Raw genomic sequence first — 72,089 nt, 5'->3', positions numbered from 1 at the left:
CATCAGCACGACGGCGTGGTGACGGTGATGATGAAGTTACCGGCGTAGGGCTTCGCCTAAGCACTACGACAATATGACCGAGGTGGAAAACTGTGGAGGGGGCACCGCACTCGGCTAAAGATCAACTTGTGTCTCTATGGGGTGCCCCCTTCCCTCGTATATAAAGGAGGGGAGGAGGAGGAGGGCCGGCCACAAGGGGCGCGCCCAAGGGGAGGATTCCTACTCCTAGTAGGAGTAGGTTTCCCCCTTTCCTAGTCCAAGAAGGAGAAGAAGGGAAAGAGGAGAGAAGAGAAGGAAGGAGGGGGGCGCCCCCTTCCCCTTGTCCAATTCGGACTGGGCAAAGGGGGGGGGCGCCACCTCTGGCCGGCCCTCTCTCTTCTCCACTAAGGCCCATTGTGGCCCATTAATCTCCCGGGGGGTTCCTGTAACCTCCCGGTACTCCAGAAATTACCCGATACACTTCGGAACCATTCCGGTGTCCGAATATAACCTTCCAATATACCAATCTTTATGTCTTGACCATTTTGAGACTCCTCGCCATGTCCATGATCTCATCCGGGACTTTGAAAAACCTTCGGTACATCAAAACACATAAACTCATAATACCAATCGTCATCGAACGTTAAGCGTGCGGACCCTACGGGTTCGAGAACTATGTAGACATGACCGAGAAACATCTCCGGTCAATAACCAATAGTGAAACCTGGATGTTCATATTGCCTCCTACATATTCTACAAAGATCTTTATCGGTCAAACCGCACAACAACATACGTTGTTCCCTTTGTCATCGGTATGTTACTTGCCCGAGATTCGATCGCCGGTATCATCATACCTAGTTCAATCTCATTACCGGTAAGTCTCTTTACTCATTCCGTAATGCATCATCCCGTAACTAACTCATTAGTAACATTGCTTGCAAGGCTTATTGCGATTGCATTACCGAGTGGGCCCAGAGATACCTCTCCGACAACCGGAGTGACAAATCCTAATCTCGATCTATGCCAACTCAACAAACACCTTCGGAGACACCTGTAGAGCATCTTTATAATCACCCAGTTACGTTGTGATGTTTGATAGCACACAAGGTGTTCCTTCGTTATTCGGGAGTTGCATAATCTCATAGTCAGAGGAACATGTATAAGTCATGAAGGAAGCAATAGCAATAAAACTAAACGATCATTTATGCTAAGCTAACGGATGGGTCTTGTCCATCACATCATTCTCGTAATGATGTGACCCCATTCATCAAATGACAACACATGTCTATGGTCAGGAAACTTAACCATCTTTGATTAACGAGCTAGTCTAGTAGAGGCATACTAGGGACACTTTGTTTTGTCTATGTATGACATGTATCAAGTTTCCGGTTAATACAATTCTAGCATGAATAATAAACATTTATCATGATATAAGGAAATAAAATAATAACTTTGTTATTGCCTCTAGGGCATATTTCCTTCAGTTGGGCCTCCAAGCGCAGAGTTTTGTAGGACAGTAGCAATTTTCCCTCAAGTGGATAACCTAAGGTTTATCAATCCGTGGGAGGCGTATGATAAAGATGGTCTCTCTCAAACAACCCTGCAACCAAATTATAAAAAAGTCTCTTGTGTCCCCAACACACCAAATACAATGGTAATTTGTATAGGTGCACTATTTCGGCGAAGAGATGGTGATACAAGTGTAGTAATGATAGTAGATATTGATTTTTGTAATAGGAACAATAAAAAACAACAAGGTAGCAATTGATAAAATGGAGCACAAACGGTATTGCAATGCTTGAAAATGAGGCCTAGGGACCATACTTTCGCTAGTGCAATCTTTCAACAATGCTAATCTAATTGGATCATATAACCATCCCTCAAAGTGCGATGAAGAATCACTCCAAAGTTCCTATCTAGCGGAGAACATAAGAAAAAATTGTTTGTAGCTATTCTTCCGGATCGATCTACCCAAGAGTTCATACTAAAATAACACCAAGTTATTCTTTCCTATCGATCTATGAAGAGTTCGTACTAAAATAACACAAGTTATTTTTCCCGATCGATCTATCAAAAGTTCATACTAAAATAACACCAAAGCAAATTCATATTCATAATGCTCAATCCAACACAAAGAACCTCAAAGAGTGCCCCAGGATTTCTACCGGAGAAACAAAAGACGAGAACGTGCATCAACCCCTATGCATAGATTACCCCAATGTCACCTCGGGAATCCACGAGTTGAGTGCCAAAACACATATCAAGTGAATCAATATAATACCCCATTGTCACCACGGGTATTCATATGCAAGACATACATCAAGTGCTCTCAAATCCATAAAAGTATTCAATCCGGTAAAACGAAATCTCAAAGGGAAAACTCAATTCATCACAACAAGATACAGAGGGGAAAACACCATATGATCTGACTATATTAACAAAGCCCGCGATACATCAAGATCGTGACATCTCAAGAACACGAGAGAGAGAGAGAGAGAGAGAGAGAGAGAGAGATTAAACACATAGCTAGTGGTACAAACCCTCAGCCCCGAGGGTGGACTACTCCCTCCTCATCATGGTGGCCGCCGGGATGATGAAGATGGCCACCGGTGATGATTTCCCCCTCCGACAGGGTACCATAATGGGCTTTCGATTGGTTATTCATGGCTACAGAGGCTTGCGGCGGCGGAAGTTCTGATCTAGGGTTATCTTCGGGGTTTTTGGAAGGGAATTTATAGGGCGAAGAGGCGGTGCCGGAGGCCACCGAGGTGGGCACAACCCCAGGCGCGCCCTGGTGGGTTCTGCTCACCTCAGAGCTCCCCTCTGGTACTTCTTTGGCCCACCGGGTGTCTTCAGGTCCAGAAAAAATCCACAAAAGTTTCGCTACGTTTGGACTCCGTTTGGTATTGATTGTCTGTGAAGTAAAAAACAAGCAAAAACAACAACTGGCACTGGGCACTATGTCAATAGGTTAGTCCCAAAAAATGATATAAAGTTGCTATAAAATGATTGTAAAACATTCAAGAATGATAATATAACAACATGGAACAAGCAAAAATTATAAATACGTCGGAGACGTATCAAGCATCATACCACTGAAGCACCCAAGTAGGTACCGGTAGAATCACGACACACAGCGATGTAGGCTCCATCATTGGACGCACGCGAGACCATGTCGTCCACTCTAATCTTGGCTATACCATGCTTCGGTTAGATCCACCACGGACAAGGTTGTCTTGCTACAGTCGGCCTTGTCGCAGTAGCCTTCTTTGGTTTGCAATCATTCAACTCTCTAATGTATCTCAATATGAAGCTATGAGTGGCATGTGGACTTTGGAATATCTGCTCGTGGAGCGCTTGCCTGCGAGCATATCAGATCGCCCAAAGGGTGACAAGTACCTGGACGAAGTCATCATGTGATAGCACATGCATCCATCACCGAGAATGTCCAACGTAGCAAGTGAATAAAAACGATATCACAATGCTTGAAAACAAGACCTAGGTTTCATACTTTCACTAGTGGCAAACTCTCAACATCATTAACATAGTTAAACAACATGATATGCCCTCAAAAAGTGCAGCAAAAGAACCACTCCAAAGTCTATATTTTTATTGAAGAAAGTATGATGAAATCACGTAGGTGTGCAATCTTGATCATATATTGAACAACCTCAATGTGCCACGGATAATTCCAGAAATCCTATTGCGGCAACCTATCATTCAACCTTTATGCATAGAGTACCCCACTGTTACCATGTGTATCTGCAATTTAATTGTTAGACATGCATCATGTGATCTCAAATTCCAAGTATTTTATCCAACATAAAGAAATTTCAAAGAGCAAGAATCGATTCACCACAGAAATAATAAAGGGGGATGAACATCATAAGATCCAACTATATTAATAAAGCTCATGATACAATCAAGATCGGGATCCTAAAAGGACATGGGAGAGAGAGATCGAACACATAACTACTAATACATACCCTCAGCCCCAAGGATGAACTACTCGCACGTCACCATGAGAACGGAGATACATTTGTTGGTGATGGTGACGATGGAGATGTCCTCGACAGCATCCCGGCGCCACCAAAGGTGAGGGGGAAGGTCCCCCTCTTTCTTCTTCTTCCTTGCCCCCCAGGGAGAGGGGGAGCACTCCCTAGATTGGATCTCTCTTTTCTGTCTCGCATTTTCACTTTTGTTTTCTGGCCGAACATTGTTTCTTAAATATCCATAACTCCGATCAGGCTGAAATTTTAAGAGAGCTTTTGTTCTATAAAATTAGTTTTCTTGTGGTGAAAGAAGGGCGTCAACTGATTTAAGGAGCCTCCACGGGAGTGTCCCACACGGCCCTGGTCGCGCCATGAGGCCGTGTGGAGCCCTCGTGCACCGCCTTATGATGTTTTATTTGCCCAAAAATCTGATATTTTTCATAAAAAATCACAAAAAAAATCATGTTCATTCTGGCTCCATGATTTTTTTACCTGAAAATCCCAAAACAATACAAAACAGGAATTGGCCTCTAGCATTCGATAGGTTAGTCCAAATAAATATTGTGCCAAAAACATAAATAAGTTATGTAAATATTGATGGAAATATGCCCTAGAGGCAATAATAAAATGGTTATTATTATATTTCCTAAATCATGATAAAGGTTTATTATTCATACTAGAATTATATTGAGCGAAAACTTAAATACATGTCTGAATACATAAACAAATACCGTGTCCCTAGTAAGCCTCTACTAGACTAGCTCGTTGATCAAAGATGGTTAAGGTTTCCTAACCATAGACATGTGTTGTCATTTGATAACGGGATCACATTATTAGGAGAACGATGTGATGGACAAGACCCATCCGTTAGCTTAGCATATTGATCGGTCAGTTTATTGATATTGCTTTCTTCATGTCAAATACTTATTCCTTCGACTATGAGATTATGCAACTCCCGGATACCAGAGGAATACCTTGTGTGCTATCAAACGTCACAAGGTAACTAGGTGATCATAAAGATGCTCTACAGGTATCTCCAAAGGTGTTTGTTAAGTTGGCGTAGATCGAGATTAGGATTTGTCACTCCGAGTATCGGAGAGGTATCTCTGGGCCCTCTCAGTAATACACATCATAAGCTTGCAAGCAAATGACTAAGGAGTTAGTCACAAGGTGAAGTATAACGGAACGAGTAAAGAGACTTGTCGGTAACGATATTGAAATAGGTATGAAGATACCGATGATCCAAACTCGGGAAAGTATCATACCGATGGACAAAGGGAATTACGTATGTTGTCAAAACGGTTCGACCGATAAAGATCTTCGTAGAATATGTAGGAGACAATATGGGCATCCAGGTTCCGCTATTGGTTATTGACCGCATAGGTGTCTCGGTCATGTCTACATAGTTCTCGAACCCGTAGGGTCCGCACGCTTAACGTTCGTTGACGATATAATGTTATATGAGTTATATGTTTTGGTGACCGAATGTTGTTCAGAGTCCCGGATGAGATTACTAACATGATGAGGAGTCTCGAAATGGTCGAGAGGTAAAGATTGATATATAGGATGATGGTATTTGGACACCGGAAGTGTTTCGGGACGTACCGGGAAGGAATCGGGTCACCGGAAGGGGTTCCGGGCACCCCCCGGCAAGTTATGGGCCTTATGGGCCAAAGGAGGGGACATACCAGCCCACAAAGGGGCTTGTGCGCCCCTCCCTTGTTTGGCCAGTCCTAGGGAAGGAAAAGGGGGAGGGCTAGCCCCTCCTGCCTTTCCCTCTCATGGGAGAAAGGAAAGGGGGGCACCCTCCCCTGCCTTTCCCCGCACTCCAAATAAGGAAAGGGGGGCGCGGCTTGGGACGGACCCCAAGTAGGATTCCTACTACTTGGCGCCTCCTTTGGCTGCTCCTCCCTCCCTCCCACCTATATATATGTAGGAGGGGGCCGCCTAGCACACAACAGACAATTGCCTAGCCGTGTGCGGCGCGCCCCTCCACCGTTTACACCCCCGGTAATATTTCCGTAGTGCTTAGGAGAAGCCCTGCGGAGATCACTTCACCGTCACCGTCACCACATCGTCATGCTGCCGGAACTCATCTACCACCTCGCCATCTTGCTGGATCAAGAAGGCGGAGGACGTCACCGAGCTGAACGTGTGCAGAACGCGGAGGTGCTGTGCGTTCAGTACTAGATCGGTTGGAGCGCGAAGAAAGTTCGACTACATCAATCGCGTTGTGAAACGCTTCCACTTACGGTCTACGAGGGTACGTAGACACACTCTCCCCCTCTCGTTGCTATGCATCTCCATGGATAGATCATTGCGTGTGCGTAGAAATTCTTTTGTTTTCCATGCAACGATTCCCAATAGTGGCATCCGAGCCAGGTCTATGCGTAGATGATATGCACGAGTAGAACACAAAGAGTTGTGGGCGGTGATAGTCATGCCGCTTACCACCAACGTCTTATTTTGATTCGGCGGTATTGTGGGATGAAGAGGCCCGGACCAACATTACATGTCCACGCACATGAGACCGGTTCCACCGACTGACATGCAACTAGTTTTGCATAAGGTGGCTGGCGGGTGTCTGTTTCTCCTACTTTAGTTGAATCGAATTTGACTACGGCCGGTCCTTGAAGAAGGTTAAAACAACAAACTTGATGAATCACCGTTGTGGTTTTATGTGTAGGTAAGAACGGTTCTTGCTCGAAGCCCGTAGCAGCCATGTAAAACTTGCAACAACAAAGTAGAGGACATCTAACTTGTTTTTGCAGGGCATGTTGTGATGTGATATATGTTGATGTATGAGATGATCATGTTTTGTAATATCGACAACCGGCAGGAGCCTTAGGGTTATCTCTTTATTATATGAAGTGCAAGCGCCATGTAATTGCTTTACTTTATCACTATGCGTTAGCAATAGTTGTAGAAGCAATAGTTGGCGTGACGACCTTGACGCAATGACGCTACAATGGAGATCAAGGTGTCAAGCCAGTGACGATGGAGAACATGACGTTGCTTTGGAGATGGAGATCAAAAGCACAAGATGATGATGGCCATATCATGTCACATATTTTGATTGCATGTGATGTTTATCTTTTATGCATCTTATTTTGCTTAGAACGGCGGTAGCATTATAAGATGATCCCTTCACTTAATTTCAAGATAAAAAGTGTTCTCCCTGAGTATGCATCGTTGCTACAGTTCGTCGTTTCGAGACACCACGTGATGATCGGGTGTGATAGACTCTACGTTCACATACAACGGGTGTAAGACAGTTTTACACATGCAGAGTACTTGGGTTAAACTTAACGAGCCTAGCATGTACAGACATGGTCTCGGAACACTGGAGACCGAAAGGTCAAACATGAGTCATACAGTAGATATGATCAACATAGAGATGTTCACCATTGATGACTACCCCATCTCACGTGATGATCGAACATGGGTTAGTTGATTTGGATCATGTAACACTTAGACAACTTGAGGGATGTTGTTTTAAGTGGGAGTTCATTAGTAATTTGATTAATTTAACTTAATTTATCATGAACTTAGTCATAATAGTTTTGCATATCTATGTTGTAGATCAATAGCTCGCGATATAGCTCCCCTATATTTTTGATATGTTCCTAGAGAAAACTAAGTTGAAAGATGATAGCAATGATGCGGACTGGGTCCGTGATCTAAGGATTATCCCCATTGCTACATAGAAGAATTATGTCCTTTATGCACCGCTAGGTGACAGACCTATTGCAGGAGCAGATGCAGACGTTATGAACATTTGGCAAGCTTGATATGATGACTACTTAATAATTTAGTGCGCCATGCTTTACGGCTTAGAACCGGGACTTCAAAAACATTTTGAACGCCACGGAGCATATGAGATGTTCCAAGAGCTGAAAATTGGTATTTCAGATTCATGTCCGTATCAAGAGGTATGAGACCTCTGACAAGTACTTTGCCTACAAGATGGAGGAGAATAGCTCAGCCAGTGAGCATGTACTCAGAATGTCTGGGTACTACAATCGCTTGAATCAAGTGGGAGTTAATCTTCCAGATAAGATATTGCTTGACAGAGTTCTCTAGTCACTATCACCAAGCTACTAGAACTTCGTGATGAACTATAATATGCAAGGGATGACAAAAATGATTCTCAAGCTCTTCGCGATGCTGAAATCGGCGAAGGTAGAAATCAAGAAAGAGCATGAAATGTTGATGGTTAACAAGACCACTAGTTTCAAGAAAAAGGGTGAGGGAAAAAGGAAACTTCAAGAAGAATGTCAAGCAAGTTGGCACTCCCGTGAAGAAGCCCAAAGCTGGACCCAAGCCTGAAACTGAGTGCTTCTACTGCGAAGGAAATGGTCACTGGAAGTGGAACTGCCCCAAATACTTGGTGGATAAGAAGGATGGCAAAGTGAACAAAGGTATATTTGATATACATGTTATTGATGTGTATTTTACTAGTGTTCGTAGTAACCCCTAGGTATTTGATACCAGTTCAGTTGCTAAGATTAGTAACTCAAAACAGGAGTTGCAGAGACTAGTTAAAAGCGAGGTGACAATGTGTGTTGGAAATGATTCCAAGGTTGATATGATCACCATCGCACACTCCCTCTACCTTCGGGATTAGTGTTGAACCTAAATAAATGTTATTTGGTGTTTGTGTTGAGCATGAATATGATTAGATCATGTTTATTGCAATACGTTTATTCATTTAAGTTAGAGAATAATCGTTGCTCTGTTTACATGAATAAAACCTTCTATGGTCATACACCCAATGTGAATGGTTTATTGAATCTCGATCGTAGTGATACACATATTCATAATATTGATGCCAAAAGATGAAAAGTTGATAATGATACTGCAACATACTTGTGGCACTGCCATTTAGGTCATATTGGTGTAAAGCGCATGAAGAAACTCCATGCAGATGGACTTTTGGAATCACTTGATTATGAACCATTTGATACTTGCGAACCATGCCTCATGGGCAAGATGACTAAAACTCCATTCTCCAGAACAGTGGAGCGAGCTAATGACTTATTGGAAATAATACATACTAATGTATGCGGTTCGATGAGTGTTGAAGCACGTGGCAGGTATCGTTATTTTCTGACCTTCACAGATGATTTGAGTAGGTATGGGTATATCTAACAGAAGTCTGAAACATTTGAAAAGTTCGAAGAATTTCAGAGTGAAGTGGAGAGTCATCATAACAAGAAAATTAAGTTTCTACGATCTGATCGCGGAGGCAAATGTTTGAGTTGCGAGTTTAGCCTTCATTTAAAACAATGTGGAATTGTTTCACAACTCATTCCACCTGGAACACCACAGCGTAATGGTGTATCCGAACGTTGTAACTGTACTTTATTGGATATGGTGCGTTCTATGATGTCTCTTACCTATTTACCACTATCATTTTGGGATTATGCATTAGAGACATCCGCATTCACGTTAAATAGGGCACCATCTAAATCCGTTGAGACGACACCGTATGAACTATGGTTTGGCAAGAAACCTAAGTTGTCGTTTCCTAAAGTTTGGGGTTGCGACACTTATGTCAAAAGGCTTCAGCCTGATAAGCTCGAACCCAAATCGGAGAAGTGCGTCTTCATAAGATACCCGAAGGAATCAATTGGGTACACCTTCTATCACAGATCTGAAGGCAAGATCTTTGTTGCTGTGAATGGATCCTTTCTAGAGAAGGAGTTTCTCTCAAAAGAAGTGAGTGGGAGGAAAGTAGAACTTGATGAGGTAAATGTACCTTCTCTAGAATTGGAAAGTAGCACATTGTCGGCGTTCTGGAAACGGGGGTCCCCAGACTTGCCTGCCTGCGGCCCACGGCGTGGCACTGCAAGTGGGCCCGTACGTCCCATCTTCACCAACAAGCATTCAAGACCCTCGCGAGGGGCCAAGCCTCGTGAGGCGGACGACACAAGACCTCTTCGGGAGCGGCCTCACCAGGTTGGATCATGAGGGGCGGAGAGATCAAGGCAAGGCAAACCTCGCGAGGTTCTCGTGACGTGAGCCATGACGACCGAGACCAGGCGGGCGCCAGCGCACACAGTGTCCCTGTTTCCTCTTTGGTGCTAAGGAAGCAAGCGCATGCGCGGAGTACCGAGGCGTCAAGCAAAGGTTTCCATATTAGTGCAACGAGACCAAGACCAGAAGGACGGCAAGACGGAGGTCACCATGGAGCCCAAGGCGGCGTCACCACCAGAGCCTTTGGCAGGCGAAGACTACTTTTGCCAGGATAAGCTTGTACTAGTTGTCACCCTTCAAACTGGCCGTTGTGGAATCCCTTCCCGCTCAATATTTGGGAAGAGGACCAGGGCCTCTATAAATAGGACTAGCCACCACAGTAGGAGGCATCTCATCTTGAGTAATCCTCACCCACACACAGAGCACAAGAACACCTCAACCTCAGGAGGTTGTTCTTCCCCTTGTAACTGTTCATCCTCAGCCCTAGAGGCAATCCACCACCACCACACTGGAGTAGGGTATTACACCACAACGGTGGCTCGAACCAGTATAAATCTTGTGTTCTTTGTGTTGCGAGTTCGTCGAGTTAGTCCTTGAGATCTTAGCAAAGCTAGGACATGGATCGGTAGGGGGAGATCTTCGTGCGTACCCCAGAGTTCGAGCCTTAAGGGTTTTGCCGGAACCCGAGATCCGACATTTGGCGCGCCAGGTAGGGGTGCGCCGTAGTTTCCCTCTCGTCGATCTGCGCTCCGCCACCATCGCGCTCCACCCTCATGGCAGGCGTCCCGCTCCCGGCGCCGACGGCAGACACCGACGACGGGGCCAGGGGGCTCCGAGCCCTGACCCCCGCCTTGCGGCAGGTGCGGTGGCCACCCAATTTCAAGACGGAGATGCCGCCACGCTATGACGGCGCGGTGGACCCGTTAGCTTTCCTGATGACATATGAGGAGGCCGTCCTCGAGGCCGGGGGCGACGACAAGGTCATGGCCAACTGATTTCCCATGGCCCTCACCGGCGCGCCGTGCGCCTGGCTGCTCAACCTTCCCGGATCCACGGTGGCATCTTGGGAGGAGCTGCGCGGCCTCTTCACTGCGCGCTATGCGGCACCGGCGCACCACGCGGTCGCGGCCCTACTAGGAGGCTCTCAAGCACCGCCTTCAGATCGCCACATCAAGCCATTCCTTCGCCAAATCGGCGCCGCTTCCAAGCGCTCGGGGCCTCCGCCAGGCTAGGCTGCGCCCAAGGCATACCTCACCTTCGACTCGGAAGACCACCCTGTCACCACCGCCAGCTCGGGTATGCTCCCGATGCTTTGCACGCCCACTATTTGCAACGTGGCCGTTGCCAAGACCCTCATCGACGACGGCGCCGGCCTCAACATGCTCTCCGTGGAGTCCTTCATCCTTCTTCACGTACCGCTCGAGCGGCTCAGCCTCAGCAAGCCTTTCTCAGGAGTTGACGGTGGTGCCGCCCACTCCCTGGGGCAGATTCGCCTCCCTGTCACCTTTGGCACGCGCGACAACTACCGCACCGAGCTGGTTGACTTTCGCATCGGCCTCCCGTACAACACCATCCTTGGGTACCCAGCTCTGGCCCAGTTCATGGCAGCGACCCATCCGGCCTACAACCTCATGAAGATGCCTGGAAGCAAGGGTGTCCTCACCATCAAGGGGGACGCCAAGGAGGCCCTGGCGGCACTCAAGCTCGCCCTCAAGACTGCCGCGGCGGCACAGCCCGCCGGTGCGGGCACCTCCGAGGCCAAGGGAGCCGCACCAACCAAGAAGAAGCAGCTATTCACCCAAGACAAGGCGGAAACCAAGCAGGTGCCGGTCGACGAGGACAGGTCCTCAGGAGCGACCTTTACCATAGGTGCCGACCTTGACCCAAGCCAAGAGGAAGCACTGGTGAAGTTCTTGCGCGCGAACAAGGAGATATTCGCATGGGAACCCAAGCAGCTGGTGGGGGTCCCGAGAGAGGTGATTCAGCATCACTTGAGGGTGTGCCCCAATGTACGCCCTGTGAAGCAGTGGGCGAGACGGTAGTCCATGGAGAAGCAGGCCTCCATCGTCCAAGAAACCCGCAAGTTAGAGGCGGCGGGTGCCATTCGCGAGGTTCGGTACCCCGAATGGCTGGCAAACCCCGTCGTTGTGCCGAAGAAAGGGGGAAGGAGCGAATGTGCGTCGACTTCACCAACCTCAACAAGGCCTGTCCCCAAGATCCGTTCCCACTTCCACGCATCGACCAGATCGTCGACTCCACCGCCGAGTGCGACCTGCTGTGCTTCCTGGATGCGTTCTCGGGGTATCACCAGATCAAGATGGCGGTAGAGGATGTAGAGAAGACAGCCTTCCTGACCCCGTGTGGGGTGTACTGCTACACTTGCATGCCCTTCGGACTGCGTAACGCGGGCGCAACCTTTCAGCGGTTGATGCACATCGCCTTAGGGCAGCAGCTCGGGAGAAACGCGGAGGCCTACGTCAACGACATAGTGGTGAAGTCTGGGGAGGCCAGAACCTTGATCCAAGATCTGGAGGAGACTTTTGCGAGCCTGCGCCAGGTGAACTTGCGGCTTAACCCGGAGAAGTGCGTGTTTGGTGTCCCTTCCGGCAAGCTGCTGGGTTTTCTCGTGTCCCACAGAGGGATTGAGGCGAACCCAGAAAAGGTCAAGGCCATTGAAGACATGAGCCCACCGCAGACCCTCAAGGAAATGCAGAAGCTGGCTGGTTGGGTGACTGCGTTGGGGCGCTTCATCTCCAAGCTGGGAGAGCGCGCCCTACCCTTCTTCAAGCTGATGAAGAAGAAGGGCCCCTTCGAGTGGACCCCGGAGGCCGACCGAGCTTTTCAAGACCTCAAGAGATACCTGACCAGCTCTCCGGTGATGGTGGCACCACGGCCCCTCGAGCCCCTAGTGCTTTATCTTGCCGCCACCCCGTACTCTGCCAGCGCGGCTCTGGTGGCGGTTTGGGAGGAGCGCCAAGCCAAAGGCGCGTCGCGCCAAGCTACACCACCAGCCGAGACGACGCAAGATCATGAAGGTGCCGCAAGAGCCGTGGCAGCATCAACAGAGGACCAAGCTCGGCAGGACGATGCCGCCAAGATCCCGACCGGCGATCAAGCGTCGGGAGCTCCACTACCTCAGGAGACGCCCCGACTCCCGCAGGACACGAGCCTCACCAATGCACCAACTCTCGTCGAGCACCCGGTGTATTTCATCAGCACGGTGTTGCGGGATGCAAGGGCACGGTATCCCATGCCTCAGAAGCTCTTGCTCGCGCTCTTGGTGGCCTCGTGCAAGTTGCGGCACTACTTCCAGGGCCACCCCATCAAGGTCGTCTCAGCCTACCCATTGGAGAGAGTGTCAGGAGCCCCAACTCTGCTGGAAGGGTCGCTGAGTGAAACATCGAGTTGCAGGCGTTCCAGTTGGAGTTCAGCACTACCAGGGTCATCAAGGGAGCCGCACTCGCTGATTTCGTGGCAGAATGGACGGATGCCCCGACGCTTGAAGTAGGCGAGGACCAGTCCACCTCGCCGGGAAGTGAGGCGCCAGATGGATGGGTCATGTATTTCGATGGCGCCTTCGCGCACCAGGGCGCGGGGGCTGGAGCAGTACTTATCTCGCCCACCCAAGACAAGCTCTATTATGCCGTGCAGCTCTGCTTTCATCGGGGCGAGAAGGTCTCCAACAACATCACAGAATACGAAGGCCTCATAGCTGGTCTGAAAGCTGCGGCAGCTCTGGGGGTGAAGCGCCTCACCGTTAGGGGCGACTCGCAGCTCCTCGTCAACTTCTCCAACAAGGTATACGAGCCGAAGGACGAGCACATGGAGGCATACCTCACGGAGGTGCACAAGATGGAGAAGCAGTTCCTGGGCCTGGAGTTGCAGCACGTGCCCCGCGGGACCAACAAGGAAGCTGACGACATCGCCAGGAGGGCATCCAAGTGGCAGCCCCAAGAGCCTGGCGTCTTCGAGGAGCGGCTCTTCAAGCCATCAGCGACACCACCACTGTCAAGGACAGCTCAGCCTCGGGAGGAGCTCCCGCAGGAGCCCCAGCCTGTGGCCCGACTTCGGGAGCGCGCCTACTCTTGGCGCTCGAGCCCTAGGAGGGATGCTGGACCAAGGAATTCAAGGAATACCTGATGCAAGGGGCGCTGCTGAAGAAGGAGGAGGACGCGGAGCGCGTGGCCCGGCAAGCCACAGCATACTGCATTCGGGACGGTGAGTTGTACAGGAAGCGACCAAATGATGTTTCACTGCGTTGCATCTCCAGGGATCAGGGGAAGGAGTTGCTATCCGACATACACGCTGGGGATTGCGGACACCACTCGTCATCAAGGACACTCGTCGGCAAGGCATTCCGCAGCGGATTCTACTGGCCCACGGCGCTCAACGACGCAACCGAGCTGGTGAAGTCCTGTGAAGCCTGCCAGTTCCACGCCAAGCAGATCCATCAGCCGGCTCAGGGCCTCCAGACCATCCCACTCACATGGCCGTTCGCGGTCTGGGGGCTGGATATCTTGGGCCCATTCCCTCGAGCGCCTGGGGGCTACCGCTACCTCTACGTCGCCATTGACAAGTTCACCAAGTGGGCGGAGGTGGAAGCCGTCCGCACCATCCCAGCGGGCTCCGCGGTCAAGTTCATCAAGGGTCTCGTGAGCCGTTTCGGGGTCCCCAACCGCATCATCACTGATAACGGCTCGCAGTTCACTAGTGCTAACCTTGGAACGCAGATCTGCTACGCTTCGGTGGCTCACCCCAGGAGCAATGGTCAGGCCGAACGCGCTAACGCAGAGGTCCTGAGGGGCCTCAAGACCAGGACCTTCAAGAAGAAGCTTGAGGCCTGCGGCAGGGGCTGGTACGACGAGCCCCAGTTCGTGCTGTGGTCCATTCGCACCACCGCCACCAAGCCAACGGGCGAGACCCCGTTCTTCCTCGTCTACGGGGTAGAAGCGGTCCTCCCTCACGAGGTCAAGCTTCGCTCCGCACGGGTCCTGGCGTTTGATGAAGTGCAACAGGACACCATGCGGGGGATGGACCTCATGCTGGGGGAGGAACGCCGCCGCGAAGCCGCACTACGGGCGGCAAGGTATCAGCAGACGCTGTGGCGATACCACTGCCGCAACATCCGCTCCAGGACGCTTGAGGCGGGTGACCTCGTCCTGAGGCGGGTTCTCTCTAGGGACGGGCTGCATAAGCTCTCACCCATGTGGGAGGGCCCGTTCAAGGTCGTCCTTGTCTCCAGGCCTGGCGTCGCGCGCCTGGAGACACAGGACGGGGTACCCATCCAGAACGCCTGGAACATCCAGCACCTCTGGAAGTTCTACCCATGAAGAAAGGCCCAGTGCCTGTGAAGAAGGCCCAGTGCCTGTGAAGATCGCCGCCCATGACACTCTCACGTAATAACGAGTGGGGCTGTACATGCCCCGGAGTCTCAGGAGTGTCGCCCTCGGGCCTCGGGGGATCCCTCCCACGTCTTAGTGGCAACACTTAGCTCCGCGCTGGTGAGAAGACTTGAAGACTAGACTAGGTGCCGGACGCGGCTTTTCATTTGCTTTCCGTAGTTGGCTCGCCTCCTTTTAATTGAAATTTGCTTCTGGTGTTCCTTGCTGATTTGGTTCCGTCGCCTTTTGCCGCTATTTCCGACTCCGGTTTAACCTGTTCTCTCTCTCGCATTCCTCGCGAGGGGCCTAGGCAGGTGCCCTCGCGAGCGTTTTTCCTTTTCTCTGCTTTCCTTCTGTTTTTTCGCGAGGCACCCTCGTTCGAGCCCACAAGCTGGCGCATCTCTCCTGATCCGTGCCCCTCGGGTACCGTGATATGAAGCGCTGGGTCAAGACTTGGGTGAACGATAAGCCTCCTAGCGAGCTTCCTAATCCTAACGAATTTTTTGCAGTTCCTAAGCGCCCACCGAGGCAAGGAAGGCCTTGATAGGCACCAGGAAACAAGTGCCTCGTGAAGAGGAGGCTACCCCGAGCGTGCCAAGCTAAGTTGTCTCTACACAAAACAACGGCACAACACAGAAACGATAAGCATAACATAGTGATTGAGGAATCGTGGTTCGATACACGCCCCTCCGGGGCCCATACTGGTTTCTTTTTTGATACAGAAGGAAAGGAAGAACAAGATAAAAGCGGCGCCTGCCCCTATAGTGGTTCACGAGGACGGGCTCTTGGGCGACGTCCTGAGCTCAGCTGGACCCCTCCTCGTGCTTCACAGAGGCGCGGCGACGAGACGACCTGCTGCTGCCTTCGAAGCGGGCGCGGCGGCATTACAGCTGGTCGTAGCCACCATTGCTGGAGCTGTCGCCAGGGGAAGAGCCACCGTAGCTAGACGAGACGCGGCCGGCACCAAGGGCGGGTTCGCCCTCCTCCTCGTCCCGACCATCGCCAAGACCGAGCACCTCCTCGCCATCGTTCACCTAGGGGCAGCACCCGGCGCGGCGACCATCTTCCCCAAACACCCTCACGTAGAGGGTCGCATCACTGTCGTACTTGAAATGGAGGGTGCACCGCCTGCCCAGGCCGCGCACGCGGGCGAACGTCTGCCAACCGCTGGCCAGAGCTATGTTGCCCGCGACAGAGACCTCGACTGCAACCCAAGAAGCCCTGCTGTAGCAACCGTCCGCCTGCAGCCAGAGCCCACCTGGACCGGAGGCTGGCAGCTCGTCGGCAAAGAAGCGCGGGAGCTGAAGCCAGTAGCCGGTTGGGTCCTCTGACCAGACGACGAACTCCGGCAGCACCTCCGCCGAGTGGAAGCGCGGCCAGGGAGGCCGTGCAACCATGGCACGTCTCCTTTCATCGACAGGGCTGCCACGACTGGAACGACCCCTGCCACGCGCAGCGGCGCCACCGCGGGAGCGAGGGGCCGCGACGGGGGTCGCGGTGTGCTTGCGGGGATGGCCGCGTCCATGCTTGGGCGCCGGGGAGCCGGGCCCCTCGCGAGGAGCCTTCCCCTTATCCGCGGCAGAGAACCTCTTCGACGGCGCCATTGGTGTCGGCGGTGAAGCAGAGGAGAAGAAGTAAGCGGAATGAGAAGAGATGGGCGACGGGGGCTCGGCCCCCTCCCCATTTATAGCAAGAGAAGGCAAACCAGGACCCCCCACGAACACAGGTAATGATGGTTTTCCCTTGCATGTCGCAGGGACTTGTCAAGTCGGGCAGTTGCCGAGGCAACGCGGGGAAGCGGAGACGCCCACATCCAATCAACCGCTACACGTCGACCAAGGCCCCAGGCTGTTGGGGCCCGCAGCGCTCCGCACTTGACCTTTGGCTTCGCCTTGAAGCCAAGCCCGAGCGCGCCTTGGGCCCGGGGGCTACTGTCGGCGTTCTGGGAACGGGGGTCCCCAGACTTGCCTGCCTGCGGCCCACGGCGTGGCTCTGCAAGTGGGCCCGTACGGCCCATCTTCACCAACAAGCATTCAAGACCCTCGCGAGGGGCCAAGCCTCGCGAGTTGGACGACATAAGACCTCTTCAGGAGCGGCCTCACTAGGTTGGCTCGCGAGGGGCGGAGAGATCAAGGCAAGGCAAACCTCACGAGGTTCTCATGACGTGAGCCATGACGACCGAGACCAGGCAGGCGCCAGCGCGCACAGTGTCCTTGTTTCCTCTTTGGTGCTAAGGAAGCAAGCGCAGGCACGGAGTACCGAGGCATCAAGCAAAGGTTTCCATATCAGTGCAATGAGACCAAGACCAGCAGGACGGCAAGACGGAGGTCACCATGGAGCCCAAGGCGGCATCACCACCAGAGCCTTTGGCAGGCGAAGACTACTTTTGTCAGGATAAGCTTGTACTAGTTGTCTCCCTTCAAACTGGCCATTGTGGAATCCCTTCCCGCTCAATATTTGGGAAGAGGACTAGGGCCTCTATAAATAGGACTAGCCACCACAGTAGGAGGCATCTCATCTTGAGTAATCCTCACCCACACACAGAGCACAAGAACACCTCAACCTCAGGAGGCTGTTCTTCCCCTTGTAACTGTTCATCCTCAGCCCTAGAGGCAATCCACCACCACCACACTGGAGTAGGGTATTACACCACAACGGTGGCCCGAACCAGTATAAATCTTGTGTTCTTTGTGTTGCGAGTTCGTCGAGTTAGTCCTTGAGATCTTAGCAAAGCTAGGACGTGGATCGGTAGGGGGAGATCTTCGTGCGCACCCCAGAGTTTGAGCCTTAAGGGTTTTGCCGGAACCTAAGATCCGACACACATCAGAGAAATATGTTCCCGTGATGCCTACACCAACTAGAGAGGAAGCTAATGATGATGATCATGAAACTTCAGATCAATTTACTACTGAACCTCGTAGGTCGAACACAGCACATTCCGCACCAGAGTGGTACAGTCATCCGGTCCTGGAAGTCATGTTATTAGACAATGATGAACCTACGAACTATGAAGAAGCTATGATAAGCCCAGATTCCGATAGATGGCTTGAGGCCATGAAATCTGAGATAGGATCCATGTATGAGAACAAAGTGTGGACTTTGGTGGACTTGCCCGATGATCGGCAAGCCATTGAGAATGAATGGATCTTCAAGAGGAAGACGGACGCTGATGGTAATATCACCGTCTACAAAGCTCGACTTGTCGCGAAAGGTTTTCGACAAGTTCAAGGAGTTGACTATGATGAGACTTTCTCACCCATAGCAATGCTTAAGTCTGTTCGAATCATGTTAGAAATTGCCACATTTTATGATTATGAAATCTGGCAAATGGACGTCAAAACTGCATTCCTTAATGGATTTCTTAAAGAAGAATTGTATATGATGCAACCAGAAGGTTTTGTTGATCCTAAAGGTGCTAACAAAGTGTGCAAACTCCAGCGATCCATCTATGGACTGGTGCAAGCATCTCGGAGTTGGAATATATGCTTTGATGAGGTGATCAAAGCATATGGTTTTATACAGACTTATGGTGAAGCATGTATTTACAAGAAAGTGAGTGGGAGCTCTGTAGCATTTCTGATATTATATGTGGATGACATATTGTTGATCGGAAATGATATAGCATTTTTGGATGGCATAAAAGGATACTTGAATAAGAATTTTTCAATGAAAGACCTCAGTGAAGCTGCTTATATATTGGGCATCAAGATCTATAGAGATAGATCAAGACGCTTCATAGGACTTTCACAAAGCACATACCTTAATAATTTTTTGAAGAAGTTCAAATTGGATCAGTAAAAGAAAGGGTTCTTGCCTGTGTTACAAGGTGTGAAGTTGAGTAAGACTCAAAACCCGACCACGGCAAAATATATAGAGAGAATGAAAGTCATTCCCTATGCCTCAGTCATAGGTTCTATAAAGTACGCCATGCTATGTACCCGACCTGTTGTGTGCCTTGCCATGAGTTTGGCAAGGGGGTACAATGGTGATCCAGGAGTAGATCACTTGACAGCGGCCAAAATTATCCTTAGGTACCAGAAGGGGACTAAGGAAATGTTTCTCGGTTATGGAGGTGATAAAGAGTTCGTCATAAAGAGTTACATCGATGCAAGCTTTGACATCGATCTGGATGATTCTGAGTCTCGATCTGGATACATATTGAAAGCGGGAGTGATAACCCACAAGTATAGGGGATCGCAACAGTTTTCGAGGGTAGAGTATTCAACCCAAATTTTCGTGGGGAGCCAAAGAATATTCTCAAGTATTAGCAGTTGCATTGTCAATTCAACCACAACTGAAAGACTTAATATCTACAGCAAAAGTATTTAGTAGCAAAGTAGTATGGAAGTAATGGTAATGGTGGCAAAAGTAACAGTAGCAGTTTTTGTAGTAATCGTAACAGTGACAACGGTAAAGTAACTAAGCAAAGATCAATATGTGAAAAGCTCGTAGGCAATGGATCAATGATGAATAATTATGTCGGATGCGATTCCTCATGCAACAGTTATAACATAGGGTGACACAGAACTAGCTCCAGTTCATCAATGTAATGTAGGCATGTATTCCGAATATAGTCATCGTGCTTATGGAAAAGAACTTGCATGACATCTTTTGTCCTACCCTCCCGTGGCAGCAGGGTCCTATTGGAAACTAAGGGATATTAAGGCCTCCTTTTAATAGAGTACCGGACCAAAGCATTAACACTTAGTGAATACATGAACTCCTCAAACTACGGTCATCACCGGGAGTGGTCCCGATTATTGTCACTTTGGGGTTGCCGGATCATAACACATAGTAGGTGACTATTGACTTGCAGGATAGGATCAAGAACTCACATATATTCATGAAAACATAATAGGTTTAGATCTGAAATCATGGCACTCGGGCCCTAGTGACAAGCATTAAGCATAGCAATGTCATAGCAACATCAATCTTAGAACATAATGGATACTAGGGATCAAACCCTAACAAAACTAACTCGATTACATGGTAAATCTCATCCAACCCATCACCGTCCAGCAAGCCTATGATGGGATTACTCACGCATGGCGGTGAGCATCATGAAATTGGTGATGGAGGATGGTTGATGATGACGATGGCAACGGATTCCCCTCTCCGGAGCCCCGAACAGACTCCGGATCAGCCATCCCGAGGAAGATTAGGGCTTGGCGTGGGCTCCGTATCGTAAAACGCGATGAATCCTTCTCTCTGATTTTTTCTCCCCGAAAGTGAATATATGGAGTCGGGGTTGAGGTCGGTGGAGTCCCAGGGGGCCCACGAGGCAGGGGGCGCGCCCCAGTGGGGCAGCACCCTTGTGGACAGGGTGTGGCCCCCCTGATGCTGATTCTTTCACCAGTATTTTTTATTATTTCCAAAATGTGTCTCCTTGGATTTTCAGGTCATTCTGAGAACTTTATTTTTGCACAAAAATAACACCATGGTAATTCTGCTGAAAACAGCGTCAGTCCGGGTTAGTTCCATTCAAATCATGCAAGTTAGAGTCCAAAACAAGGGCAAAAGTGTTTGGAAAAGTAGATACGTTGGAGACGTATCAACTCCCCCAAGCTTAAACCTTTGCTTGTCCTCAAGCAATTCAGTTGACAAACTGAACGTGATAAAGAAAAACTTTTACAAACTCTGTTTGATCTTGTTGTTGCAAATATGTAAAGCCAACATTCAAGTTTTCAGCAAAGATTATGAACTAACCATATTCACAATAACATTTAGGTCTCATGTTTACTCATATCAATGGCATAATCAACTAACGAGCAATAATAATAAATCTCGGATGACAACACTTTCTCAAAACAATCATAACATGATATAACAAGATGGTATCTCGCTAGCCCTTTTTGAGACCGCAAAACATAAATGCAGAGCACCTTTGAAGATCAAGGACTGACTAGACATTGTAATTCATGGTAAAGGAGATCCAGTCACAGTCATACTCAATATAAATTAATAGCAATGCATGTAAATGACAGCGGTGCTCTCCAACTGGTGCTTTTTAATAAGAGGATGATGACTCAACATAAAAGTAAATAGATAGGCCCTTCGCAGAGGGAAGCAGGGATTTGCAGAGGTGCCAGAGCTCGAGTTTTGAAACAGAGATAAATAATATTTTGAGTGGCATACTTTCATTGTCAACATAACAACCAAGAGATCTCGATATCTTCCATGCTACTCACATTATAGGTGGTTCCCAAACAGAATGGTAAAAGTTTATACTCCCCCACCACCAACAAGCATCAATCCATGGCTTGCCCGACAACGGGTGCCTCCAACTAACAACAATCCTGGGGGAGTTTTGTTTGCAATTATTTTGATTTGATTTGAGCATGGGACTGGGCATCCCGGTTACCAGCCATTTTCTCGTGAATGATGGGCGGAGTCCACTCATCGTGAGAATAACCCACCTAGCATGGAAGATATAGACATCCCTAGTTGATACATGAGCTATTCGAGCATACAAACCAGAATTTCATTTGAAGGTTTAGAGTTTGGCACATACAAATTTACTTGGAACGGCAGGTAAATACCGCATATAGAAAGGTATGGTGGACTCATATGGAATAACTTTGGGGTTTATGGAAGTGGATGCACAAGCAGTATTCCCGCTTAGTACAAGTGAAGGCTAGAAAGAGACCGGGAAGCTACCAACTAGAGAGCGACAACAGTCATGACCATGCATTAAGATTAATCAACAATGAGTGCAAGCATGAGTAGGATATAAATCACCATGAACATAAATATCGTGGAGGCTATGTTGATTTTGTTTCAACTACATGCGTGAACATGTGCCAAGTCAAGCCACTTGAATCGTTCAAAGGAGGATACCACCCTATTATACCATATCACAACCATTTTAATAGCATGTTGGCATGCAAGGTAAACCATTATAAACTCCTAGCTAATTAAACATGGCATGAGCAACTATAATCTCTAACTGTCATTGCAAACATGTTTCATTCATAATAGACCGAATCAGGAACGATGAACTAATCATATTTACAAAAACAAGATAGGTCGAGTTCATACCAGCTTCTCTCATCTCAATCAGTCCATCATATATCATCATTATTGCCTTTCACTCGCACGACCGGACGGTGTGGATAATAATAATAGTGCATGTGCATTGGACTAAGCTGGAATCTGCGAGCATTTAATACGAAGGATAAGACAAGGTAATATGGGCTCTTGGTTAAATCAACAATAATGCGTATGAGAGCCACTCAGCATTTTCATCATGGTCTTCTCCTCTCGACCCCCAAAGAAAAGAAAAGAGATAAAACTATTTACACGGGAAAGCTCCCAACAAGCAAAAGAAGAACGAGAAATCTTTTTATATTTTCTTTTAATTACTACTAATACAGGCATGGAAAGTAAACTAGCATAAGGCTACAGCTAATTTCTTTTGTTTTTCTTAAGGTTTTTCAGACACACAAGAAGAAGGCTTAGAAAAGTGAAAGGATCGAGAAGAGGAGATTTTTTTATCCGTGGTTCTGATAGGTGGTGCTATCGTACATCCACGTTGATGGAGACTTCAACCCACGAAGGGTAACGGTTGCGCGAGTCCACGGAGGGCTCCACCCACGAAGGGTCCATGAAGAAGCAACCTTGTCTATCCCACCATGGCCGTCGCCCACGAAGGACTTGCCTCACAAGGGTAGATCTTCACGAAGTAGGCGATCTCCTTGCCCTTACAAACTCCTTGGTTCAACTCCACAATCTTGTCGAAGGCTCCCAAGTGACACCTAGCTAATCTAGGAGACACCACTCTCCAAGAAGTAACAAATAGTGTGTTGATGATGAACTCCTTGCTCTTGTGCTTCAAATGATAGTCTCCCCAACACTCAACTCTCTCTCATAGGATTGGATTTGGTGGAAAGAAGATTTGAGTGGAAAGCAACTTGGGGAAGGCTAGAGATCAAGATTTATGTGGTTGGAATGGAATATCTTAACCTCAACACAAGTGTAGGTGGTTCTCTCTTAGAAAATATGTATTGGAAGTGTAGGCATGTTCTGATGGCTCTCTCCACGAATGAAGAGTGGGTGGAGGGGTATATATAGCCTCCACACAAAATCTAACCGTTACACACAAATCACCAAACTCGGCGGGACCGATTCAGAGAACTCGGTCAGACCGATTTGGTTCATAATGTGATCGTTAGGTGTTTCGGTGGGACCGACATGTCAACTCGATGGGACCGATATCATTAGGGTTAGGGCATAACGTAATCTCGGTGTGACCGATTACACAAACTCGGTGGGACCGATTTTGGTAATAGTCAAACAGAGAGTTGGTCAGGCAAACTCGGTGGGACCGCTCATCTCGGTTAGACCAAAACGTTACAAAGGGGTGACAGAGAGTTTGCATTGCAATCTCGGTGCGACCGATTGAAAATTTTTGTGTGACCGAAATTATTGCAATAGGCAACAGAGAGTTTGCAATCCCATCTCGGTGAGACTGAGATCCCTATCGGTGAGACCGATTTGATTAGGGTTTCTGGCAGTGGCTATGTCAACTGAACTCGGTGGCTCCGGATAGAAAGAATCGGTAGGTCCAAGTTTTACTTTTAGGTTTGGGACAAATATGGATATGAGAAAGTGGTTGAGGGCTTTGGAGCATATCACTAAGCACTTTGAGCAAGCAAGCCATTAAGCAACACCTCATCCCCTCTTAATAGTATTGACTTTCCTATGGACTCAATGTGATCTTGGACCACTAAAATAGAAATGTAGAGTCCTGAGCTTTGAGCTTGAGCCAATCCTTTGTCTTCAGCATCTTGAAGGGGTTCCACATCCTCTAGTCCATGCCACTCCATTGTTGAACTCATCTGAAACATACTAGATAGAAGCATTAGTCCAACAAGAGATATGTTGACATCAATTACCAAAATCACCCAGGGAGCACTTGTGCTTTCAATCTCCCCCTTTTTGGTAATTGATGACAACATACATCAAAGCTTTAGATAAAGATATAGAGAACACCAAGTAAAGCTTTGGAAAGACATGTAACATGCATAGGCTCCCCCTATATGTATGCACTCATGTAAATAAGGAAGATAGGAGCATGTGAATGCATAAGCATGACAGAGTAATCCATGTGTTACATGTATCTTGGCTATATGCATCAGAGCAGCTGATTTGAATATAGGAAATGTAACTTCATGCTCATGAGTCCTTCTTGCAAACAGTATGTACAACAGCAAGAGATCCTCATACACATGACTGTGATGCATATACTTACCTTGTGGTCTTGAGTTGGCTTAGAAGGGAATGGACTTGAGTAAACAAGGTTAGATAACACAGATACATCTACTAGCCAGAGCTAACAAAAGAACCACAAAAGTACCAAGTCTTGGATGACATGTATAAAGTGAGTACTGAGTACTCTGTTGATATAGACATGTCCCCAAAAGTAAAGATGTGCAATAAAATCTGAGATTTCCTTCCCTTAGATGTCTTGCTCCCCCTGAATCTTGCATGGGATATTGGGAGAAGATAGGGAACAGAAAATCAGAGCAAAAGAAAAGAAATAGAGCTAATGCAAGCAATCAAATAACATGTCTTTCCCCTCTTAAAGACATGTGGCTTCTCTCCTCTTGAACACTAGGCATCTGGGGTCCATACACTCCCCCCTGAGTATTCTCCCCCCTATAGGAATGATTTAGCTTAAGCTTTGATGTAATCTCTCTCTCCCCCTTTGACATCAATTTCCAAGAAGGGCTCTTCTGGATTTGTATTCAAAAAAGGGTTTGGTCCTTGAGTCTCAAAGCAAAGTAGCAAGTTGAATATGATGCTGGTAGAGGACAAGAGTCATTGAGTGGAGCTGGAGCAAAAAGACTGCAGGAATAAGCGGCAAGTTGTCTTTCCTGTAGTGAAATCGGTAGCGCCGAGTTGTGTGCTTCGGTGGCACCGAGAGAATTCGGTTGGGCCGAAGAAAACAAACCGGTGTAACCGAGTCCATCACAGAGAGAACACTTGTCACCTCAGCTCACTAGGCACTTAAGATCTCACAAGGATTTGCAAGGAATTAGCTAAAAGTTTTGCAATGAATTTGATGCAGAAAATGCAGAACAAGAAGAAATGAAAAGATCTAGATGAAGTTTTTTTCAAAGGGGAAACACATATGCACGAGACAAATGCAAGAGGAAACACAAGAGAACTTCATCTAGAATTGGGCGGTGACAAGGTCACCTATGTTAGAGTATATTGACATGAGAGTCAAGTGAGGTCACTTGATCTTTGGTCATACTCATCGTTTAAGCTCAAAATGGGGTTACCATTTTTCGTTTAAGCATCTTGATGTATTCACATCTTGTTGAGTTGCTTTGACCCATGTCTTGGAGTAAAGCTTCTCTAAGATGGAATAACATACCTTGGGTGATGGTGTTGATCTAGATCATGTAGTTGAACTTGTGTGGGTTGCTCAAGGTTGATGTAGCTCATCGAGAGTTGGGAGCACCACTTGGAATTTGAGTTCATCTTCCTACATGGGTTAGCTTTGCAAGGAAGAGCACTTGTGTATCCAAAATGACAATCATAAATCTTAATGTAGAATTTGTCAAAGCATATGTTTGAAGAGTTTTGTGTTTCCTTGTCTTCAACCACCATTGTGTAGAGACTTGATGATGTAGAGATTTCTCAAGATGTGAGTGAGTTGCAATCTCATGGATTTAGATTCATCCAAACACCTACAAGGTTTAGATAGCATGCAAGGGTGCAAAAAATATCCAAGACATATAGATAGCATCATGAAAGAAGTATCAAGGATTAGTCAAAGGCTCATGCCTTGAATGTATCCAAATGGAGTTCCTACTCCAAGTTTGAAGCATCAATGATGTTCAATTCACCTCTCAAACAGCAAAAGACTTTCTCATCAAGCGGTTTGGTAAATATATCCGCTAATTGCTTATCGGTGCGAACATGCTTAAGATTAATGTCCCCTTTGGCAACATGATCTCGAATGAAATGATGAAGAACTTCAATATGCTTAGTTCGAGAATGTTGCACGGGATTGTGAGCAATCTTAATAGCACTTTCATTGTCTCAAAGCAATGGAACATGTTTCACATATATCCCATAATCTTTAAGAGTTTGGGTCATCCAAAGTAATTGAGCACAACATGATCCAACAGTAATGTATTCCGCTTCAGCGGTGGATAAGGATACTGAGTTTTGTTTCTTGGAGGACCAAGACACAAGAGATCTACCAAGAAATTGACATGTACCCGAAGTAGACTTTCTATCAACCTTGTCTCCGGCATAGTCCGAATCGGAGTAACCAACAAGATCGAAAGAAGACCTCTTAGGATACCAAATGCCAAAATTTGGTGTGTGTATTAAGTATCTCACTATCCTTTTCACAGCCTTAAGATGACACTCTTTAGGGGCCGCTTGATATCGTGCACACATGCACACACTTAGCATAATATCAGGACGAGAGGCACATAGATATAACAATGAACCAATCATAGAGCGGTAAACCTTTTGATCAACCGGTTCACCATCCTTAGTCAAGTCAAGATGTCCACTAGTAGGCATGGGTGTAGACATACCTTTGCATTCTTGCATATTGAACTTCTTGAATAAGTCATTGGTGTACTTTGTTTGAGAAACAAAGGTACCTTCCTTAGTTTGCTTGATTTGCAAACCGAGAAAGAATTTGAGTTCACTCATCATAGACATCTCAAACTTCTCCGACATTAGCTTTCCAAACTTCTCACTAAAATGAGGGTTAGTTGAACCAAATATAATATCATCAACATAAATTTGGCACACAAATAGTTCTCCATTAACCCTTTTAGTAAAAAGAGTAGAATCAATTTTTCCAATTTCAAAGCCTTTTTCAATAAGGAACTTGGTCAAGCATTTATACCATGCTCTAGGAGCTTGTTTAAGACCATAAAAGGCTTTGTGAAGTTTGTAAACATGATTAGGTTTCTTAGGATTGACAAAGCCGGGAGGTTGCTTAACATAAACTTCCTCCTCAATTTCACCATTTAGAAAAGCACTTTTAATGTCCATTTGGTACAAGGTGATATCATGGTGATTAGCATAAGCAAGTAAGATGCGAATGGACTCAAGTCTAGCAACGGGAGCATATGTCTCACCATAGTCCATACCTTCGACTTGAGTGTAGCCTTGGGCGACTAGGCGTGCTTTGTTGCGGACGACTTGACCATCTTCATCTTGCTTGTTGCGAAACACCCATTTGGTACCAATGATGTTGTGGTTGTTGTCGGGCTTCTCGACCAATGTCCATACTTGATTTCTCTCAAAGTTGTGTAGCTCTTCATGCATATCGTTTATCCAATCCGGATCTTCCAATGCTTCTTCCACCTGCATAGGTTCAATGCTAGAGATGAATGAGTAATGTTCACAAAAATTAGCCAAACGAGTTTTAGAGCGAGTGATTCTCCCGGTTTGGATATCATTGTAGATTTGCTCGACGGGATGATCTTTAGCGATTCTTGCTCGAACTCGTGGGAGCTTTGGCTTGGCTCGGGGTGGAACATCTTCTTCATCTTGTTCTTCTTCTTGGCCTTCTTCATTGTTGACGTTGTCATTCTCTTGTCGTGGTGGAGAAGGAGGTTGTTGATGTTCATCTTGGTGTATTTCCTCGTTTTATTCGTCTTGGTGTGTCCCACTTGTGGATGCTTCCGTATCAATTCTTGGTTCACCTTGTCGTGAGGTAGAAGCTTCCACTTGGATGAACGAGGTACTCTCCTTCACCTCCGTTGGACGAATCTTGCCAATAGACAAGTCTTGAATTGCTTCTGAAGGGTCTTTGTCTCCTACATCAATTGGCAATTCCTCTACTTGTGAGCCGTTAGATTCATCAAACTTCACATCTACCATCTCTTCAACCTTTCGGGTGAAATTGTTGTAGACATGGTAAGTGTGAGAGTTTGAGCCATAACCAAGTAGGAATCCTTCATGAGATTTAGGAGCAAATTTAGAACGACGATGCTTATCAAGAATGTAGCACTTTGAGCCAAATACTCGAAAGTATCCAACTTGGGGTTTGTTACCGGTGAGGAGCTCGTATGCCGTCTTGCCGAGTAGCTTGTGAAGATACAAGCGATTTGTTGCATGACAAGCTGTCTCAACCACTTCCGCCCAAAAGTGTTTTGGAGTCTTGTACTCATCAAGCATCGTTCTTGCCATCTCAATAAGAGTCCGGTTCTTTCTATCAACAACTCCATTTTGTTGAGGTGTGTACATAGCCGAGAACTCGTGTGAAATCCCCTCTTCGTCAAGAAAGGTATCCACATTTGCGTTCTTGAACTCCGTTCCGTTGTCGCTCCGAACCTTTTTGATCTTCACATCAAATTGATTTTGGGCCTTCCTAGCGAAGTTTTTGAAGATCTTTTGGACCTGTGATTTGTCATCAAGAAAGAACACCCACGTAAATCTTGAAAAATCATCAACTATGACTAGACCAACTGAGTTACCACCGAGACTCTTGTAGGCATTTGGACCAAAGAGATCCATGTGAAGTAGCTCGAGTGGTCCTCTCGTGGTCATGATGTTCTTCACGCGGTGACTTCCTCCAACCTGTTTCCCTGCCTGACAAGCACTACAAAGTCTATCCTTGTCAAATATGACATCTTTTACTCCAAGGATATGATCACCTTTAATAAGCTTGTCAAGATTTCGCATGCCCACATGACCTAGTCTTCTATGCCACAACCAACCTTTAGAAGATTTAGCAATTAAGCAAGTTCTAGGTTGAGCCTTTTTAGTGAAATCAACAATGTAAAGATCACCTCTACGTATACCGGTGAAGACCATTTTACGATTGTCTCTACAAAACACTTGGCAATCTACCTCAGTAAATAGGACATTGAAACCGAAATCAGCAAGTCTAGATACTGAAAGTAAATTGTACCCAAGAGATTCAACGAGCATGACATTTTGTATGGAGCTATCATGTGAGATGGCCACCTTACCTAGGCCAACCACCTTACCCTTTGAGTTATCACCAAAAGTGACATACTTTCAAGGGCCATCATTTTCAGCAAGCTCATGGAACATATCTTTATCTCCGGTCATATGATCAGTACATCCACTATCAAGGACCCATTCCTTTCCTCTGGCCATGTAGCCGCGAAGATTTGCCATAAGACCAAAGTGTCTCATCGCATCATCAAGATCATAGTCACTATCATCATCCTCATCATAGTATCCATGTTCAACATCATCTTGTGATTGATCAACTCCTAGAGAGGGTAATTCATTAGATAAATGATCATTTCTATGGTTATCTTTATGAATTCTAATAGCTTCGGAAACGATATTGCTAATGATCCCAACATCTCCTATGGCACGCATGAGATTGGTAAGCTCAAATAAACAATCACCAAAGCTAGGATCACTAGAATTCATCTTACTCAAGGCAATAGACTTATGGAGAATTTCGTCTAAATTTTTCAAGGAATAATTTGGAAATCGTTCCTCAAGAAACCTCTATATATTATAGGCACAATCAAGAGTAGGCAAGCTAGCAGTCAAATTTTTGGGCAAACCTCTTATGATAAGATTGATAGTTCTAAGATTGCGAATCATGTCAAGATCCTCTTCGGATGTGGGATGCAAAGGATCAATATGAGGTGCGCAAGGGCTAGTAATGTACTTGTTTAAGTGATATTCATTGAATATCTCAAGCATTTCATTTTTTCACTCATGAAAATATTCTCCATCAAGAATAGGCACTCTACGTCTAAGACTCCCCAAAGTAGACACATCCATCTTCCTCCAAAGGTGTTTAAACCAAGGCAATGGAGACCAATGCTCTGATACCAATTGAAAGGATCGAGAAGAGGTGTCTAGAGGGGGGGGGGGTGAATAGTCTCTAATCAAGAAAAGTTGCAGTTTTTAATTTCTCTTAAGTTGATGTGGAGTTTTAGCACAAGTTTAAACATTCACAATACATATCTAGCAAGCATGCAAGGATACAAGAGTATATGAGCAGCGGAAAGTAAGGCATGCAAGTTGCAAGAATGTAAAGAGAAGGGATTGGAGTGTGCAAACGCAATTGGGAGACACGGAGATTTTTTTATCCGTGGTTCCGATAGGTGGTGCTATCGTACATCCACGATGATGGAGACTTCAACCCACGAAGGGTAACGGTTGCGCGAGTCCACGGAGGGCTCCACCCACGAAGGGTCCACGAAGAAGCAACCTTGTCTATCCCACCATGGCCGTCGCCCACGAAGGACTTGCCTCACTAGGGTAGATCTTCATGAAGTAGGTGATCTCCTTGACCTTACAAACTCCTTGGTTCAACTCCACAATCTTGTCGGAGGCTCCCAAGTGACACCTAGCCAATCTAGGAGACACCACTCTCCAAGAAGTAACAAATGGTGTGTTGATGATGAACTCCTTGCTCTTGTGCTTCAAATGATAGTCTCCCCAACACTCAACTCTCTCTCATAGGATTGGATTTGGTGGAAAGAAATTTGAGTGGAAAGCAACTTGGGGAAGGCTAGAGATCAAGATTTATGTGGTTGGAATGGAATATCTTGACCTCAACACAAGTGTAGGTGGTTCTCTCTCAGAAAATATGTATTGAAAGTGTAGGCATGTTCTGATGGCTCTCTCCACGAATGAAGAGTGGGTGGAGGGGTATATATAGCCTCCACACAAAATCTAACCGTTACACACAAATCACCAAACTCGGTGGGACCGATTCAGAGAACTCGGTCAGACCGATTTGGTTCATAATGTGACCGTTAGGTGGTTCGGTGGGACCGACATGTCAACTCGGTGGGACCGATATCATTAGGGTTAGGGCATAACGTAATCTCGGTGTGACCGATTACACAAACTCGGTGGGACCGATTTTGGTAATAGTCAAACAGAGAGTTGGTCAGGCAAACTCGGTGGGACCGATTCGCTCATCTCGGTTAGACCAAAATGTTACGAAGGGGTGATAGAGAGTTTGCATTGCAATCTCGGTGCGACCGATTGCCAATTTCGGTGAGACCGAAATTATTGCAATAGGCAACAGAGAGTTTGCAATCCTATCTCGGTGAGACCGAGATCCCTATCGGTGAGACCGATTTGATTAGGGTTTCTGGCAATGGCTATGTCAACTGAACTCGGTGGCTCCGGATAGAAAGAATCAGTGGGTTCGAGTTTGAGTTTTAGGTTTGGGACAAATATGGATATGAGAAAGTGGTTGAGGGCTTTGGAGCATATCACTAAGCACTTTGAGCAAGCAAACCATTAAGCAACACCTCATCCCCTCTTAATAGTATTGGCTTTCCTATGGACTCAATGTGATCTTGGACCACTACAATAGAAATGTAGAGTCTTGAGCTTTGAGCTTGAGCCAATCCTTTGTCTTCAGCATATTGAAGGGGTTCCACATCCTCTAGTCCATGCCACTCCATTGTTGAACTCATCTGAAACATACTAGATAGAAGCATTAGTCCAACAAGAGATTTGTTGACATTAATTAGCAAAATCACCCAGGGAGCACTTGTGCTTTCAAAAAGAAAATAAACTAGCATGGATAGTACAATGAAAAAGTATGAGCACCGACAACTAGAATGAGTGTGTGAACATGAATGTAATGCCGGTGAGAAATACGTACTCCCCCAAGCTTAGGCTTTTGGCCTAAGTTGGTCTATGGCCACTGCTGGCCTGGCGGGTATCCAAAGTCATAGCTGGGGTTGTACTGAGATGCAGCAGCTACTGCCTCAAGAGCTGCAGCTTGGAGGCGAGCTGCTTCCGTCCTCCTCTCATACTCGTTCGCCTCCTCCCTGGTTATAACATATCTCCTTTTTGCCTGAAAGTTAAAGAAAGTAGGAGCAGGGAGGGCAACATGGACAGTGCGTTGTCTGTCAAAGATTAGTCGGTACTGGAGGAACTGTTCATTCCTAAACTGATGGCGAACCATAGCATTATAATCTAGATAAGCAGGAGGCAACTCCATATCATTTTCATGTATGGGTACATTAAGATAATTAGCTACACGAGTTGCATAAATTCCACCAAACAAATCTCCACTTGTACCGTTAAGATGCAACCTTCGTGCAACAATGGCCCCCAAGTTATATTGTTTATCACCTAATACCGCACTCTTGAGGACACTAAGATCTGGAACGCACATGTGGCAAGCCTCATCTTTACCATTAATGCATCTTCCTATAAAGAGAGCAAAATAATGTATGGAAGGGAAATGAATGCTCCCTATGGTAGCTTGTGTGATTTCTCTAGATTCCCCCACAGTGATGCTAGCAAGAAAGTCTTTATATTCAGATTTGCGAGGTTCACTAACATTGCCCCACTACGGGAGTTTACAAGCTGTATTAAAATCTTCTAGGTCCATGGTATATGATTTATCATAAAGATCAAATAAAACAGTGTGAGAATTGCACGAGGATGTAAATTTAAACCTCCTCACAAAGGAATCAGTTAGGTAGTGGTACTGTAGGCACTTATCTGACACGAAGTCCTCAAGATCAGCATTATGAACATACGCATCAAATTCACCCTTGATGTCTGCCTGGACCATAAACTCTTCTAGCGGCCATTCACAAGGCCTTACTTGAGCTTCCCTCGGTGGTTCATCGCCCGACTCACGTATCGCGAGCCTTGGTCCTTGCTTCCTTGAGGAACCACCTTGGTACATTTTCCTATGCATTTTTTCTTTCTCTGAAAAATTTCTAAAATTTTTAGTGACGCAAAATAAAAGTGAACCAAACTCAACAAGATTGATAGCAACTACTCCCACAAGTGCCTAGAGGCTATATCATGCATTAGAACTACTTTGGACCATATAAATTTGACATGCAAGCTCAAGAACAGGGTCATCTTAGCAGCAAAAATTTGCAATAAATAAAGCACTAGAACGAAAACTAATTGGACCATTGGAGGAGCCACATACCGAAGAACAATCCCCCGAAACAGTTTTGTGAATGGAGCTTTGAGCAAAGAGATCGAAAATGGCAACAAGATGAGCTAGAACACGGGTTTGAGCTATGGGAGGATTTTTTCTGGAGGAAGACGAAGTGAGTGGGTGCTGGAATAAGTGGAGGGGGTCCACATGGGCTCACGAGGCAGGGGCGCGCCCCAGGGAGTGGACGCGCCCTGCACCCTCGTGGCCTAATGGTGCCCCCCTGGTGTGTTCTCAGTGCCAGAAATTCTTAAATATTCTACAAAAAATCATATTTCATTTTCAGGACGTTTGGAGAACTTTTATTTTCGGGGTATTTTTATTGCAAGGATAATTCAGAAAATAGACAGAAAATACTATTTTTGCTTTATTTAATCTAAATAATAGAAAGTAAAAAGAGCGTATAGAGAATTGTGCTTTCTAACTTCATCCATCTTGTGCTCATCAAAAGGAATCCACTAACAAGGTTGATCAAGTCTTGTTAACAAACTCTTTCTGAATAACACGAAACCGGAGAATTTTCGAATAACACTAGGTTACCTCAACGGGGATATGCATGTACCCAACAATAAGAATATCATATTTCTTCTTGACAGTAGGAAGAGGGAATTCAAAACCTCCAATAGTAATGATTGAAAATTTTCCAATAGAATTGATACTATGGACTTGAGGTTGTTTCCTCGGAAAGTGTACCGTATGCTCATTACCATTAACATGAAAAGTGACATTGCCTTTGTTGCAATCTATAACAGCCCCTGCAGTATTCAAAAAGGGTCTACCAAGGATAATCGACATACTATCGTCCTCGGGAATATCAAGAATAACAAAGTCTGTTAAATAGTAACCTTTGCAACCACAACAGGCACACCCTCACAAATACCGACAGGTATAGCAGTTGATTTATCGGCCATTTGCAAAGATATTTCAGTAGGTGTCAACTTATTCAAATCAAGTTTGCGATATAAAGAGAGAGGCATAACACTAACACCGGCTCCAAGATCACATAAAGCAGTTTTAACATAGTTTCCTTTAATGGAGCATGGTATAGTTGGTACTCCTGGATCTCCTAGTTTCTTTGTTATTCCACCTTTAAAAGTATAATTAGCAAGCATGGTGGAAATTTCAGCTTCTGGTATCTTTCTTTTATTGTAACAATATCTTTCATGTACTTAGCATAAGGATTCATTTTAAGCATATCAGCCAAACGCATACGCAAAAAGATAGGTCTAATCATTTCAGCAAAGCGCTCAAAATCCTCATCATCCTTTTTCTTGGATGGTTTAGGAGGAAAAAGCATGGGTTTCTGAACCCATGGTTCTCTTTCTTTACCGTGCTTCCTAGCAACAAAGTCTCTCTTATCATAACGTTGATTCTTTGATTGTGGGTTATCAAGATCAACATCAGGTTCAATCTCTACATTATTATTGCTAGGTTGAGCATGAACATGAACATCATCGTTAACATTATCACTAGGTTCATGTTCATTACCAGATTGTGTTTCAGCATCAGAAATAGAAATATCATTGGGATTCTCAGGTGTGTCAATAACAAGTTCACTAGAAGCATGCAAAGTCCTATCATTTTTCTTTTTCTTCTTCTTAGAAGGACTAGGTGCATCAACATTAGTTCTCTGAGAATCTTGCTGAACTCTCTTAGGGTGGCCCTCAAGATACAAAGGTTCCTGCGTCATTTTACCCCCTCTAGTCATAACTCTAACAACATTATTATTTTTCTTATTATTTAATTCATTGAGCAAATCATCTTGCGCTTTAAGCACTTGTTCTACCTGAGTGGTAACCATAGAAGCATGTTTACTAATAAGTTTAAGGTCACCTTTAACTCTAGACATATAATCGCTCAAGTGTTCAATCATATACGCATTACGTTTCAATTGTCTACCAACATAAGCATTGAATTTTTCTTGTTTAACAATAAAATTATCAAACTCATCCAGGCATTGGCTAGCAGACTTATTACGAGGAATATCACCTTCAACAAATCTATAGAGAGAATTTACCTCTACTACCTGTGTCGGGTTATTAAGACCATGTATTTCTTCAATAGGTGGTAAATTCTTAACATCTTCAGCTTTAATACCCTTTTCTTTCATAGATTTCTTTGCCTCTTGCATATCTTCAGTACTGAGAAATAGAATACCCCTTTTCTTCGGAGTTGGCTTAGGAGTTGGTTCAGGAAGTGTCCAATCATTATCATTACTAAATATATTATTCAATTGCAATTCAGCTTGCTCAATAGTTCTTTCCCTGAAAACACAACCAGCACAACTATCCAGGTGGTCTCTGGAAGCATCAGTTAGTCCATTATAAAAGATATCAAGTATTTCATTTTTCTTAAGAGGATGATCAGGCAAAGCATTAAGTAATCGGAGAAGCCTCTCCCAAGCTTGTGGGAGACTCTCTTCTTCAATTTGCACAAAATTATATATTTCCCTTAAGGCAGTTTGTTTCTTATGAGCGGGGAAATATTTAGCAGAGAAGTAATAAATCATATCCTGGGGACTACGCACACAACCAGGAGCAAGAGAATTAAACCATGTTTTAGCATCCCCCTTTAATGAGAACGGAAATAACTTAAGGATATAGTAGTAACGAATTTTTTCCTCATGAGTGAATAGGGTGGCTATATCATTTAATTTAGTAAGATGTGCCACAACGGTTTCAGATTCATAGCCATAAAAAGGATCAGATTCAACCAAAGTAATTAACTCAGGATCGACAGAGAAATCATAATCCTTATCAGAAATACAGATAGGTGAAGTAGCAAAAGCAGGGTCATATTTCATTCTAGCATTCAAAGACTTTTCTTTCAGCTTAGCTAAAAGTTTCTTAAGATCATACCTATCTTTGCAAGCAAAAAGGTCTCTAGCAGTTTCTTCATCCATAACATAACCCTGAGGCACATCAGGCAATTCATATCTAGGGGAGAATGTTCATCATCACTTTCATCAATATTATCTATTTCAATAATTTCATTCTCTCTAACCCTAGCAACTTGTTCATCAAGAAATTCACCTAATGGCACAGTATTATCAAGCATAGAAGTAGTTTCATCATAAGCATCATGCATAGCAGAAGTGACATCATCAATAACATGCGACATATCAGAATTAATAGTAGGAGTAGGTGTCGCAAGTTTACTCAAAACAGAAGGAGAATCAAGTGCAAAGCTAGATGGCAATTCCTTACTTCCCCTCGTAGTTCAGGGAAAAATCTTGGTTGTTTCATCTTTCAAGTTCCTCATAGTGATCTACAGATATAAATCCCAAGTGACTCAAAGAATAAAGCTATGCTCCCGGGCAACGGCGCCAGAAAATAGTCTTGATAACCCACAAGTATAGGGGATCGCAACAGTTCTCGAGGGTAGAGTATTCAACCCAAATTTATTGATTCGACACAAGGGGAGCCAAAGAATATTCTCAAGTATTAGCAGTTGAGTTGTCAATTCAACCACACCTGAAAGACTTAATATCTGCAGCAAAGTATTTAGTAGCAAAGTAGTATGGAAGTAACGGTAATGGTGGCAAAAGTAACAGTAGCAGTTTTTGTAGTAATCGTAACAGTGACAACAGTAAAGTAACTAAGCAAAGATCAATATGTGAAAAGCTCGTAGGCAATGGATCAATGATGGATAACTATGTCGGATGCGATTCCTCAGTTATAACATAGCGTGACACAGAGCTATCTCCAGTTCATCAATGTAATGTAGGCATGTATTCCAAATATAGTCATACGTGCTTATGGAAAAGAACTTGCATGACATCTTTTGTCCTACCCTCCCGTTGCAGCAGGGTCCTATTGGAAACTAAGGGATATTAAGGCCTCCTTTTAATAGAGTACCGGACCAAAGCATTAACACTTAGTGAATACATGAACTCCTCAAACTACGATCATCACCGGGAGTGGTCCCGATTATTCTCACTTCGGGGTTGCCGGATCATAACACATAGTAGGTGACTATTGACTTGCAAGATAGGATCAAGAACTCACATATATTCATGAAAACATAATAGGTTCAAATCTGAAATCATGGCACTCAGGCCCTAGTGACAAGCATTAAGCATAGCAAAGTCATAGCAACATCAATCTTAGAACATAATGGATACTAGGGATCAAACCCTAACAAAACTAACTCGATTACATGGTAAATCTCATCCAACCCATCACCGTCCAGCAAGCCTACAATGGGATTACTCACGCACGGCGGTGAGCATCATGAAATTGGTCATGGAGGATGGTTGATGATGATGATGGCAACGGATTCCCCTCTCCGGAGCCCCGAACAGACTCCAGATCAGCCCTCCCGAGGAAGATTAGGGCTTGGCGGTGGCTCCGTATCGTAAAACGCGATCAATCCTTCTCTTTGATTTTTTCTCTCCCTGAAAGTGAATATATGGAGTCGGGGTTGAGGTCGGTGGAGTCCCAGGGGGCCCACGAGGCAGGGGGCGCGCCCTGCACCCTCGTGGATAGGGTGTGGGCCCCCTGATGCTGATTCTTTCGCCATATTTTTTATTAATTCCAAAACATGTCTCCTTGGATTTTCAGGTCATTCCGAGAACTTTTATTTCTGCACAAAAATAACACCATGGCAATTGTGTTGAAAACAACGTCAGTCCGGGTTAGTTCCACTCAAATCATGCAAGTTAAAGTCCAAAACAAGGGCAAAAGTGTTTGGAAAAGTAGATACGTTGGAGACGTATCAGGGAGAAATTAGGTAGAGTAGCTCCATGCAGAGCATTGTAGACATAGAAATTTGCAAAATACATACGAATCTGAATGTGACAGACCCGTTAACTAAACCTCTCTCACAAGAAAAACATGATCACACCTTAGTACTCTTTGGGTGTTAATCACATGGCGATGTGAAGTAGATTATTGACTCTAGTAAACTCTTTGGGTGTTGGTCACATGGCGATGTGAACTATGGGTGTTAAATCACATGGTGGTGTGAACTAGATTATTGACTCTAGTGCAAGTGGGAGACTGATGGAAATATGCCCTAGAGGCAATAATAAAATGGTTATTATTATATTTCCTAAATCAGGATAAAGGTTTATTATTCATGCTAGAATTGTATTGATCAGAAACTTAAATACATGCGTGAATACATAAACAAATACCGTGTCCCTAGTAAGCCAGACTAGCTCATTGATTAAAGATGGTTAAGGTTTCCTAACCATAGACATGTGTTGTCATTTGATAACGCGATCACATCATTAGGAGAATCATGTGATGGACAAGACCCATCTGTTAGCTTAGCATATTCATCGTTCAGTTTATTGTTATTGCTTTCTTCATGTCAAATACTTATTCCTTCGACTATGAGATTATGCAACTCCCGGATACTGGAGGAATGCCTTGTGTGCTATCAAATGTCACAACGTAACTGGGTGATCATAAAGATGCTCTACAGGTATCTACAAAGGTGTTTGTTGAGTTGGCGTAGATCGAGATTAGGATTTGTCACTCTAAGTATCGGAGAGGTATCTCTGGGCCCTCTCAGTAATACACATCATAAGCTTGCAAGAAAATGAATAAGGAGTTAGTCATAAGGTGATGTATTACAGAACGAGTAAAGAGACTTGCCAGTATCGATATTGAAATAGGTATGAAGATATCGACGATCGAATCTCGGGCAAGTAACATACCGATGGACAAAGGGAATTATGTATGTTGTCATAACGGTTCGACCGATAAAGATCTTCGTAGAATATGTAGGAGCCAATATGGGCATCCAGGTTCTGCTATTGGTTATTGACTGAAGAAGTGTCTCGGTCATGTCTACATAGTTCTCGAACCCGTAGGGTCCGCACGCTTAACATTCATTGACGATATAGTGTTATATGAGTTATATGTTTTGGTGACTGAATGCTGTTCGGAGTCCCGGATGAGATCACGGACATTACAAGGAGTCACAAATGGTCGAGAGGTAATGATTGATATATAGGACGATGGTATTTGGACACCGAAAGTGTTTCGGGATGTACCGGGAAGGAATCGGGTCACCGGAAGGGGTTCCGGGCACCCCCCGGCAAGTTATGGGCCTTATGGGCCAAAGGAGGGGATAGACCAGCCCACAAAGGGGCTGGTGTGCCCCCTCCCTTGTTGGGCCAGCCCTAGTGAAGGAAAAGGGGGAGGGCTAGCCCCTCCTTCCTTTCCCTCTCATGGGAGAAAGGAAAGGGGGAGGGCGCCACCCTCCCGTGCCTTTCCCCGCACTCCAAGTAAGGAAAAGGGGGGCGCGGCTTGGGAGGGACCCTGATGTCTACTACACAACTTTATCCTGGTAGAAGTTGTTGGGCCTTCAAATGCAGAGTTTTGTAGGACAGTAGCAAATTTCCCTCAAGTGGATGACCTAAGGTTTATCAATCCGTGGGAGGCGTAGGATGAAGATGGTCTCTCTCAAACAACCCTGCAACCAAATAACAAAGACTATCTTGTGTCCCCAACACACCCAATACAATGGTAAATTGTATAGGTGCACTAGTTTGGCGAAGAGATGATGATACAAGTGCAATGGATGGTAGATATAGGTTTTTGTAATCTGAAAATATAAAAACAGCAAGGTAGCAAGTAACAAAAGTGAGAGAAAACGGTATTGCAATGCTTGGAAACAAGGCCTAGGATTCATACTTTCACTAGTGCAAGTTCTCTCAACAATGATAACATAATTAGATCATATGGAAATCCCTCAACGTGCGACAAAAGTCACTCCAAAGTTCCTATCGCGGAGAACGTAAGATGAAATTTCTTGTAGGATACGAAACCACCTCAAAGTTATTCTTTCCGATCAATCCATTGAGCTATTCCTATAAGTTTCACAAACAACCCTAGAGTTCGTAGTAAAATAACACCATATGACACACATCAATCAACCCTAATGTCACCTAGATACTCCAATGTCACCACAAGTATCCCTGGGTCAATTATAGGATATGCATCAAACAACTTCAGATTTATAATATTGAATCCAACATAAAGAACCTCAAAGAGTGCCCCAAGATTTCTACCGGAGAAACAAGGATGAAAACGTGCATCAACCCATATGCATAGACTACCCCAATGTCACATCGGGAATCTGCGAGTTGAGTGCCAAAACATACATCTAGTGAATCAATAGAATACCCCATTGTCACCACGAGTATTCAATTGCAAGACATATATCAAGTGTTCTCAAATCCATAATAATCTCAAAGGGAAAACTCAATTCATCACAACAAGATAGAGAGGGGAAACACCATATGATCCGACTCTATTAACAAAGCCCGCGATACATCAAGATCATGCCATCTCAAGAACACGAGAGAGAGAGATTAAACACATAGCTACTGGTACAAACCCTCAGCCCCGAGGGTGGACTACTTCCTCCTCATCGTGATGGCCGCCGGGATGATGAAGATGGCCACCGGAGATGATTCCCCCCTCCGGTAGGGTGCCAGAACGACATGTATAAAAAATGATGAATGGTGGCTTTGCCGCAAATACGATGTCAACTACATGATCATGCAAAGCAATATGACAATGATGATGTGTGTCATAATAAACGGAACGGTGAAAAGTTGCGTGGCAATATATCTCGGAATGGCTATGGAAATGCCATAATAGGTAGGTATGGTGGCTGTTTTGAGGAAGGTATATGGTGAGTTTATGGTACCAGCGAAAGTTGCGCGGTACTAGAGAGGCTAGCAATGGTGGAAGGGTGAGAGTGCGTATAATCCATGGACTCAACATTAGTCATAAAGAACTCACATACTTATTGCAAAAATCTATTAGTCATCGAAACAAAGTACTACGTGCATGCTCCTAGCGGGATAGATTGGTAGGAAAAGACCATCGCTCGTCCCCGATCGCCACTCATAAGGAAGACAATAAAAAAAGTATCTCATGCTCCAACTTCATTACATAACGGTTCACCATACGTGCATGCTACGGGACTCACAAATCTCAACACAAGTATTTCTCAAATTCACAACTACTCACTAGCATGAATCTAATATCACCATCTTCATATCTCAAAACAATCATAAGGAATTAAACTTCTCATAGTATTCAATGCACTTTATATGAAAGCTTTTATTATATCCCTCTTGGATGCCCATCATATTAGGACTAAATTCATAACCTAAGAAAATACCATGCCGTTTAAGACTCCCAAAATAATATAGGTGAAGCATGAGAGTTCATCAATTTCTTCAAAATAAAACCACAGTCGTGCTCTAAAAAGATATAAGTGAAGCACTAGAGCAAATGACAAACTACTCCAAAAGATATAAGTGAAGATCAATGAGTAGCCGAATAACTATGTAACTATGTGAAGACTTTCTAACATTTAAAAATTTCAGATCTCGCGATATTATTCAAACAACAATAAAAACAAAATAAAATGACATTGCAAGGATAGCCATATCATGTGAAGAAGCAAAAAACCTAGGTTCAACCAAACTGACCGATCATTGTTGGAGAAGAAAGGTGGGATGCCAACCGGGGCATCCCCAAGCTTAGCTGCTTGAGACTTCTTGAAATATTAATTAGGGATGCCTTGGGCATCCCCAAGATTGAGCTTTTGTGTCTCCTTAATTCCTTTTATATCACGGTTTCCCTAAATCTTAAAAACTTCATCCACACAAAACTCAACAAGAACTCGTGAGATAAGTTAGTATAAATCCATGCATAACCTTATTATTCTCTGCCGTAGAAAAACACTAGAATTATAATTTAACATTGCATACTAAATGCCTCTGCATATTTAAGAGTCCTATCCTCAAATAGAATCATTAAACAAGCAAACATAACAACAATCTACCTAAACAGAACAGTCTGTAAAGAATGCAGTAATCATACTTCTCTAACACCAAAAATTCTGAAAAATTACCACAATGTAGAAAATTTGTTGTTACTCATTGTGTAAAAATTTCAAGATTTTATACATTCTGACTTCCCAGAAGAATTTATCATTCTTAAGAAGTTGCTCCCCACTTTTCCCTGTTCTCTCAGCATGCACACTGTCCACATCAGCGATGTGCCACGCCACTATTCAATTTCCAAAAGTAGCCAATCAGTCTTTTCCCTCATCCGCAGCCGCTCATCCCGCATCCAGCTGTATAAACCACCGGTTGAGCCCCTGTTCTTCCCAATGGATCCCGCGCAGCAGTTGACCACACATCCATCAACTATTCCTCTCCCCACTTAGCCTTTAGTTATGGATTTTACCAGACACAACCCACTACTGATTTTAATCTAGTAGGTCCTACATGAGAAAACACTCTTCCCCTCCTAGTAATCTTCCATATATTAAATTGGAGCGTACAGACAAGGTTGCCTCTGCAATCCAAAAGTCGTGTATCTCAGCGTTGTTGTCTTTTCCCCTTTGCACATTCACAGTTTGTAGTGACGAGTCGACTTTCGCTTCTGCTTTGTTTGGTACCCTTGAGAGATGCACTAGGAGCAGTAGCGTAGTGTCGCCAAAGAAGAGCACGGGGCCGCAGTGTGGGGCTGAGCTGCAACAGGAACATCGGCACCGCGCTACCGTTGCCCATGCTGCCAAGCGATGTTGAGGCCGGAGAGCTGCCGCTTCTGTGGAGACGGTGGGAGGAGAAGAAGGCGGTGATCCGGATGAGCAAGAGGCGAGCTGTGCGTGGCTGAGATCGGATCGCATGCAAGTTGAGCGAATTCAAAGCTGGGAGCATTTGAGATCGGAGCCGAGCGACAAGCAGGTTCTCCCATCGCCTCCTACTCCAGTATCCTTTGACGGTAGCATTTGCATACTATCTTTGTGAGCCTTTAGACCTACGTGCCTGCATGCAAGTAAATTCTATCCTGAAGTGAAGAGTGCTCTTGCGAATTGTTTCTCCCTTTGTCCATCTAGATGACATGCGTGCAGCTCAAAAAGAAGGCATGCGTACTTACCTTTTCATTGTTGTCCCGCCATTCATTTGATTTATTATTGGGCTGACCTTTTGTCTATCTCTGTCTGAAATCCAGACCCTGTATATATCAGGGGGTCATTTTCTTGGTGTTTTATTGCAGAAATTTGGAGGTATGTAACAGATAAGGTAAGTTCAACTGATTACTTGCTGAATTGGTAACCATTATTATTTTTGAGTTGTAACAGACTATTTGTCCCTTCGTTCGTTGTATAAATATGTCTTTGAATGCCCCCAAAATAAAAAAAATTAGTCTATTTGCAAACAATATTATTTACTGTCTTTTTTAAACCATGCAAGTAGCAACTTCCCTTCCTTACAGAAACTGAACAGAAAGTTTGCTACCTATGTTTTACATTTTGCATATTATGTCCATTCTTTTTTATCAGTTATGTAATGCTCTGAAGAGCGCCATTCTTTTGCCATCCCTAACAAATACGAAATTTCATGTACAGTGATGCACTTTTTTGGCACAATTTACCTTAATTAATGATCGGTGCACATGTACAATTCATGCAAATCCATATGAGAAATCATATTGTACATGCTGAATTATTGTTATCTCTAACGTAAAATTCGTGCCCCTCAGCAGTAGCTACGATTATGTCACCTTTGGGAAAGTGCATGATATTATCTTTTTTTAAGATAAAATACAATATAGTATGTGTTGCACTTGAAAACATAATTGTTGGGATGAATCTACTCATGTATTCAAAAATTACCGTGGCAACGCGCAGGGTATTATCTAGTTCAAACAATGATAGAAAACTTTCTGTTTTCAAAACAGCAACATATAGACTTGTAAAATAAGCATGGTAAAGGCTACACTTGACCTTTTTATTGAACTAAAATATACAAAACATTACTCTAAATAATAGAAAGCAAATACTAACAAAAGAAAATGATGCTCTAAGCAAAACTCATATCATGTGACGAATAAAAATATAGCTCCAAGTGAGGTTACCGATAATGTTGGAGACGAAAGAGGGGATGCCATCCAGGGCATCCCCAAGCTCAGTTGCTTGGATCTTCCTAGAATATTACCTTGGGGTGCCTTGTGCACCCCCAAGCTTAGGGTCTTGCCACTCCTTATTCTCCTCATATCGATATCTCACCCAAAACTAGAAAACTTCAATCACACAAAACTTAACAGAACTTCGTGAGATGGGTTAGTATAGTAAAACAAATCATTCACTTTGGTACTATCAAAGACAAGATTCATAATTATTTCCACATAATGCCTACTGTACTCTATAATTTCCACAATTTATATCAGCTAATATAAGCTATGGAAACACTAAAACAAGCAAACTATGCATTGAAAATAGAATCTGTCAAAAACAGAACGGTCTGTAATGATCTGAACAACAACCATACTTCTGCTACTCCTAAAATTCTGAAAAATTAGGAAAACATGGACAATTTGTATATCAATAAAATGTAAAAAATTCAAGTATTTATTGCGTTCCAGCAGACCAGATCAATTCTGTTACTGGGTGCAAAAGTTTCTGTTTTCTCACAGAATCAAATCAACTATCATCCACACTATCCCAAAGGCTTTACTTGGCACTTTATTGAAACAAAAGCTATAAAACATGATTAATACAGTAGTCAAATCATGTTAACACTCAAAAACAGTAGGGGTAAGTATTGGGTTGCCTCCCAACAAGCGCTTTTATTTAATGGCTTTTAAGCTAGGCATGATGATTTCAATGATGCTCATATAAAAGATAAGAATTGAAACACAAAGAGAGCATCATGAAGCATATTACTAGCACACTTAAGTCTAACCCACTTCCTATGCATAGGGATTTTGTGAGCAAGCAATTTATTGGAACAAGAATCAACTTGCATAGGAAAGTAAAAACAAGCATAACTTCAAGATTTTCAACACATAGAGAGGAAACTTGATATTATTGCAACTCCTAGAAGCATATATTCCTCCCTCATAATAATTTTCAGTAGCATCATGAATGAATTCAACAATATAACCATCACATAAATCAATCTGTTCATGATCTACAAGCATAGAAATTTTACTGCTCTTCACATAAGCAAAATTCTTCTCCTCATAATAGTGGGAGCAAACTCAACAAAATAACTATCATGGGATTGAAAATTAAAATCAAGATGACAAGTTTCATGGTTATCATTATTCTTTATAGCATACATGTCATCACAATAGTCATCATAGATAGGAGGCATGCTTTCATAATAATAAATTTGCACATCAAAACTTGGGGGACTAAAAATATCATCTTCATCAAACATAGCATCCCCAAGCTTATGGCTTTGCATATCATTAGCATCATGGATATTCAAAGAATTCACACTAACAACATTGCAATCATACTCATCATTCAAAGATTTAGTGCCAAACATTTTAATGCATTCTTCTTCTAACACTTTGGCACAATTATCGGAATCCTTATTTTCATGAAAGACATTAAAAAGATGAAGCATATTGATAAGTCTCCAATGTATCTATAATTTATGAGGTATTCATGCTATTTTATTATCATTCTTGGATGTTTGACAATCATTTAATAGCAACTTTGAATCATCTTTTGGGACTAACCTATTGACCTAGTGCCCAGTGCCAGTTGCTGTTTTTTGCTTGTTTTTTACATTGCAGGAAACCAATATCAAACGGAGTCCAAATACCGCGAAACTTTTTGTGGATTTTTTATGGACCAGAAGACCACCAATGGGCCAGAGCAGCACCTGGGGTGCCCCAAGGGGGGCACAACCCACCAGGGCACGCCTGGGGGCCCAGGTGCGCCCAGGTGGGTTGTGCCCACCTTGGTGGCCTCCCGCACCCCTTCTTGGCACTATAAATTCGCAAATATTCCAAAAACCCTCGAGGTTAACCTAGATCAGAAGTTCTGCCGCTACAGGCCTCTGTAGCCACTGAAAACCAATCTAGACCCCGTTCCGGCACCCTGCCGGAGGGGGGAATCATCTCCGGTAGCCATCTTCATCATCCCGGCGGCCACCACGATGAGGAGGAAGTAGTCCATCCTCGGGGCTGAGGGTTTGTACCAGTAGCTATGTGTTTAATCTCTCTCTCTCTGTCTCTCGTGTTCTTGAGATGGCATGATCTTGATGTATCGCGGGCTTTGTTAATATAGTCGGATCATATGGTGTTTTTCCCTCTCTATCTTGTTGTGATGAATTGAGTTTTCCCTTTGAGATTAATTTTATGGATTTGAGAACACTTGATATATGTCTTGCAATTGAATACTCATGGTGACAATGGGGTATCGTATTGATTCACTTGATATATGTTTTGGCACTCAACTCGCGGATTCCCGAGGTGACATTGGGGTAATCTACGCATAGGGGTTGATGCACGTTCTTGTCTTTGTTTCTCTGGTAGAAATCCTAGGGCACTCTTTGAAGTTCTTTCTGTTGGATTGAGTATTATGAATATGAATTTTCTTTGATGTTATTTTAGTACGAACTCTAGGATAGATCGAACGGAAAGAATAGCTTTGTGTTATTTTAGTACGAACTCTTGAATAGATCGAACGGAAAGAATAGCTTTGAGGTGGTTCCGTACCCTACAAACAATTTATTCTTATGTTCTCCGCTAGATAGGAACTTTGGAGTGATTCTTCATTGCACTTTGGGGGAGGGGGGTGGTTATATGATCCAATTATATTAGCATTGTTGAGAGTTTGCACTAGCGAAAGTACGGACCCTAGGCCTCATTTTCAAGCATTGCAATACCGTTTTTGTGCCCATTTACTATTTGCTACCTTGTTGTTTTTATTTATTCAGATTATAAAAATATATTTCTACCATCAATATTACACTTTTATCACCATCTCTTCGCTGAACTAGTGCACCAATACAAACTACCATTGTATTTGGTGTGTTGGGGACACAAGAGACTTTTTATTATTTGGTTGCAGGGTTGTTTGAGAGAGACCATCTTCATCCTACACCTCCCACGGATGGATAAACCTTAGGTCATCCACTTGAGGGAAAATTGCTACTGTCCTACAAAACTCTACGCTTGGAGGCCCAACACGTGTCTACAACAATAAAGTTGCATAGTAGACATCAAGCTCTTTTCTGGCGCCGTTGCCGGGGAGGTTAGGTAAACGGCACTCACATCCCGTCAACGAAGCTCTTTTCTGGCGCCATTGCCGGGGGGGGGGGGGGGAGTGAGTGCATGAAGGTATATCTTTAGATCTTGCAATTGAATCTTTTAGTTTCTTGTTTTATCACTAGTTTGGTTTATAAAAGAAAACTACATAAAAAATGGAATTGAGGTTGCATCATATTATTGATCATCTTTATAATATCTTTGTTGAAAATGATGAAAAGGAAAATTGTGCTCAATTGTTAGAATAAGAATGCTATAAAATGTTTGGCATAAGTGATGAGCATGATTAGAATGTTTCTAGTATGAATTATTTGAGTATCCATGATGCCAGTGATATGCAAAGCCATAAGCTTGGGGATGCTATATTTGATGAAGATGATATTTTTAGTCCCCCAAGATTTGATGTGCAAATTTTTTATAATGATTGCATGCCTCCTATTTATGATGATTATATTGATGAAAGTGGGTTTGGAAGAGTGTCAACTCTAGGTAATGATCCCACTATTTTGGAGGGTGTTGAATCTTATCACAATGATGAAAGTGGATTTGGAGAGGTCATGACTTTATTTAGTGACGAATCCACTATTTTGGAAGAGGTTTCAATTGATTATGACAACAAAGTTTCTATCTATGATGATTATGGTGATGCCATGTATGCCATAAAGAATAATGATAACCATGAAACTTGTCATCATGATTTTAATTTTCAATCACATGATAGTTATTTTGTTGAGTTTGCTCCCACCACTATTCACGAGAATAAATTTGCTTATGTGGAGAGTAACAAAATTTCTATGATTATGCATCATGAAAAGAGTTCCCTATGTGATGGTTATATTGTTTAATTCATTCATGATGCCACTGAAAATTATTATGAGGGAGGAACTTATGCTTGTAGGAATTGCAATAATATCAAGTTTCCTCTCTATGTGTTGAAAATCTTGAAGTTATGTTTGTTTTGCCTTCCTATGCTAGATGATTATTGTTCCCATGAATTATTTGCTAACAAAATCCCTATGCATAGGAAGTGGGTTAGGCTTAAATGTGCTAGTCACATGCTTCATGATGCTCTTTTTGATGTTTCAATTCTTTACTTTTATGCGAGCATCATTGAAATCATCATGCCTAGCTAAAATGCATTAAAGAAAAGCGCTTGTTGGGAGACAACTCAACACTTTTACTTACTGTTTTTGTGTGTTCACAAGATTATGCTACTGTATTGATCATGTTTTATTGCTTTTGTTTCAATAAAGTGCCAAGTAAAGCCTTTGGGATCATGTTGGGTGATAGTTGATTTGATCTTGCTGAAAAATAGAAACTTTTGCGCTCACAAAAATAATTCTCATTTTTAACAGAAGAGTGCTTTTGAGTTGATTATTTTTGCATAAGTTTAATATACAAATTGCTCACTTGGTCCTAATTTTTTCATAATTTTTAGAGTAGGAGAAGTATGGTAGTTATTCAGATCATTACAGACTGTTTTGTTTTTGACAGATTCTTTTTTCAATGCGTAGTTTGCTTGTTTTCTAGTTTCTATGGCTTATATTGCTCAATATAATTTGTGTAAATGATATGCTACAATAGGCATTGTGTGGAAACAATTATGAATCTTGTCTTTCACAGTACCAAAGTGAAATGGTTTGCTCTTTATCATACTAACCTCTCTCACGAAGTTCCGTTAAGTTTTGTGTGATTGAAGTTTTCAAGTTTTGGGTGAGATGTCGATATGAGGAGAATAAGGAGTGACAAGACCCTAAGCTTGGGGATGCCCAAGGCACCCCAAGGTAATATTCAAGGAATATCCAAGCAACTAAGCTTGGGGATGCCCCGGAAGGCATCCCCTCTTTCGTCTTCAACATTATCGGTAATCTCACTTGGAGCTATGATTTCATTTGTCACATGATATGTGTTTTGCTTGGAGCGAAATTTATTTTGTTAGGATTTGATTGCTGTTATTTATAATAATGTCTTGAATCTTTCTTTTCAATAAAAATATCAAGTATAGCCTTTGCCATGCTTATTTTGCAAGTCTACATGTTCCTGTTTGAAAACAGAAAGTTTACCGCTGTTGCAAAAAATCCCTAGAAAAGTCAGAATGTGATAAAATGTTGATTTTTTTTGAAAAATGAGCTCTAATAAATTTTCTACAGCGTGGAAAATTTTCATAACTTTTGGAGTTAGATAAGTATTGATACTCTTGCATTCTTTACAGACTGTACTATTTTGGCAGATTGCTGTTATGTTTGCATTGTTTGCATATGTTTGCTTGTTCAATAATTCTATTTGAGGATAGGAGTATTAAATATGCAGAAGCATTTAGTATGCAATGTTGAATAATAATTTTAGTGATTTGCTAAAGTAGAGAATGATAAGGTTTTTGCATTGGTTTATACTAACTTATCTCACGAGTCCTTGTTGAGTTTTGTGTGGATGAAGCTTTTGAGATTTAGGAAAAGCGTGATATGAGAGGAATTAAGGAGACACAAAATCTCAAGTTTGGGGATTCCCAAGGCACCCCAAGGTAATATTTCAAGAAGTCTCAAGCATCTAAGCTTGGGGATGCCCCGGTAGGCATCCCACCTTTCTTCTTCAACAACTATCGATCTGAAAGTTTTAAATAAAATAGAGTCCTCAAATAGTTGCCCGGGAGGCTAGGTAAGCGGCATTCACATCCCGTCAATGAAGATCTTTTCTATGGAATTGCTCTAGTGCTTCACTTATATCTTTTTGAGCATGGTGTGCTTCAGTATTTTTGAAGAAATTCTCTCTTGCTTCACTTAAATTAATTTGAGAGAAAGAAATATTATGCTCATGATCTTCATTTATATCTTTTGGAGTAGCTTGTCATTTACTCTTGTGCTTCACTTATATCCTATGAGTAAATTGTTGAATAAATTGAATGTCATGAAGTTGAAATCATATCATGCCTAGTGGTAGCTTCACATTGGGTTTAGAAAGTGAAATCTTTTGAGGCTTGACAATCACAATATTGGTCATACAAGCAATTCATGAATGATTAGTAGAAGGAAGAGAACTTTCACATGCAAAAACACTATCATGGAAATCTTTTGTGATTGTGAGCCCCCATCAAAATATTATATGCCAAAATTGTTGACGTTGGACAAGGAAGACAACGTAATGGTTTATGTTTGTTCATATTCACATAGAAGTTATATTGTCATAGATCCTTCAACATGTGGTGCTTGCCCCCCATCTTTGCTAGCCAAAAATACCGCACCAAGTAGAGATACTACTTGTGCATCCAAAAACTCTTAAACCCAAATCTTATCTTCAAGAGTCCACCATACCTACCTAAGGATTGAGCAAGAACCTTCAAGTAAGTTGTCATCGATGCAATAAGGCAATAATAATTGCTTCTAAAAGTGTGAGATCATTTAGTGTAAGAGAAAATTGAGCGTTGTACGAACTTGTGATGGTGAAGAATAAAAGCGGCAGACTGCATAATAAAGGTTGCCATCACAAGGGGCAATACAACGTGTCGTTCTTTTGCACTAAGGGGTTGAGCATACAAACAAATAAGCGCATGGCAACCTCTACTTCCCTCTGCGAAGGGCCTATCTTTTACTTTTTAGTATTTACTTTTATGCAAAGATTCAAAGTTTTTCCCTCTATTCCTTTTTATTTTTCTCCTTTGGCAAGCATCATGTCGTGAGGAAAGATCTAGGCACATATATCCAGTTGGATATGAGTAGCATGAGTTATTATTATTGACATCACCCTTGAGGTGAATATGTTGGGAGGCAAAACAATAAGCCCCTATCTTTCTATGTGTCCGGTTAAAACGTTTTGCTCATGTGTATGCAGTGAGTGTTAGAAATCATAGAAGATTATATGATGGTTGAGTATGTGGAGCTCTTACTTAAACCCCGTTGAATAAGTTGAATTGCAATTGCTTGGTGACTAAGAACATAGGTTGTTGAGTTTCAAGAGAGCTCATTGTTTGAACCTTAACATGAGAAATTTTATGAGAAAGAATTGTTGTTATGATGCTAGGAAAAGTGATTGAAATTGTCATTGATCAAACTTGTGCACTTTGCTAGCATTCACACTTCATAAATTATTTCTTTTATCATTTACCTACTCGAGGACGAGTAGGAATTAAGCTTGGGGATGCTGATACGTCTCCAACGTATCTATAATTTATGAAGTATTCATGCTATTTTATTATCATTCTTGGATGTTTTAAAATCATTTTATAGCAATGTTATATCATTTTTTGGGACTAACCTATTGACCCAGTGCCCAGTGCCAGTTGCTGTTTTTTGCTTGTTTTTTACATCGCGGGAAATCAATATCAAACGGAGTCCAAACACCGCGAAACTTTTTGTGGATTTTTTATGGGCGAGAAGACGACCAATGGGCTAGAGCAGCACCTGGGGGTTCCCCGAGGGGGGCACAACCCAGCAGGGCGCGCCTGGGGGCCCAGGCGCGCCCAGGTGGGTTATGCCACCTCGGTGGCCTCCCGCACCCCTTCTTTGCACTATAAATTCCCAAATATTTCAAAAACCCTCGGGGTTAACCTAGATCAGAAGTTCCGCCGCTGCAGGCCTCTGTAGCCACTGAAAACCAATCTAGACCCTGTTTCGGCACCCTGCCGGAGGGGGGAATCATCTCTGGTGGCCATCTTCATCATCCCGGCGGTCACCATGATGAGGAGGGAGTAGTCCACCCTCGGGGCTGAGGGTTTGTACCAGTAGCTATGTGTTTAATCTCTCTCTCTCTCTCTCTCTCGTGTTCTTGAGATGGAACGATCTTGATGTATTGCGGGCTTTGTTAATATAGTCAGATCATATGGTGTTTTCCCCTCTCTATCTTGTTGTGATGAATTGAGTTTTCCCTTTGAGATTTCGTTGTTATCAGATTCAATACTTTTATGGATTTGAGAACACTTGATATATGTCTTGCAATTGAATACTTGTGGTGACAATGGGGTATCATATTGATTCACTTGATATATGTTTTGGCACTCAACTCGCGGATTCCCGAGGTGATATTGGGGTAATCTATGCATAGGGGTTGATGCACGTTCTTGTCTTTGTTTCTCCGGTAGAAATCTTGGGGCACTTGTAGCGACCAGACCGTAAATAGTCTGTGCTGCTGTGCACCAGTGTCATCCCTGGATCAGTAATGCTTACACGCACAGTACAAATGGAGGATTTATAACAGAGTAGCAATCACACACTTATTACATCGAATATCCCAAAAGAGAATAAGTATGATAAATATGGCTTAGGGCCATCTAAATACGATAACAGCGGAAGACTTGGAAGATAAGTGAGTCCATCAACTCCAACGGCATCACTGTACGGTCTCTTAGATATTGGCCCTGTGCCTGGCAAAAGTTCAATCAAGAACTCAATGTCTCTATCTGGTGGCATGCCTGGCAACTCTTCTGGAAATACATCCGGGTAATCCTTCACCACTGGTACCTCCTCCTGTAGAACTCCTGATAAGGAATTCACTTGAGTCCTCTTTGGCACATGCCGGGATACATACTTGATCCTTCTTCCTTCTGGGGTGGTAAGCAAAATCGACTTACTGGCGCAATCGATGTTTCCTCCATACATCGATAGCCAATCCATTCCCAAAATCACATCCAAACCTTGAGACTCCAAAATTATTAGGTCTCAGGGGAAAACATGCCTACCTATGACCAATGGCATCTGAAAACATCCTTGGCTTGCCATATACTCTGCTCCTGGCGAGGTTACTAACATAGGTGTTCTGAGAACTTTGGTGGGCAACTTAAACTTATCCACAAATCCCCTTGATATGTATGAATGCGATGCACCAGTATCAAAAAGAACGATTGCAGTAAATGACTTAACCAAAAACTTACCTATTACTGCATCAGGCTGTGCTTCAACCTCTTCCACGCTCACGTGGTTCACATGTCCTTTATTGAAAGGGTTCGGCTTCTTCCCAGAGCTTCCATTGCCATTACCATTCTGGACTTCAGGACAATCATTTGCATAGTGTCCAGTCGTCTGGCACTTGAAACAAGTAACGTGACTTAGATCCCTCTTGGCTGGGGTAGATGGGTTATTACGGTTCTGTCCGTTGCTTCCTCCATTCCCATTACCATTCTTGGAGCCATTATGGTTGTGCGTACTACCTCCTCCATGGGTATGCTGAAACTGTCCTCCCGGTTTCGGGGCAAAACGTGGCTTCTGCTGAGCTCCAGAATTGTACTTCCCTTGTCCATACTTCCTCTTACGGTTTTCAATCTGCTGCTGCTTCCCTTCAATCATGAGAGCTCTATCTACCAACTCCTGGTAGTTGTTGAAGGTTGCTACCATTAGCTGCATGCTCAGTTCATCATTCAGTCCTTCCAAAAACTTCTCCTGCTTGGCTGCATCTGTAGCAACGTCATCTGGTGCATAACGTGCTAACTTACTGAAATCCTCCACATACTGGCCTACGGTGCGTCCTCCTTGGCGTAGGTTGCGGAACTCACGCTTCTTCATAGCCATAGCTCCTGCTGAAACATGAGCTGTGCGGAAAGCTTGCTGAAATTGGTCCCATGTGACAGTGTCAATAGGGTGTGTGGCTGTGTAATTCTCCCACCATGATGCTGCGGGTCCATCAAGCTGATGTGCGGCAAAACGCACTCTTTCCGCATCTGTGCATCCTGCAGTGGCCAACTCCCTTCTGACTTTGCGGAGCCAATCATCTGCAACAATCGGCTCGGTGCTGCTGGAAAACACCGGCGGGTTTAGCCTCAAGAAACGGGCTAAGTGATCAACAGGTGGTGGTGGTGGGTTGTTGTTGTTGTTGTTGTTGCCTTGGTTCTGTACCAACACTTGCATCAGGGCATTCTGTTGCTGAATCAACTGGGTGATCTCGGGTGGGAAAACAAATCTGGTGTCGCGTCTCGGAGGCATCTGATGGGTTAGAAAAGATGAGAGTTAAGAATAGAATGAGGTCTAGAGGGAAAACACTACCCATATGCTCATGAGTCAAATACAATCAATATCACTCAATCAATTCAAACAAGACATACAATCGATCTAACTAGCGTTACAAAGTGCTTGGACTATACTATTAAATGGGGGAAACTACTACTGATATGGTGGTCTACTAGAAATTTTGATCAGTTGAAGACTCCATGATATCTGCTCCAGCTTCATCAACAAAGTCATCTTCACTGGGGTCCGAGTCGGTGTCGTCGATGATGATGTAGTTATCCGGGCAAGCGCATTCATCATCTTCTGCTTTTGGCACTGGATTTCCCATGAATACTCCAATCTTCTTCTCCAGGTCGTCATTCTTCCCTACTAGTGCGACGATTTCCTCCAAATAATCCTCGCGTGTAGCCTTGAGTTCTTCCTCCAGCTCCTTGATTTTCGTCAATGCCTTCTTCAGATCTTCCTTGTCTGAGCACATCTGGTTCTCCTGGCGACGAATGTGTTGGTTTTGCTCCTGGATGAAAGCTGCAATTGATCCATCCTTCTTGGTTTTGATCATCTCCCATTGCTCGTCTCGGCGTCCACAAATCTGATAAATAGTATCCTTAAGCTCCCTGTGGTAGACTTCTCCAATGCGTCCCATAGCGATGTGGGCGGCCATGCTCTCCCCTAAACTCCAGGTTGGTGCTTCAAAAACCAATTTTATTGGCTCAGTAACTGGTGCAAACGTCCTTCCTGGAACTTGAACTTGAATCTTCCAGCTTTCCTCTTCAGGTAATGTGGCGTTGTAGGTTCTGGTGATGCTTGGTATTCCTATGTTTAAGTACTTAGTGACTTCCTTCAAGTGTCTTCCAAAAGGCGTGTCTTCATCTGGTTGCATGAACTTGCTCCTTGCATCCGCCATTCCTAAAAGAGTAGAAAGTGGAGAGAGGTCAGAAACGAGAAGAGAGAAGTGTTCTAGGGCTTAAGCTTAGTGGTCGTGTCCTACAGTCAGCGTGTGCTCTGATACCACCTTTGTAGCGACCAGACCTCAAATAGTCTGTGCTGCTGTGCACCAGTGTCATCCCTGGATCAGTAATGCTGACACGCACAGTACAAATGGAGGATTTATAACAGAGTAGCAATCACACACTTATTACATCAAATATCTCAAAAGAGAATAAGTATGATAAATATGGCTTAGGTCCATCTAAAATACGATAACAGCGGAAGACTTGGAAGATAAGTGAGTCCATCAACTCCAACGGCATCACTGAGTATAAGACCACGACCTAAGGCACCTTACTCGTCGTCTGAAAAGTCTGCAACATGAAACGTTGCAGCCCGAAAACGGGTCAGCACATGGAATATGCTGGCAATATAACTCATAGAGAATAATGAACATAATAATGCTATACTACATGCATATATGGCTGGTGGAAAGCTCTACGGTACAGTTTTGCGAAAAGCCAAATTTTCCCTACTGCAAAGGAATAAGTTATGTTTAACTATCATGGTGGTTGTTAAACATTGAGAAGGTACCTCCAACTCAATCCCAATTAAGTGTCATCATTAACCCAACAAAATTAATTAAAGTAACATGGTGATGAGATTCACATGATAATCCAGGTACTAGATACTCAAGTTGTCCATAACCGGGGACACGGCTAACCATGATTAGTTTGTACACTCTGCAGAGGTTTGTGCACTTTTCCCCACAAGACTCGATCGCTTCCGCTTGATTCTCGCACTGCATGATGTTTGAGAAACGGATGACCGAGACACAGTCTTTCAGAAACAATCACCCTTTACTCCGGATGGACAGTTACACCTACTTTCCCCTACATCTGCTAGCCCACCTCTTCAAGAGATCATGTAACCTACTCAACTATGCTAGAGCCCATAATAGCTTGTGGCTGCACACAGAAGTTTCTAGCATGAATAATCTTATGATCCCTTTGAGCCTAGGTGGCGGTCCATAGGATGATCACACGGGTACCCCGGGATATCCAAAAATACAGGCAGCACTGGGTTCCCCAGGTGCCTCAATCCACCCAGATGTGAGTTTTAGTTGCCACCTTAAGTAAACCATTAATTAACAATCTCACATCTGTCATGAATATCTCTCAAACCCAATCCACGTCTACGAGCATAGCATGGCAATATAATAGCAAACGTAGAAGTAACTCCTAAGGGTTTGATAAATAACACAGGTAATAGGTACTACCTCAACTACATCCCAATACCCACAGTTTAATTAGATCCTAACCATGCAATGTTTGAGGATTAATCTAATGCAATAAAAACTGGGTATGGAAAAGTATGATCAAAGTGTTACTTGCCTTGCTGATGATCCGCGAAACCTAGAGATTCGAAGTAACAAGCGGCGCACTCCGGGTACTCTATCGCAAACAACAAGCAAACAATAAGTACTCATCTAATGCACAGGTAAAACTCGAATGAAAGATCCAACCAGAAAGTTCAACTTAAGAACTCCGGTTTGCAAAAAGAATCAACTCGAACGAAGCAACGAAAGTCAAACGGCGAAAGAAACAAGCTTCGTTTACTAATCTGGATCTAGGTCAAATTTTACAGTAGCGAAAACTTGTTTGAGTAGGTTAAACGGAAAGAGAATTTCGAGACGAAACTCTAGGCGCTTATCGCCTGATTCCGATAAACGAGCGAAAAGTTAAACGAAAACGAAGATCTGATTTGAAATCGGGATCTGGAAAATCGCGTAAAAATCCGACGGAAAAGAAAACTCACGAACGGTTAAACGAACGAACGTTCATTAACAGCGAAAATCTGACGAACACGTTCACTAAAATGAACGGATCGGTGAACGTTCACTAAATAATAAAACCGAAGAAAAATAAACCGATCTAGGGTTTAGAAAAAAAACGAACGTCTTTTTTAGAAAAACCGGCAAGCGGCGGCGGCGGCTCGGTACCTCGTCGGGACGGGCTCCGGCGGGGCGGCTTGGGGCTCCGGCGGGGGTCGGCGAGGGCGGCGGGGTGGCGGGGCTCGGGCGGCGGCGCACGGCGAGCGGGCGGCGAGCTCGGGCGGCGGCGCACGGCGAGCGGGCGGCGAGCTCGGGCGGCGGCGCTGCGGGCTCCGGCGGGGCTCGGCTTGGGGCGGGCTCGGGGTGAAGGGGGGGGGGGGCGGCGGCGGGTATATAAGAGGGGGGGCTGCTTGTAGGAGGGGGCAAGGCGGCGGCGGTGGCGGCCGTGCTCGGGGCGGACTCGGGCGGCGGCGCTGGCGTGCGCGCGAGGGAGACGGGCGCGGGGCTGGGCCGGCCGGCTCGGCTGGGCCTCGGCCCGGTCGGGCGCGGTGGGTTTTTTTTAAATACATTCCGCCGAAAACAAAAAAATTGCAGAAAAATAAATAAAAATCCAAAAATGATAAAACAAATTTTCCCCGTCTAATTAAAATAATTAGAACAAGGTGAACATTTTTTTGACACAAAAATGCAGTTTTGAAAACGTGCAATTTTTTTAATGCAATTAAAATTGCAAATAAAATCCGAATAAAATCCAATATATGATTTTAATATTTTTCCTCCAATATTTCAATTGTTTTGGAGAAGTCATATTTTCTCCTCTCATTTATTTTAATGTGAAATATTTTTCCAGAGAGAAAATAATTAAAACCAAAATCCTCGTTTTATTATTTGATGAAAATCAAATATGATAAATCGGGAGAATCCCCAACTCTCTCCGAGGGTCCTAGAGTTGCTTAGGATTTATCGAGGATTTGCCAAAATGCAATAAAATATGCTTATGCAATGATGATCTATGTATAACATTCCAAATTAAAAATTTGGGATGTTACAGCACTCTTTGAAGTTCTTTGTGTTGCATTGAGTATTATGAATATGAATTTGCTTTGGTGTTATTTTAGTACGAACTCTAGGATAGATCGAACAAAAAGAATAGCTTCGTGTTATTTTAGTACGAACTCTCGAATAGATCGAACGGAAAGAATAGCTTTGAGGTGGTTTTATACCCTACAAACAATTTATTCTTATGTTCTCCGCTAGATAGGAACTTTGGAGTGATTTTTCATCGCACTTGGGGGGGGGGGTGGTTATATGATCCAATTATATTAGCATTGTTGAGAGGTTGCACTAGCGAAAGTACGGACCCTAGGCCTCATTTCCAAGCATTGCAATACCGTTTTTGTGCCCGTTTACTATTTGCTACCTTGCTGTTTTTATTTATTCAGATTATAAAAATATATTTCTACCATTAATATTACACTTTTATCACCATCTCTTCGCCAAAATAGTGCACCTATACAAATTACCATTGTATTTGGTGTGTTGGGGACACAAGAGCCTTTTTATTATTTGGTTGCAGGGTTGCTTGAGAGAGACCATCTTCATCCTACACTTCCCACCGATTGATAAACCTTAGGTCATCCACTTGAGGGAAAATTGCTACTGTCCTACAAAACTCCGCTCTTGGAGGTCCAACACGTGTCTACAATAATAAAGTTGCGTAGTAGACATCACATATGAGACTACCTCAATTCCATTTTTTTGTAGTTTTCTTTTATAAACTAAACTAGTGATAAAACAAGAAACTAAAAGATTAAATTGCAAGATCTAAAGATATACCTTCAAGCACTCACCTCCCCGGCAACGGCGCCAGAAAAGAGCTTAGTTGACGGGATGTGAGTGCCGCTTACCGAGCCTCCCCGGCAACGGCGCCAGAAAAGAGCTTGATGTCTACTACGTAACTTTATCCTGGTAGACGTTGTTGGGCCTCTAGGTGCAGAGTTTTGTAGGACAGTAGCAAATTTCCCTCATATGGATGACCTAAGGTTTATCAATCCATGGGAGGCGTAGGATGAAGATGTTCTCTCTCAAACAACCCTGCAACCAAATAACAAAGAGTCTCTTGTGTCCCCAACACACCAAATACAATGGTAAATTGAATAGGTGCACTAGTTCAGCGAAGAGATGATGATACAAGTGCAATATGGATGGTAGATATAGGTTTTTGTAATCTGAAAATATAAAAACAGCAAGGTAGCAAGTAACAAAAGTGAGCGAAAATAGTATTGCAATGCTTGGAAACAAGGCCTAGGGTTCATACTTTTACTAGTGCAAGTTCTCTCAACAATGATAACATAATTAGATCATATGGAAGTCCCTCAACGTGCGACAAAAGTCACTCCAAAGTTCCTATCGCGGAGAACATAAGATGAAATTGCTTGTAGGGTACGAAATCACCTCAAAGTTATTCTTTCCGATCAATCCATTGAGCTATTCCTATAAGTGTCACAAACAGCCCTAGAGTTCGTAGTAAAATAACACCATATGATACACATCAATCAACCCTAATGTCACCTAGATACTCCAATGTCACCAAAAATATCTGTGGGTCAATTATACGATATACATCAAACTACTTCAGATTCATAATATTCAATCCAACATCAAGAACCTCAAAGAGTGCCCCAAGATTTCTACCGGAGAAACAAGGACGAAAACGTGCATCAACCCCTATGCATAGATTACTCCAATGTCACCTCGGGAATCCGTGAGTTGAGTGCCAAAACATACATCAAGTGAATCAATAGAATACCCCATTGTCACCACGGGTATCCCACGCATGACATACATCAAGTGTTCTCAAATCCATAATAGTATTCAATCCGATAATAGTGAAACCTCAAAGGGAAAACTCAATCCACCACAAGAATATAGAGGGGGAGAAACACCATATGATTTGACTATAGTAGCAAAGCTCGCGGTACATCAAGATCGTGCCAAATCAAGAACACGAGAGAGAGAGAGAGAGAGATCAAACACAAAGCTACTGGTATATAGCTATTGGGGAACGTAGCATGCAATTTCAAAAAATTTCCTACGCTCACGCAAGATCTCTCTAGGAGATTTATAGCAACGAGAGGGGAAGAGTGTGTCTACGTACCCTCGTAGACCGAAAGTGGAAGCGTTTGACAACGCGATTGATGTAGTCGAACTTCTTCTTGTTCCGACCGATCAAGCACCGAACGTTCGTCACCTCTGAGTTCTGCACATGTTCAGCTCAAAACTAAAAAAAAGGACACATCCGTGACATTTTGGGCCGAACGAAAAAAAATTCTGCCATGCTTATGACACTTGTATGACGATAATTGTGTCAAAACCCGGTATCATCATAGATGTGGTGGGCTCCCACTTCTATGACAAAAAATCATGACAGAAAATGGGTTTTTCGTCCTGGGCGGGCCGGAGACGCAGCTGCATGACATTCTTTGGGCCGTCCATGACGGAAAAAACCGTGGTAGAAGCGAGGGCAAGGAAAATATCGGGGAGTTCTCGGTTACGGTGGGTGGTCGGGGCCGAGCGATGCACGTTTCTCTCATACATGTACGCGTGTGGGTGCGAGGCGTTGGGCTCTAACTGAACCTGAGTGAGGCGTTCGCCTACTGAACCCGAGCGATTGCACTTTAGGCTACACGTTATTGAACCCGAGCGGTCAATCGATCTGGCTGTTAACTGAACCCGATCAAGCGATTCCTTCTCTACTGCTGCTAACTGCAGCCGATCGAACCTGCTACCTCTTGATGAACAGTGAGCGTTGTTGGGGGTTGGATGAACAGTTCCCGGTGGTGGTTGGATGAACAAGACCCCGTGGTAGTAGAGGCCGTTGCCGCTGGATGAACAGGACCCCGATCGAGCCGGTTGGGGTTGGATTAACAGGACCCCGTGGAGGGCTGGATGAACAGGACCCCGTGGAGGGCTGGTTGAACAGTAACCGGTGGAGGGCTGGATGAACAGTAGCCCGTGGAGGGGTGGTTGAATAGGACCCCATGGAGAGGGCTGGTTGAACAGTAGCCGGTGGAGGCTGGATGAACAGGAGCCCGTGGATGAACAGTAGCTGGTGGAGGCAGGAGGGAGACGCCGTGGATGAATAGTCGCAGGTGGAGGCTGGAGGAGGTCGACGGTGGAGATGAAGAGTAGCCCGTGGAGTCCCGTTTTGCGGTACGCCACACCCTTCCCGATGAACATGACCCCCATTTCGACCATAGCACTCCAACACAAGTCTGTTTCCTCTGTTTTGCGGTACGCCACACCCTCCTGATCAACAGGACCCCGTTTCGACTGTAGGAGGTCCAAGAGAAGTCCGTTTCCTCCGTTTTGTGGTACGCCACACCCCTCCCGGTGAACAGGATCCCGTTTTGACCGTAGGCGGTCGAACACTAGGTCGTTTCCTCCGTTCTGCGGTACGCCGGGCCTTGTTTCGGCTGTTCCGTCCAAGCCGGTTGACTCCCGATGAACATGACGCATTTAGTTGCCTCCCAATGAACACGACGACACAGTTTCTCCATTCTGACCCAGCCACGTACACGAGCCCTGGCCGTACGTATGTGCGAGTAGGCGTTCGAGGCCCCGCCCGTATGTACGTACATGGCCATATTTATTTTCTTGCACCCTGGCTGTACGTACGTGTACATACTACGTCCGCGCCTCTACTATGACACGTGCCCTTCCTTAATCGGCCACGGTTCATCGCTGCAGCCTGCAGACAGACCAATCGACAAGTATGTACGTACACGTTCGCGACCAGAATGGCAACGCTACATACGCTTCGACTAGGTGGGTCCCGACTGTCAGGGAGGATAAGGAGGCACTTCCTTGCGTGCGAAGTTATTGCTGGTGGGTCCCAGCTGTGAGGGGGAGAATCATGTTTTGCCCGTAATATGGACGCACATATGTAGCTGGTGGGTCCAAGTAGTCAGGGGGGAAACATTTTTTCACGAAGTACAGTGGCCCGTCCGGTGGGTCCCTGCTGTTAGGTGGAGGAATCATTATTTTACGCGTAATAAGGTTGCACTTCCTTGTTGCGGCCGTGGACCCAGCTGTCAGCCTCTCCACGTACAGTACTCTTCCGATGGAAGTCGTTCCTTGACCACATTGGCCACGCCACGCCGACAGCACCAAGGCGGTGGACGACGGCGAGGCCTAGGAAGGGGACGACGCGGAGCCGGGGAAGACGCGGCAGTGGATGCCCATGCGGAGAAGAGTACCAGGGTCACTAGTTTGGCTGCGGTGTGAGGCTGCCATCGCTGCAGAATAACAAGGGGTGTGGGTGAGTAGAGGGATGGCCTGGCCAGTGACAGGAGTAGTAGGGGGCGGTGAGGCCTCCACGATAGCACAGCCGGCTACGGAAGGCAGGAGCAGGCGGCACGACCAGCGCTGGTTTGGGCGGCTGGAGCAAGAAGACCAGAGGTTGAAGAAGCACTACAGCCATTGGATGGACATCGTACGGTCACTGGAGCTAGAATCGTTCATATTGACTAAGTTGACAAAGCCCTCCGTCCGCGTCAACTTAGTAGGCCCACAAGTTAGCCTCCTACTATGGTGGGTCCCAGCTAGCAGGGGGAGTATTCATTTTTTGTGCGTAATAAGGAGGCACTTCCTTGCGTGCGAAGATATAGCTGGTGGGTCCGAGCTGTCAGCGGGAGGAACATTTTTTGGCGAAATACATAGGCCCTTCTGGTGGGTCCCAGCTGTCAGGTGGAGGAATCATTTTTTGCGCGTAATAAGGAGGCACTTGCTTGTGTGGGTCCCTACTGTCAGCCTCTCCACTTACATCGCTCTTCCGATGGCTGTTGTTTGTTGACCATGTTGACCATGCCCCGCCGAGAGCACAAACGCGGTGTACGAGGGTGAGGCCCAGGAAGGGAACGACTCGGAGCCGGCGAAGCCATAACAGCGGATGCCCACGCTAGGGGAGTACGAGCGCTGACTGGTCGGCTGCGGGGTGAGGCTGACATCGCCGGGAAATAACAGGATGTGCGGGTGGGTAGAGGGATGGCCTGGCGGCAGCACAGCCAGCCACGGGAGGAGGGAGCACGCAGTCCCGCCGGCACTGGTTTGGGCGGCTAGAGTAGGAAGATCAGAGATTGAAGAAGCACGACGGCCGTTAGATGGACATCCAACAGTCAGTGCTCTGTGTTGACTAAGTTGACAAAGTCTTGCGTACGCGTCAAAATATTTTTTAGGACAACGTCATCGTCAACCTAGTAGGCCCAAAAGTCATCCTCCAAATCTGTGGAAAACAGCATAAAACCCATTAGCAATTATTTTCAATAATTTACAGCCCATTTGCTAATTCTTAAAGATATTTTGAAGCCCGTATTCATTTTATTAGCATTATAGAACATATCCTGGGCACTGCTAAAAAATTCAATGAAATTTTGCTTATTTCGGTGGGGTCGAACTCTTTTAATCACGAAACTTCGAGTCACATTAAAAATAAAATTTAAAAAATTATATCAAAATAAAATTCAAAAACAATTCTCCACAAAAAAATGAATGAAATTTAAAATCTTGACTAGCAAGATGCCCGTGCGTTGCATGAAACATCAAGATGCATTTGTATGAGTAGCTTATCTTGTGGGAGAAAAGGATGAACGAGGGAACGCCTTATCTGTAAATGTGAAGAGGAGAGTGGGTAAATTGTCATAGTTTCCTTCCTATCCGTTAGATATAGATCGGGCGACCTATATTGCAGGATGGCAGGCACACCATCATCACTAACTCTGCTTTTTATAAGAGTAGAGAAATCCAGAAAAAATGATATTTGAATGTAATTGCCGGTTGGCTTTGGTTTAAAAATTTACAACCCATTTCTTACAACTTATAGCCCATTTTCTGGGGAAGCCCATTTTTACTACTTACATCCCTCCTTGTCTTGAAAGATTTGCAGCCCAGCAGGGCTGAGAAAAGCAAGTAGGCCTCGGTTGGGTATTCTCCAAAAAAAGAACTGGGCTAGCCATTTTCAGAAAGAAAAAGATATCAACTGGGATGGTCATGTGCTTAAATAAAAGCGTAAGCATGGGCTAAACAGGCCACAGCCCCCACACAGGGCGCAGTTGAGCTCCGTCTCTAAAACTAAAAAATAACTGGGCGAGCTGCTGGGTCCCTGGTGTTGTCCGCTTGTTGTGTAATTTTCTCGTTTATTGACTACATTGACAATGGCGTGGGACCTAGTTGTCAAACAATTAGGAGGAAGTATTTTTTGGCTTGTAATAACAAGGCACCTGCTTGCGTAATGCAATGACCCTGGTGGGTCCCTACTGTCAGCCCCTCCACGTACAGTCATCTCATGATTCCTCTCGGTTGTTAACCATGTTGACAACGCCAGACGGCGGCGGGCACAGTGAGCGAACCAAGGCAGAGAACGACGGCGAGGTCTCGGACAGGAACGAACAGGAGCCGTGGAAGATGCAGCAGTGTAGTGGCAGGCGGAGGGGAGTACGAGGGCAACAACATGTAACTCAAGCTTACAAATGGTACAAAAGACCAAGGATTAATTGTTCATCAAATTTAGACAAAACCCAGATTGAACATGGCAATAACATCTAACCCAACCACTCTTTTTCGCAGTCACAAACAATGGATCGGTCTGATCCATAAAATCAATATCCTGTGCAAAAAAAATTGTTGGAGGATGACTACAATTTGTTGTAAATAGTAGCTGAGCACGTTTAGAAGACCATTTGTCCACCTGAAACTTCTTTTTTTGCTGTTTCAACGTGTCCGTCCGTGAGAAATCTCTTGTTATAAAACTTAAGCCTCATGGACAATAGTAACCTCCCATTCAATAGGAAGAATGTGACAAAGCTTCTGTTTGCCTGGTTGGATGCATATCCTTCCATCGTTATTGTCCTCAAACGAATGTCATGAGAACTAAGAAAGTCCTCGTGCTTATTATGCCACCGATTGGTTATATGTTTTTCTCCATGTGTAAGCAGTGCCTAAGTAGACATGAAGATTGAAAACAGTTAAGGTCTGAAAAAAGATTATGTCGAAAGAGCGATAGCTGAACGGTTAATTCTAGTACAATATATACGGGCTTTCAATGTGCATGAAATCATCACCTTTATATATAAATTCTCTAGAGATCGTATGCATCGCAGCAAGCCAGTAATTATGTTTAGATCAAAACTAGACATTCCGATATATAAGATCTTGACAGAATCCAGCAGCATTGATAGGTTATCCATGGACGAACTCTTCATTGAGCATATAACATAATATTAGTAACCAATGTGTACTCCAAGATGATATAAAACTTATGCGCACAAATGAAAAATGCAGCTTATGATTACAAATGTGTAGATGATAATATACGGTACCTGAAAAAGTGAGGAGCCAAACACCAACTTCCTGTGATCATTAAACGGATCACTAATTACACCCAAGGTCTCCAGTTTGGGCGCAGAGACGACAGTTATTTGCGAAGATTTATAACAATCATCAAGGAGCAACCTTTGAAGTGAAGGGGCATCTTCGATGATGAGCTGTTGTCCTCCAAAACAAATTCTAATGCTTTTAAGGTGAGGCAACTTTATTTGGAGACAACTGATAGGGATTTCTATTCCCAAAACAATCAGCAAGTGCTCTAGGGCAGGGCAACTGGAGTGGATGATGCTGTGCAGTGAGTCCTCCGACAGATAAACCACCACAAGCGAAAGTTTTTTTAGCAGTGGGAGTCAAAGCATTTGTACCAGATCATCTGGTAGATGGCACCGGGCGAAGGTGGCGGTGTGGAGAGAGGAGGAAAACCACGAGATGGACAATAGTGGTGTGGGCACAAATTCTTGGTGTTCGGTTCGTGGCATGAAACTTTCGTGGTAATGGTAGAACTCAAACTGCTGGAGTTTTTTGAATTCAGGGGATGTCAGCCAAGCCTCCACCATGCAGGGTATGGCCAATAGGTAGCGTGTCGAGATGCAGAGGCGTTGAATGGGGCCCTACTGGTGAGAGGAGACAATGGCTCTAAGGAGATCAAATTCAGGAAGGACAGATATCTGACGACGGTCGAGATTGAGGGGCGCGGTGCACCATAGAGGGCGCCACCGAGTTGAGAGGACTTGTGTGCGGCAGCAATCCTTGGTGGGGAGAAGCGAGATGATCTCCCCAAGGATGTCGTCTGGGAGATCGCTGATGCGGTCCACCAGAGATTCTACGGGTTCCTCATATCCGGGTGGGTGGGGGGGGGGGGGCTCGCCGCTTCTCCCCGCGCTGCCGGGTGCGGGATCTACAACCAGCGTCGCCGCTGGCGGGAGCCTCATCTTCTTGGCGCTGGGGCCAGCCGACTCCATTTCCCTTGTGGGCGTCGCGCCGAGCTCACTGGTTTGAGCAGAGTAGCCAGAGATGAGCCTAGTGGCAGTGCGAGTGGGGAAGAAGGAGGGCTGGGTTTTTTTGTAGGAGTGGAAGAAGAGGAGCAGGCCTTTTCTGTATGAGTGAGGAAGAAGGTGAGCGGGGGTTTTCTGTACGAGTGAGGAAGATGGGGAGCAGGGGGAATTGGGGGGCGACGGAAGCGGGAGAGTCCAGCGAGCTACAGTATAAGTGGAAGCAAGGAGGAAGGAGGGTTTTTATGGGATCGCCCCCTCTTTAAGAAATATGGGCCTCCCTACGCACACATTAATTTCCTGGGCATGCTTCTTTCTGCTCAATGTTGCGTGCACTTTGAGCATGTTGGCAACACCACAACTAGCTTGATGGCTCATCTTGCAATTTACGCTGACACATTGCAGCAAAAAGAGGAGACAATAGAGATCACTCAACATCAGGCCATTTTGTGCAGTTCCACCGAAATCATCTTCATTGTCCTGAATGTAAAAGATCGGAAAGCGATGTACTTAACGGTGTCGCAAAACAGTAGCACATATCAATAGCTCGGCATGACAAAACACAATCATCTGGACGAAGGGTATACTGACATGCATGAGGAAGATTATGCATAACTTTATAGGTGGTTAGTTGATTTCCACCTTGGGATCTCCTATGATGGCACGGAGGAAATTCTATCCAATCGATGAGCGCAATTCCTTCTGTATGGCTGTAGAAAATTTGTCCGACTAAGCCCAATATCTTTTTTGTGCAGTTCCACTAAAATAATGCACCGCTGTTTGCACGTCCCCTAATCGCCGGCCAGGCCATCAATGACTCGGTCCCTTTTATCTTGCGTTGACGGCACGACTGCAGTGCTTGTTTGCTCCTCCACACATGACAGACTCGTTCCACACTGCAAACAGCAAGTCAGCGTACAAATAAGCTTATTTCATCTTACGTTAGTCATTCTACCTAGTTACGAATGTAGGAATACCTAGAGCACCGTGAGGTCAGCTGACAGCAGGTTCCACTAAAATTGAGGTTTGTGCTTCCGTTTGCACAAATAGACACCATATGGAGATAGACAACCTTGTTTGCACAAATATGTAACAGGGTTATTTAAGCAGTGTCATTTTTTGCAGCGGCGTATGATTAACATCAGCATCTCATATGTTATCAATGGCATTACAGTGACAATATGAAAAAGTGCCATTAACTAAGAAGTGCCATAACATCAAATCAACACTAGCACTAGATTAACGGGGGCTTACATTAACATGCATAACAATTGCATTATGACTATGTGATGACAGATTGGGAGTAGCACTTGATCAGTACATACATGCACGGTTAACAGGAACGATCGTTCTAACGAAGGGTGATACGGAAAGGAGAAAAACATTGTCGTGTCAACCACTGTGCAATTAAATTTTGTGCAGTTCAACGGAGATGCAGCTATGTTACCGGTGTCAGAGTTTAGTGTAACAGCCCAAAACACTCTTTATGAGAAATAAAGCAACACACAAGCATTTCATAAAACGGTGGTGGCATTTATTCATTTTATCAATGGCAATAGATTGATAGTAGCACTACTTAACAATGACATCACATTAACAGTGGCATTGTTTCATTTTACCTGTGATGTTAGATTAACAGCAGTAGTAAGGGCATACGGACAGGGGAGGCACAAGCACGTTTTACATCCACCGAGGCATAAAGTGCTGATGCAGAGGTGTTGCCGAGTGCGGCAAACATGCAAAGCATGTCTGGATTTGTGCATTTTTTGTTCTCGTCAGTGACCTTTCCTATGTGACCACAAGAAATCTAGACGTGCTCATTCTCGGTTGCATTGTCGACCCAGCATCCCCCACTTTCTGTCCTTTTTCAACCATGAGACCGGTCAGGCCAGCATCTTTATTTCCCTTTCCAACCAAGAGATCGGTTCATTAGCCAGTATCTGTAGTACCTTTTTTCCTCTAATAGTAAAAATTTAGGTGGTGTTCGAGTGTTTGACAAGCCGACGGAGCTAGCTACATGGGGAGCTTTGTAATACTAGAAGAATATCCACATGCAGGATGTAGCTATGTGGGGAGCAATCCTTACTTGATGGAAAAAAGGGATGCAGCGACGTGGGGAGATGGGCCATTAGAACAAGGCCAGTTCTAAAAAAGGTTATACCTCTGGTCGGCGGGATGTGGCGAGGCAGGCGGCGGGATCTGCCAACTCGACGGCGGGGAGGAAGGGTGAGGAGGACCTCCCACGCCGACGCCAGGTCAGAGAAGACGGCGCGCATCGGCTTCCTCCCTCACCACCGGCGACCACCAGCAGAAGGTATCCGGCTGGATCTGTGTCAACCAGAGAGAAGAGAGAGAGAGAGACAAAGAGAGTGGACACCACAGTCTTGTTTAGATCTGGAGAGGGTGAGAGAGTGAAAGGAAGATAACAACCCTAGCAAGCAAGTCCCCAAGTGGACTGTGGAGTAGTAATTGTTTTTCCCTTCGTCGCGATCATTTTAAATTGAATACGCGCGCAGCCATATATTTTTCATTAACGTACCAGTAAAAAGATACTCGATCAATAACCGCGCTACCGCATTCAGGTCGCACTTGGTATGGCTGACATTTGGTCCCAGACCCCACATTAAGTGGACGACTAGATGTCTCAAATTGTCATGTTACCTGCCTTTTTGTGTCCAAATGCGCTCCACCGTGAGTGTACCCGGGCGTGTGCATGAGGGGAGAGTGAAGTCCGATTTATAAACCTTGAGGTTGCAGAGCTAGTCGGAAACAAACCCTCACCTTTAAATCCTTGAAGTTTGTACCCTGTCCTCTGTAATCCCGGTCATTTTTAACCTTAAGGGCATGTGAGGTTCAAGGGGCTGTAACGGGGATTAGCAGGGATTGTGGGGGATTAAGTCATGTACAAGCCAAATTCCCCTCCATTCCTCTCCAAACCCCTTGGGAGGAGGTTGAACCGAACAAGGCCTAAGACTACAGCGGGAGTAACTTAATTCCATACGGTATCATAATATGATACTCAACCCTCTCTTTCTTCATTTAATTCTACGCCACCTCATCAAATTTGCCTACTAGTTGGCATGCATGATACTACTTATGATACTCCCACTACAACCAGCCTAGTAGAATTAATATACCTAATCTAAATGGTCGCCGCCCGATCTCTTTGTCCTCCTCCAGCATCCAGCTGAAGAAGAATCGTGCAAGACACCGGCTCTATTCGCCAGCGTCGCCTCGGCAGTGGCCTTCATGGGATACAATCGGCGGCAGCCTCCCGTGTTCTACTTCTCCTCGATGATGGCGGCGGGCGGGGACGTGCTGGCCGTCACCTCATCGACATCCGCGTAGACGCGTCACCTCGTCGACATCCGTGGCGGCTTCTTTCTCTGCCTACATGGCGCGGATACGTGCGCGTCGACGGCGGATGGCGCAGTCGCGGACATGGGAGGCGCTGTACGACGTGGTGGCATCGAGGGCAGCGACGATGCCCGTGCCACCGTGCTCCCCGACAAGCCGGTGTGGAGCAAGTCGACACTCTTCCTCGAGCTGTATTGGAGCAGCCAGCTGTGGAACCACGCGCTGGCTTAGTGCGGCAACTGCCTTCGACGGGCTAGGCGAGGTAGGTGGAGCAGCGAGCAGCCTCGCTCGTAACTGCCGGGCTCGGCGGGCCACCCAGACGGCTTTTATGTCGGAGAACTGGTCTTCCTACTCGTCGGATGCCGCCGAAAGAGTGGACAAAACGATGGAAGGAGGAGCTTGGTCGGCGTTCTGCTCCTGAACGGACGTGTGTGGCCGGAGTGGGTTTCTTGCATTCCACGCAGGTTTAAATGTAGGTTTTTGAATGCGGCGAGGAGGCGGGTACAACTGGGAGTGCAGCGGGTGGCGCCCTGGGCCGGCGCACCGCTTCAAATGGCAGACGCAGTGAGAGGTCACGTCTGCCCTGACCCCCTTGACATGGACCTTGACGATGTACGTCACCTTGTGTCCAGATTTGAGATGCCATGTGTACCAGATGAATGACACCAAGTTCGACCATCGTAATGCTAGGTGCGAGCCGAGGAACACTGTTGGAGACACCCCCTCATAATTTTCCTATTCCTGTGTTTTAAGTTCCTACGAAGAGAGTAGTGTACTTGCTCTAAATGATGTGCCGCTGCAAGAGCCGCCTATATTAATTAACCATGCCCTAAAAAGGTGGACCAGCTTTGGCTGTAGTATACTATACTAGGTTAGTAGGTGACCTTGCGCTTGGCTCTTCGCCTCTTCCGAAAGTCGAACAATAATGATGGTACTATAGTAGTACTACTTCTGGCAATCTGACACCAAATGAACTGCTGCACGTCCACCGCTTGTAAGCAAAAGTTTCTCCTCGTGCTGCGAGCCACCGCGCATGCGTTGGCGATGGCAAAGGGAGAAGGCGTAGTAAGCAAGCTTCTCGTGGTTCTGCGAGTTGATGGGACACATCAAATTTATTTAGTACTCTCTCCAAAAAGGGTCGACCATGTCCATGGCTACCATCCCGTGCTCCATCATTGAGTACATGCACTATTCACGTGCCATCGAGGAGAAAAATATTGCGTAGTACTAGGTGCCATCGAAGTGCACAACTCACTTACGCACTCCTTATCTCCATTTTCTTGCATGACACATGCACCTTGATGCTAGATGTCCCGCATGTTGGCAAAAGGATGAACAAAGCTCACGTAAAAAAAGAGTGGAAGAACATAGATTCCCGACGGCCGAGAAGGAGCAAGGAACCTCGCGGTGGAGCATCTGCACTCCTAATATTTTATACTATTCAGCGATATAAAATCAACCAAATCTCTCGTCTAGCTAGTTCGCGCATTTTCCCCTGTTTTTTGCCACCTGCCCACCTATAGAACCGCCTCGCGATGGCCAATTCCTCTCCAAACACCTAGGGAGGCGGTTGAACCGAAGAAGTCTAACTTGTTTTTAGTGGGTACATTGATGTGGCATCGAAAGGGTGTGATAGCTGACTCTGGCAAAATAATTGACTACCACATAGGCGTACATGGCTACCATCCCGTGCTCCGTCATTCAGTGCGTGCACGACTCACGTTCCATTGAGAAAATAACATTGCGTACGTGCCATCGAATAGAATAACTTAATTTATAAAAAATGCTCCACCGCGTCATGATCGAACTTTGATTCTTCCACGCGTGGCTCCCATGAACAACTACTACACTCGCCAAATAATCTGGTGAGCTGCCTCTTCGTACAGAAATTAGCTCACCGTGTACCCGCGCGTGAGTATTAGGGAAAGAGGCAAAGAGTACCTGTGTCGGTGCCTGCACCTCTTCTCTTTGTGCTCGTATTCCTTCTTTTCAGGTGATTCATGCACATACTCCACCTACGTTCGTGACCGTTGGTGAGTCTCTCCTACTATACTTAACTCCATTTTCTTGCATGACACGTGGACCTGGATGCTGGATGTCCCACGTGTCGGCATAACTTAGAAGAACGCTTTCCGACGACCGAGAAGGAGCAAGAAACCTCGCGGTGGAGCGTCTGGACTCTTTAATATTTTTATTCGACGATATAAAATCTACCCAATCTTCTCCACAGTAGACCGAAAGAGTCTGAAACATGGCAGCCCAGTGTAGTTGCATCATACATGGCCAACCCACGCTATCACCAGTATTTCTTGGCCTCCGTGCGACACCTAGCTCTAGTAATCCACCAGCCCGTATCGCTTCTCGCTCCTCGTCTC

This window comes from Aegilops tauschii, chromosome 3 (genome assembly GCF_002575655.3).
Source record: "Aegilops tauschii subsp. strangulata cultivar AL8/78 chromosome 3, Aet v6.0, whole genome shotgun sequence".
NCBI lineage: Eukaryota > Viridiplantae > Streptophyta > Magnoliopsida > Poales > Poaceae > Aegilops > Aegilops tauschii.
This window is presented reverse-complemented; position numbering follows the sequence as displayed.